This window comes from Ambystoma mexicanum, chromosome 2p, assembly GCF_040938575.1.
Source record: "Ambystoma mexicanum isolate Mex_15411 chromosome 2p, UKY_AmexF1_1, whole genome shotgun sequence".
In the NCBI taxonomy this organism is placed as follows: Eukaryota; Metazoa; Chordata; class Amphibia; order Caudata; family Ambystomatidae; genus Ambystoma; species Ambystoma mexicanum.
In genome coordinates, this window is record NC_090923.1 from 733,477,361 (window position 1) to 733,549,449 (window position 72,089).

A 72,089-nucleotide genomic window follows, 5' to 3' on the forward strand; every position below is an offset into this window, starting at 1 on the left:
CGCAAAGCTACTGGGCCGCTCCCAGAGCGGGCTGCGAAGCGAGATGATTGGGTGGGGCCGGCATAATTCCCAAGCCCAAGGTGACTGATACTACTACTGCTTACGCTATGGCCAAATGCATGACTTGTACCAATTCTAACATTTCAACCCCCCCTCCACTTGCGCATTATTGACCAAAACTGATCCTGCTGGTACTTAGGGGGCGGCTACCATCAAATCTGGTGAGACTGTGATAGTTCCATCTGGCCCCTGGGAAGATAATCCACCTTCTGATCCTTTTGGTTTGGTGCGACGAAGGAAGTACCCTGTCCCAAATCCCTGACCAAAATAATGGTTTACTTTCCTGTTTGCAAGGAGTTCAGTGTTTCCTCTGTAACTATCAATAATGTCTCAAGTATTCCTACTACAGACTTCAGCAATCAGTAGATGACTGAGCTGTTTATCTCTGTCCCTTGTTTGGGCACAACACTTATCAAGACTGTTTCTACTGCCCTTGAAGGGGGCGCAGGTCCATCTATATCTGTATTTGATGTCTACTCTCCGCATGTGAGACCTTTTCAAGATGCTGCGACATGTCAAGAAGTGAGTAACACATCTACTAGCATAAAGGACATTCTACTGGCCCCTGAGGTTAACACTAACAGCAATATTAGTGCAAAGAGTGGTGGAGTTGATTTTTGCACCCCTGCATCCACTGGGTCAGACATTTCTATCATCAATAGGGTGGCTGTATTTGCAGAATTGCATCCATCTACCAATCTGAATTAACTTAACTTATCCTTTAACTTTAATGAACCCAGGGCTGTGATTTCCAACAACGTTGGTTCACCTTTGGATGGAACTCTTTCCAACTCTCCGAACCTGTTCAACACGTCCTCGACTCGCACCCACAGCTCACATAGTACTATTAGCTGCAGCTCTGCCTTCATGTTTGGAGTGTTGGAGAATTTACTCCCCATACTTCTCTGAAGACATCTTGATCCACTCAAAGCAACAAGATCATGTGCTGGCCAAAAAGGCTAGCTGCGTAAAACTATTGTAGTCCATTCAAACAGGTCATTCCACTACCTTTAAGGAAATCTGGACCAACATTGAGCGCCTGATGACTTACGATCAGCTAATGTGTAAGCCTATTGCATCTACTAACCGAATTCCTGAATCACCTGTGGCCGCAATATCGCAAAGTGAGGAGTCCCTTCCTGCCGGAGGTCCAGCTGTCCGGCATATACGGAAAAAAAGGAAGGCAATATGTCAGGCGAAGAAGTACGCTGAAACGAATGGCCTTAACAAAAAGTCTTCAGCTGCCACAAACTCGGATGAAAACTGTGGCCCTGGTCCTGTGGAGGTTTTCTCTGTTTTTAAGGGTGTAGATTTCCCTGCCCATGGATCCTGCACTGATCAACAGGTATCTAAAAGCAAGAAGAAAAACCCTTGCAACGATCTACGAAAAGAGATCTGTTCTGATGTGACCTTGCATGGAGCATCAGACACATCTCGCAAGGGTGTAACTCTGGGCTTTGGGTACGCTGATCAAAACAAAGAAGGCACTCACAAAGGAACACTTAAGTCCAACTGTGCTGTGCAGACATCTTTCACTATGGTGAACATGAGTGCTTTCCAGTCAGTCCCAGCCAATGGGGATCCTTTTGTGAATACTCTGACAGCAAATGCAATCCCCTTAGACTTGGCTACGCACCCTCCTGCTTCATCGGTCATGGGCAAGAAGAATGGGGTGGCATGCAAAAACAAGAAAAAGGTTGGGTCGGCTTGCAGAAAATGTCAACGTGACTCAGCTCCTGTTTATGATTTAAAACACTTGTTCAACATCCCAGAGGTCATGATCACCAGACCGGCTCGAGTGACCACTACTATTAGCCCTTTGGGCAGACTTGCTACCACCACTGAGGCCCAAACTAAGCTTTGCTCCATCTCGGCTGGAACGTTGACGTCTGACTCTGGCTACAAGTCTACCAATATGGATAAGGTCCTGCAAATTCAAAGCCTTTATCGGAAGGATCGGCACGATTATCTAAATCGAACACAAGTCCTGGAGCTGTTACATTCTATTATTCCATTGTGTACCATCCGGGCTAACAACATTAAAATTGTGTATCAATGTGAGGATACTCAGTTTGTTACCTCATTGGTATATTTTTCCTTGGATGGGTTGGCTGACTATGTTGCTGACCACACACATCTCTTTTTTGCAGCTGGATATGAATGTTTCGCTCTGTACTGTAAAAAACCTTGTAATCTGGCTAACCAAGATGGACGGTGCAAGCCTGTTATTGATGTCTGTGACTACGACCACTTACCCTCTGATTCTTTACGATCAGTCTCCTCTCAATCAGCTGCTCTTGGGGGCCCTTGTTTAGTCCCTACGGGCCCAGGGCGGAGTCTCGACCCCTGACTGATGACAATCACTGGAAATGGTTGGCCGACTTGATCCAAAACCGGCAAATGCAGGGTCCCTAACAGCACTTTCTTATTCCTGAGCTGGAATACTACGGAGCACCAGCATCTCTATGAACAAGACAGCTTGCTAGACCATATTGACTGTTTCAGTATGATCACACTACAGGAGACCTGGCTTGTGGAACCCTTGGTACTGGATGGGTGGGCCAGCATCTAAAAACCGGCAATTAAGGTGAACATAGGTAGACCGAAGGGAGGCTTACTCCTGGGTGTAAAGAAGCCTCTCACACTTACCGAGGTTCACTGTAATTCTCCTAACATTCTAGCAGGAAGGATGAATTCTACAGCAGCCACTGAGAAAAAAAGAAATCATCCTTGTCAATATCTATGACCCCCCCCTATGCCGTACCTCACGCAGCAGTCATTAAGGACCTTGAGGGATGGGTTGATTCTATGACTTCTTCCTCACCCATTATCTTGAGTGGAGACTTTAACTCCTGTATTCCTAGTTGTTTCAATCTAGAAGCTGAAGTTAATGAACCACATTACTCAGGATTAGTCGTGGAATCCAGGCTCAATCGCTCCTGCCCACGTGGTATTAACTGGGTGACCCTTCGCTATTCTAGAGGGTTTGTCATGATGAATGGTGCTCATCCCTCTGATTGCCCTCCGCAGTTCACAAGGTTCTCAACCACTAGCTCCAGCATCATTCACTATGTCTTTGTGGCTAATGACCCTTCTCTGATCATGGACATGGACATAATCCATCGTACTGAGAGTGATAATGTGCCAATAGTACTAACCCTTGACATTGAGATGTCCAACTTTGGAGATCAGACCACAGGGTCTATTTCGATCAATAATGCACTGAACTGTATAGTGTGGACCTCCGTCAGCTATAAAGAGCTGTACAGTCCTCTTTTTAGGGGCTGTGTGGATGAGGACTTACAAATGCAGTGTACACAGTATTCCACAAAAACAGCTTCCTCCCTTCCAGCTATGAGGTCGTTCTCACTGTCCACCTGACACTTTCACACACACCTACTCAACATAAATATAGGTGAGGATACATGGATTTAAAAAAAATATACATATTTTAATGTTTATAAAACACAATCAAATAACAAATGCTTAAGAACTAAGCATTATTCACTGATCTGAATCATGTGTCTAAAACACAAACAACATTTAATTCAGATACACATTAATTCTCCCTAAAAAGAGACATTTATAAAGGCACAATATTGTTTGATTGTTTTCAAAGATTGACAAATTCGAATTTTCCTTTTTGTCATGTATATGTATCTGAATGAAATGTTGTTTGTGTTTTAGACACATGATTCAGATCAGTGAATCATGCTTAGTTTTTAAGCATGTCATAGCTAATGTGGACCTCCACCAAAATTGAGGCTGCATGGGCTACTGCCCATAGGGTATTTGCAAATATCACTTCATCAGGACTTACCCCTGCCTTCTATTTGCATCAGCACCAGGGCAACTTGACTTTGCCAAACTACGAGGAGTGTGTCTCATATAAAATCATGGGAAATAAGCGGCTGGCTACTGGTTCGAACAAAATCCATAAATACAGATATGACAAACTGATCAGGAACAAAAAAAAGATCTATCCAAAAAGAGTTGCGTAGCCTATCCCTTTGTATTTTGGACCAAGCTGAATATACCATCTGTAGGAGAACTATCAGAGCAAAATATATTAAATGGCTGAGACTCCATCAACAATTTAGAGAATGCCAGAAGTGGAGAAAACTGGTTTCCACCACCCAAACCAATTATTCTTGGAAATTGTGGCAGATTATAAATGGAAACTATAAGAACTGGTTCGTGATCAATGGAGGTTTCGAATCTGATTGGATCACCTTCATCTCTGAAACATTAGGCGGATCCAATCCGTGACGGACCAACATTCTTCACTTGCCTGGTGTCAGGAAGTTCAAAAAAAGTAAGGCAGAGGTTGCCAGATTAATTAACATCTGCAAGTCACCTCGGGCCCCTGTCCCCGGTGGTCTCTGTAATCAGTTGATCAAAACTGACATTGGATTATGTGCTGACGTTCTTCACCATCTCGTCTGTTCCATCGCCCCTAACCAAGCACTTCCGTGTTCCTGGCATGACAGCATTCTGGTTCCGGTGTTAAAGAAGGGGTCTGCTCCTGACCCCCACAACTATCGCTTTTTGGTGATGTTGGACGTTCCATCTAAGGTCATCGCTAGGGTCCTACTTGAGGAACTGATCTGCTGGGCTGAGGCTAAAAACATAATTCCATGGAACCAAACCGGATTTCAAAAAAGGGCTGCTCCACCTCTGTCAATGCGTTAGCTCTCACAACCATCATCCAGCAATCATGGCAGATCCGCAGTAGACCAGTTTATGCCGTATTTGTATAATACAGTGCTGCATTTGACACGGTTGATTGTGCTAGGCTGTGGGCGAGTTGGCTAAATGGGGGTTTTCACCTGGCCTTCTAAAAATGATCATGTTGCTGCGTGGTGAGACTCAGGTTAAAGTGTGGTTGGAGGTTAATGGGGGAGCCTCCTGTTGGATTCACACCAATCTGGGTCTCAAGCAAGGTTGTGTACTGGCCTCTTTGCTGTTTAACTTGTACCTATCTGACATGGGGAAATCCCTGGGGGATTCGAACTGGATTACACCTAAACTTGGGCATCAAGTGGTACACTGGATGGGTTATGCTGATGACATTGTTATTGTTGATCTCACCCCATGCGGTTTGCAAACAGCACTGGATAAGCTTCATTCCTTCTCGGCTGAACGTTCACTCAAAGTGGACACCTCCAAAACCAAGATTATGGTATTTGAGCTGCAATACAAATGAGTGGCCCAAGTTGAATGGAAATTGATGGGTGTCCCTAGCTAGGTATTGTCTTTGATGCAAAACTCACAATTGTCTCCCACTTGAATAAATTAAAGGTCCGCTCTGCCCAAACATCTGGGGCCATTTTCTCATTTTTCCTAAGGGAGGCGATACTCTGTTGGTTCCCTAGTTAAACTGTACTCTATGAAAATTGCCCCCCTCATTTCTTATACTGCAGAGGTATGGGCGTTGGGGTCTCTGAATGTTGTCTCTAGAATGGAAATAACTACCCTCAAAAAGATTCTAATGCTACCTTTGTTTGTTTCCCCTGAAATGTTCTACTTGGAGCTTGGTCTTCTTCCGATCTGAGAACGTATTACGTTGTCTTGTTTGACGCTATACTGGAAGCTTGCCCATGCCCTGAGAAACACTCTTATGGGACTGCTGTTTGAGGTGTTTACTACCAAACTTATTTTCATTAAGTCTTCTACCTTGGGAACCATCAAGCGATTGACTGATTCAAAGAATTACTGTGTGTATCTGCAAACAATAAAGAATTGTTTTGTAAGTGCAAAAGTGGAGTCTGCATTGGGGGATGGCGAATTGTTGTTAGAAAATACAGATTTTGATGGTTTTGCAGCGAGTTAGAACTGGAATCTGTTCGCCATCACCTTTTTTAATCTAGTGCATTGTCTGTTTCCACTGACGTGCTTTGGGAAACCTTTATGTCTGGTAATCACGAGGGATTTATTATTTTTTTGAACCAAATTTTGGAAAGAGTTACATGAAATCACAACAGCTCTAGAAGCGTGAATGCCTTTTTTAAAGGATTTTAGTGATGAAACAATGTTATCATCTCATGATGTTCAATGTATTAAAAGTTATTACTTTAACTGTATGATACTAAATAATGTTTTTTTTTTAAAACACCACGGCAGGCAATCCAGAAAGAAACCACGGTTCTCACTCCCCACGCATATAAGGCTGTGGCAACCCCACTCCACAGTCTGCTTCACCCATCTACCCTCCCTATTGGACACCATAGTTCAGGGACATGTCCTCACTCTACAGCTGTCGCTTCCCCCTCATTCAAAGCCCAGCCCAGGATGAACTGTTCCCAGTAAGGGGGCGAGAATCATAGGGTGTAGTGCAAACACTTGCATGGACAACACAACAGATGCTGTGGGGAGGGGATGAAGTTTCCTAGGCATACGCCCACAATACACAGTCACATATAGTGCAGTCACTTACAGTGCAAGATTTGAAAAACAGTTGGGAAATTAAAAGTCATGCAGTATATTGAAGATGAGAAAACATACAGAAAACCAGATGTAAACAACAAGTGACATGTATGTGAAAAACAGGTAAAGGCTGTCAGGGGTCCACATGTGCCAAGCAGACCAAATCTAGATGGTCCAAGTGTGCTAGATCCGTCCTGTGGAGTGCAGGGAGGCATACAGGCAGTCTGCTCTGCCATCTGTGTGCAGATCATCTGAGGTACTCCTTTTGGTCAGGCACCATGCTGACCGAAAAAATCAGGACTCTCTGAAAACCACCACAGGCATAACATGTACTACAACACTGCAATGTGCCACCAGCAGGAAAAGCTGTGCTGGGACATTGCAAATGGTGTGGCGTTTATCCGGCTTGGGGATGGGAAGAGCCAGGTTTTGAGTGCCTTCTGGAATGAAAGGTTGTCCTCCACTTGGCGGATGCTGAGTGGGAGGGAGTTCCAGAGTGTTTGAGCCTGGATGGAGAAATAGGTTCTTACTATCTAGTGGAATTGTAGGAAGGGATCAATGCAGAGCCTGATGTGTGGTTTCTGTTGGGTTGGTAGTCTGTGAGTCAGTGTTAGAGGAAGCATGGGCCGATCTCATGGCGGGCATAGTTGGTGATGCACATGGCCTTGAAGGTGGCGCCTCAGCCAATGTGAAGCCAGTGGGGAACCCGGAGAGCATGAGTCATGTGTTCCCTAGGGGTGAGTGCAAGGGGGAGGGTGGGTAGGAGAGGAAAGGGGAGACTAATGTAAGTATGTGGAGATGTAGATAACATGCTCTTCATGCAGCTTTGATGTGGTGAGAGAATGTTCTGTCAGAATCCATGGTGCATCCCAGGTTCTTTACTGAGCTGAATGCTTTGGGAGTGGGGTCTAGCGTGCACAGCGAGGGGGTATGTTGGTGGAAGCGTGCTGTATTACTACGAATCAGGATTCCAGTATTACTAGGATTAAGGAGGAGGTAGTTAGCCATAAGGCAGTGGTTGGAAATCTGTGACGTAGGGGATGAGGGCTGGATGGGGAGAAACCCGGGTCTTGGGGATCTTGAAAATGATCTGGGTGTCATCTAAGCAGTTGTAGCAGGTCAGGACCTGTGAGTGGATAAGGGTTGGAAGGGTGCTCAGGTACAGGTTGATGGTAGGGGGGATAGCGAGTCCCCCGTGGGACCCTGGTGGAGACAGGGTCGGAGGGAGAGGAGAAGGGTGGTAGGATGTAGATTTGCGAACGGTCAGCAAGGGAAAGGGAGAACCATTTCAATGCAGAGTCCATGATGCCTAGAGAGTGGAGTTTGTCCAAGAGGATGCTTTTGTTGATAGTGTTAAAGGCTGCCGATAGGTCAATTAGGAGAAGTGCAGCACAGCCTTCTGAGTCTGATGCCCATTGTGGATGTGCAATCAGCAACCCAAATCACATGCATGGCTGATTAAGGAGACATGAACACACACAGACATGTGGGCCAACTCACAACTTTATCGACAGTCACCATGACCCAAACATCACCAAATCACATTATCCATGCAAACTCTACATGTGGCACTGCATGCCGCTATTGGGGTGCAAAGTCCCCAGCCATGATTGACAGTGCACAACCTTACCTGCTGGTAGAGATGTGATTTCCTCACCACCTCCACCTAACTCTGTGTCTTTGCATTGGGACATGGAGGGCCAGTGCCCAACATGGGGTATGGGGACTAGGGTGGAAAAAGGGTGCTTAGTGGAGCTCTCAGGGAGTGAGGGTACTGGATGTGGCAAGATACCTGTAACAACATAGGACATTGGATTGAACCAGCTAAAGGAGTCATTCATGCAGACTGAACATATGATAAGCAATGTAGATTGTAATCTGCACCTGTATGTGGAAGGCTTTAGCAGTCCACAAAACCATGGCAGTTGACTCCACTGCACATGGCCGCATGTCCATTCCTCACCTCAATAAGGCCTCAAGAGGGCAATGGCCCAATACTCGGGGGGTGACAAAACAAGAAGGAAAACAAGTCCATCTTGGACGAGGGTAAAAATGAAGAAAAGTTCACCCTGCCTGGAGTAAAAATAATTGACGAAAGTTCATTATGGATGGTGTAAAAAAATTAATATATGTTCACCACTGAAAGGGAATTATAGGGGGGTGTCCACATAAGTGAACAGAAACAACCTTTTTCACAAAAGCATACCCCCTCCATGGGCTCATCGACATCAGGGCACATGTAGGAGAGGTGGCATGGGTTTGCTGGGAGTGCCATCCTGTGGTGGATCCTCACGTGGTGGTGCACCTTGATCACGCAGTGCCAAACCCTGATCTTCATTGGCTACAGCCACTCATGATACAGATGCATGCAGGAGGGCCCCAACAGCGACAAGGTCATGAGGATGTTCATCACAAGTGGCCACAGAGTCATTATGTGCACTCACTCGTGACACATCCAACTGCAGCAAGAGCGTCTGCATCAAGGTATCCATCTCTTGGTGTTGGAGGGACCTGGTAGCCAACAGCTTGTCATGCAGAGAATTCCTCAAGGTTTCCATTTTACGGTGATGGGATGCACTAGACGCCAACATCTCCAGCTGCAGGCTTCTTTTCTGGGCGACTGCATCTCTATGCAGGGATTCCCACAGAGATGCCATATCAGCCTGCTGGATTTATATGTGGGTCTCCATGGCCGGTCTGTGGGAGAGCATTGTGGACTGCATCTCTGCATGCACTGTCCTTGTGAAGGTGTCCATCAACCGCTGCTGATAATCCCAATAGGCCAGATGCTGCCCATACTGGGCAGCTGCTGAGGAGATGTTCTCAGCCAGGTGATGGAGGTTGCTGGCCATCTCCTGCAGCACCTCGCCATGTCAGGTGGTTGAACGCATCATCTGCTGCTCCCACTCTGACTGTCCAGCATGCAGATGTGCAACACATGTGCAGGGTTGATGAAGGTGGGATGCCGGGGTCCAGGCCTGTCGCAGTGGAACCCCTGTCATTGGCTGCAGGTCTGCAAGCCTCCATTGGACACCAGCCCCTGCTTCTGATTCCAACACGGGTGAAGGCGACTTTGCAGCCGTAACCACCATTTGTCACGCTCACATGGTGCTCTGCGGCAGCAATAAATCTCTCTGGGTGTGGCGCCTTCCTCACTCAGAACTGGGACTAGCAGATCTTAGTGTTGAAGCGGCGCACTCTCCATCCTGCTTATAGGCAGGGGCGCTAATTCTTGGCTGGTTAAGAGTGCTGCTCTGGACTGCCCAGTCTTTGGGTCTTGGAGTTCGTTCAGAAGCTAGTTCAAAAGAAAAGGCACTCGAATGCCATACTTTCCCAGTTGCCTCACTGGGTCTCGGTATGCTGGTAAGAGTGTCAAAATCCCCACAGACTGCAGGTAAGTGTCCCCCAGTTCCTTCACTGGGTGCAGTATGCAGGTTAATGTCCCAGTTTCTTCACTGGCTGCCGAATGCGGGTTGAGTTCCAGCTTCTTCACTGGCTAGCTTGCTATTTCTACTATCTTACTCACTGTCTTTGTCTTTTTGTTTTACAGGTATGGCTGCCGAAAACGAAGTGCGCTGCAACCGGGGTTCCAGTTTCTTCACTGCTATCATGTAGATGCTATGCTCACTGTCTATGTTTCTTTTTCTTGCAGGTACGGCTGCCGAAAATGATGCGGGCTGCTACCGGCTTGGAAACAGAAGCTACGCGAGCGGATGCAGAGTTGCTGCCGGTGTCGAAGTCCCAAGGTTCCTGGAATTGGCAGCGCAAGCCGGGGGTGCGCGCAAGCAGGGGAGTAAAGCTACGTTCTTTTCTCCGCGCAGGGATTCGCTGACCGCTGTGAAAACTGGAGTTGCTGGAACCTGAGCCGAACCACTGGAAACTGCAGATGAGCCGGAGCTTCAAGGAATAGGTGAGCGCGTGTACGGGTTTCTCACGCGAAGCACGGACCTGTCCTTGGGTGTGGCTTAAATAGCCAACTACGCCCAAGGACTAGAATGCACTGCATACACAGCCCTGTGTGAAAGGGGCGCCATGTTGGAGGAAGTCCAAGAGCGCTAAAGTAATGGAGGGAAGTGTACTATCTTTCATTGAACTTTCCTAGCCTTTTTGTAGCGGAATTTAACCCTTGGAGGTCCCCTGAGTTCTCTGAGTGAAATAGAGACAGTGACAGGCCTAGCCCTCATGGCACCATTGATCCAGGCCTTCCCACTGATCGGAACCTTGTCTCCTGGCTCACCTCCTCTGACTCAGAAGCCCCATTCAGACTACCCATTGGGGAACCCTCGATCTCCCTCAGTGAGACCTCCACATCTGATTCAGCAGCTTCATCTGATGAGTCTGAAGAGTCAGAAGAAGAGTCTGTAGTTCTACTGAGGACTAACTGCAGCACGTGGGGATTCTCATGGGCACAACCCCCCAGCACGCACTGGCGAACTGTCATGCATGTCCCTCCTCTTCCTCCTACACCTCCCCATATGCTGCGTAATCACCTGCACAAAGACAGACAACAACATTCAGAGGTATGAGTATCTGGCAGAACATGCATATATGCATTTCAATGCATACAGACACAACATGGCCAGCTAGACATACATCACGCATTGTAACTGAGCACACTGTGACCTGTAAGGCAAAGATGAATGGCATTCAATGACCTGTGCCATCATGCCAAGGCATATTAGACTGTGCAACATGGCATGGTTTGTAGGATCAGGAGAACATACACACAACCAGAAATGATTGAGAGTGATTCCCATCAGTGGATGGATGGAGGTCTGTGCATCATCAGTGTGCCCCTACTCTACTCTGACCTTGTCCTATTGCAACATGTGGAAGTCTGACCTGTACATCTACTGACCCAAAATTGCATGCAGGCATATGTGTTGCCATGATCTCCCTAACTCTCATGGCCACATTGCCCTTGGCCAGATACGTGGTTAGCCACAATCGCATGCTCCTCAACCATGTGTGAGGACAGTGCGACATGGAAATGACCTGTGCACGCTTGCATGGACACTGCTACATTGACACTCAAAGGGCCTCATCAGAAGTTGGGCGGTAACGCCGGTGCTATTAGCGCCGGCGCTAATAGCCCTACTGCCAAACCCCCCGGTGCTATTAGCGCCGGATCATGGGTTTGGCAGAACGGTTATTGCCCATTCCCCATTGGGCCCATTCGGGAATTCCTCATTTCCCATTGGGCCCAATGGGGAAAATTTGCGCTAGTACTGCCGGCGGATTTCCCGCCAGCGGTAATCGTGCTGAAAATTGGCAAATTTCCCACGGATTTTCTCCCAGCTCAGAGCTGGGGGGAAATCCGCCAAGTCCATGATCTGGCGGACACCTAAATGCAGTGGTAATAGCGCTATTGCCGCATTTAAGGGTTACCGCCAGACTCGTGATGAGGCCCAAAATGTGTAATGTACTACACTGAAACATCTATTGCCCACCAACATCTACTCCTGTCTGGAATATGGCCTCATGCATCTTTGAGCTGACATTGACACTCATCCATGTTTACCGGCAGCCAGGGCCAGGGAATGGATGCCTGTGACATCATCCACTCCTTGTTGTTATACCCTGTGAGTCATGATTTGCATTCACAATCAACTATACGCATGCATGACACTGTGAATGTCCAATGAGATGTGTCTTGCATGTAATTGCTACACATAGGTGTAGTGGCACAGCAATGAAATCCTCTATACAGTGATGTCTACTGTGAGATCAACGTGAACCGCACAAAGACACTACACAACCAACTCCCTGAATGCAGATCATGTGATCGAAGTGTACACATTAGCATTTCTGCAGTGCCCATGTTTGGCTGCCAACTCCAGCCAACTCCACCCCAACATATGTGAGCATATCAGGCAAACATTTAAGCACATATGAAAAACACACATGGCACTCATCTGATGTGGCGACATGGGTGTCCACGGCTCCCACGCCTGCCACCTGCTCACTGCTGAGAAGTCTACTTCTACTGGCAACCTCTTCAAATGGAGTCAGCTCTTCCTCCTGTGGCAACCTCCTCCAGGGGCCAGGGCAGAGGCCAGGTTCCCACTGAGCATCTTCCTGGTCTGTCGCAAGAGGTCCCCCATCCTCTTCTGTACCTGTCTCCCAGTGTGTCTCTCCACACCACAGGCATTGATGAGGTCAGTGACCTCCTGCCACTTCCTCTGCTGCTGAGTTGGAGCAAGGGTACTGCCAGCGAAAGGGTTGAGCTCCACATAGTTCTCATCCACATAATTTGTGAAGATTTGCAGCTCCTCGTCATTGAAGTGCCTCTTTCTCGGTGGCCCCTTTTCCCTCACCTGTGCCTCTTTGTGGGGTGCTGAGTCTTCCTGCAATGCAGAATGTCCCCTCCTGCCCCTAGTGGACCTTGGTGGTCCAGAGGCACTTGTAAGCTCATCACTCTCCTGCCCCCATCATTGCCCACCTCCTCACCCTCTCAGCAAAGCCTTCCCCCTCATGGTACAGTCAATGTTTATAACCCCCCAAAAAAATAGGCTACATGACACACTACACAGATGTGTGGTCCTGCAAGGCTCCACAAGGCACCCTCCAAAAAAAAGAAAAGATACGTAATGCCCAACCTAAAATGTGATAGGCTTGCGTGAAAAAAAAAAAAAAGATACGCGATGCGCAACATACAATGAGATAGGCGACGACAAATGTAGGCTTGTGCAAAACAAATAAAAGATACATGATGCCCAACTTAAAATGAGATAGGCTATGCCTAACATAGTCTCACCCGCACCCCAATAAAAATAAATAAGGTACGCAATACTGAAGCTCTGCGGCACCCATGACAAATCTTGCATGTGCCAATCCTCCATCTCTGTACCTTCTTGCACCCAACTGGAAATACGCGTTGCACCTGTTAAATGAGCTGCATAGACGTGCTGTGTGCAGCATGTAGCATGTGATTTATGCGATAAGGCCCCATTATCTTATCTTTGTAGTTTCATGAGCCACACCAGTTCCTCCCGCATCTTGCCATTTTTGCCCGCTCCTGCCCTGTATTGCCTCCAAACGTCACCATCTGCTGCTGCCTAAAAGTGTGTGTGTGCCTGCTGCCCACCAGCACTGCCTTGGAGTGCCGGCTGTTCCTCCGTTGCCTGTTCTCCTGTGGCTCACCTCTAAGGCTCTGTGTTCACCTCATCTGCCATCTTGGAACTTCTAACTCTCTGTTACACCACCACAGCTCCATAGCACACCATCAGGGTCCAGATCTACCACACCTGCCTGAAGAGGTGCCATGTCTGCTCCATCATCATTCCCATTGACCAGCACTACCATGGAGAGGCAGAGGCCTTCCCACTTCATCACCACCAAAGTTGGCATCCTGGGCGATCCGGTCCTGGCAAACTATGATGTCCTCTTTGACCTGCAGACACAGCTTGGTCCAGCTGTACGTCTGAGGATCTGGGACATCATCGTGGCTGCTTTCAACATGGGCTCATTCCATTGAGAATGTGAAGAAGCGCTGGGAAGACCTGAAGCACTGGTACAAGACTAAGGAGAAGTAGGCTCTTGAGGCAGGTGCCACTGTGGAGCACTGTGCGGGTAGATATTGAATGACACCCCTTCAGCTCTGTGTCCTGAAGAGGTTCTACCCAGGTGTCAACACCCAGATCCTTGAGTAGAAGTGACGGATCCAAGCTGCTGGTGAGTATCCACGAGGTTCACTGCTCAACAGTGTTAGTATGTACTGCATGGGTATGCATGATATCAGGTGATCCCTTCTGTATACAGCTTGTGTGTTGCACTAATGTGCACCGGTATGCAACCTCATGCCGATGCTGGGTGTTTGTGATGGAAGACATCTGTTCAGTGGACAAGCGCATAAATGCGCACTGTCACTAATTGGTGAGTAAGTGCACTTGTGCGCATGCAATGTGAGTTGATGACAGCAAGTACTCAGACAGGTACAGATGCCAGATCGAGATGTTGGGGGCATGTGAGGGACATACATGCACAACATCTCTATGGGTTGCTCAATTTACAAATGAAGTTTGAATCATCCACAGTGAGCAGCTGAGACTTGACACATGGGTATGGATGACTGGTGATGACATGTTGTTGCATTGGACTTACAGGGATGGCTGTGTGATCTGTCGGCCCACTGCATGAGGGGCCAGACATGACGTGTCATCATTGTATTTGTTGGGGCTTGGGACAAGAGCAATGCTGCTTGTACTTCAGCAATGGGTGCCTGTATGAGCTACATGCTTTTGGCTCATACTGTCATGGGTGCATCTTGCTACATGTTATTGAATGTACAAGTGCCCAAGCAGGCCTCGTGAGACCTCTCCACCAGCTTGCATGGCCATATTGTGCACAATCACATCATAACTGGCTCGAGGTGTCCTTCACGGAATAGGGTAGCTTGAGAGCTATGAAGTACCCAGCAGTGCACTCTGCTTGCCTAGGGAGGTCCCATGGACCAGCTACACTCCTCTGCACTTAGCGGTTACCCACCCTACCAAGGGACCCGCTGCCCAACCCTCTACTCCTGTGTTCTGCCTCCTGTGGCCACACTGCGGGGGGGGGTCTTTCCCACAGGCATGGTCCCACTGTGACAATGGTGATACTTTTAAATGCCAGTTGTCCAGTTTCCATGCCCTGTCATCTGATGGGTGCTCTTAGGAATGCACGGTAGGTCCAGAAGGCTGGCCAGCTCTGGAAGTCCGGATGGGCTCCGATCTGGAATGTACTCCTGTTGTGGCTATGAGGTGGCATAACTCTTTTGGCGTGACCTCCTCCTCTGTCAACCAGGGAACACAGATGACAAGTAAGCATAGTTGCCTTCCTCTAGCTTACTGTTGACAGTGTGCAAGTGTCCTGTCTGCACTCCACTTGGTTCTCCCTGCCACACTCAGGCTCTGCACATCCCCAAGACGTCCAAGGGGCATGCCCCATGAAATGTGTCTGCACAGCTTTGCCTGCTTGGGATACTCTTCTGAGCGGCCGAGTTCTTTTCTGGGCCAGCAGGGTGCCTGGCTGATATGGGCGTAATTATAGGGGGGGGAGGGGGACAAGTCCCCCCAACTTTGGTGGCATGCCTTTTTGTCCCCCCATCTTTTGGTGGGAGGGCGAAGGGGCCGCATTGTGGCCGCTGCATTCATTGATCATGTAATTGGACAGTGCAAGCCTGGATGAGGTGCCCAGCCAGGCTCGCGCTGTCTCATTACATAATTCTGAGCTCAGCTCAGCTGCGTATATGTTTGTTGGGGGGCTGGACTGCAGGCTGACCCTATTGAGGAGTCACTTTTGGGCAATCACATTTGGGGTCACAGGAGTATCCAGCATTGCAAGAGTGGGGGTGAGGTGAGCCACAAAATGCAGTGTGTGTAATAGTCTCATTCCCACACCAAAACTGCCCGCCCCTCCCCTAATCTACTTTTTTGGTAACATTATTGTCAGATGGCATTTTTAAACATCAAAAAATAAAACTGCAGGATCATTGCAGATGCACCAAGCTCATCTATTAGAGCTCTGTCCAGGTGCTTTGGGGCACAATACATGGAAACCTCCTCATTTTCATATGTATTGCACCAACAGAAGTGACTTCACAGAAAAAGGACATTGCGAGGAGCATCATCAGTGTTCGATACGTGGAGGTACCATGGTAGTGACTTTAGAATAAGTTGCCATGAGTAAGCCAAGTGGCAAATATGTTTGTGATGCAAAATACCTAAAATGCACTATTGTTATATATGGAGCAACTCTATAGTCATTAGGCTTTTTTATTATAATAGCATGATATATTAACATAAGCTTTGAAGTGAATCAGAATCACGTACAGAGCTTCAGATAAGGCAACATGTGATTACATGAATTGCTTAGGATCACACACTTTGGTTAAATGGTGAAAATGGGATGTGGACAGTTTAAGCAAAGATGCACATCTCCCCAGGTTTAGTTGCTATAGATATGTTTTAAGGTTTTGCTTTACATTTCATGTGCTTACATAATTATTTACAGCAGTGCTTTGGAAGCAAATCACACTACATAATAAGCTACCCTTTCAAAGTATATACATTGTCATAGAACTATGTTGAGGAATTAAGAGTATGGCTTTAGTTTAATTCTCCCCATCCTGCATGCAAAATCACAATAGTATCATGTATATTAACGTGAGCCTAACAAATCCAGGCTGGGTTTTAAAGCGATAGGCATTATTTCAGAAAGCATGCAACATTATGCACCCTTCTCACTTCTGATCACTACCTCCCATACACATTTCTAAAGGGACAAATGTCCCTGCTAATAGTCACCCCTCCCTCCCATCAGTGCCTAATGGCTCACAGTGTAATTCTCTGTTGACACAGAGAAACTTGAGGACCCTCTGCTTCCCGGAGCTCCTTGGGACATTGTCTTGGAAGCTGGACACCTCTACCGTTAGGAAAGGGTAAGGAGTCCTGCTGCTAGGACAATAAGCGTGCTGAGCAGGAATTGCTCGGAGCACATTGTCCTGCCAGTGGGACACATTTCCCGTTGGGCATCCTCTTTGCGGTGCCGAACGGGAGTGCGTCCCACTGACAAATGTCCCGGTCTGGCCTCCTGTTCGGTACGCTAGTGCCTGGGGTCATTTGAACACAGGAAAATATACCTTAATTTTAATGAGTCAGAATGTTGAAAGTAATTAATGAAATCAGAATAAGCAACCTAATGTGCTGTTTTAAAATTGTGCAGGCATCCATTTAGTATTATGTCTATTTGCTTGTTTGAGTGCCAATAACCAAACACCAGCTCCCTTCAGCCTGCTTGCAGGCCCTCTTTAGGTAGAGGAGGTGCAGGCTTTTTTAGTGTTGTCAATGCAGTGAATTCTAAGGACCAACTGTGTTGTTATAAGTTTCAGAAGACTGACGTGTCTTTAGAATTGAATTTTAAAGATACACCACCAGTCTCAAGAAAGTTATAAAGAGCGTTGGCGATGGACTCTTGTGGTGTAATAGTTTAGTGTTATCCCTAAGAGCCACGTTCTGCCATTTCTCCACCCTGCCCCTTTCTTTCAGTTGTCATGCCCCCACCCCCCCAACATTTTCAGCAAAGTTACTCTACTGCTGGCTGACAAATGAACCTCAAATGACTTGCACCTCAACGGCAGGGCAGCCTGCTGTCTGGCTCCCTACAATCCACCAGATCATTTGGCACACTTGGTCCATCAAGAGTTGGACTGCTTGGCCAGCCATGGCTGTTGTGACATGCAAAGACCAGAGCATGCCCCCTCGTGGAGTGCTCCCTGACATCGGTGTCTCTCCCCTCCAAGCAGTTCAAAGGCCGAGCAGCCCAGCAGCTCCCCAGCATTCAGATCATAGTGGAAGGGCTGGGGTGGTGGCGTTCATCTGGATACAGGCCCAGGCCACTGTGCATAAAAGTCAGGCCCATGTGAGCAATGCCCTCACCCATCTCCACCAAGCACGTTTTCCCCAGTATTCCAGGACAACCACTGTTCCACGGGTGCCGCCCCACCCTTCACCACACCAGCAGGCACACACCTCTCACTCTACTTGTGCCTGGTCCCAGCCTCTCTCTCCCACCACTCCATGTGGCAGAGCAGGCTGGGCGTGCGCCACATCTGGAGAAGGCAAGTCCGCCCAGGGGCAACGGCGACTCTGGATGTGAGCTGGCCCTTCCTGTCGATTGGCTCAGCTATGGTCGTGGCCTCTTTCCATTCCCCTACTAGAGTTCGAGGCTGAGGTTCTACCTCGGCCGACACCTAGCGGCTGACTTACAACTGGTACGGACCAGGGGAATCGACTGTTTAATTTCAACAAAGCATTGCAAAGGTCCATGGCAGGCGTTGATGCAATGTGATTTCTGGCCAGTGACTGGGGGACTGCCTGGAGTTGGTAATAGAGATGAGTGGGGGTGGGAGGAGGTGTCAGGACCTGAGGGGGCTGCCTGGGATTGGGGCTGGAGGTGAGTGGGGGTGGTGGGAGGTGTCAGGACTTGAGGGGGTTGACTGGGGTTGGTGCAGAGGGTCAGTGAGGGTGGTGGGAGGGGTCGGAACTTGAGGGGGCTGCCTGGGGTTGGTGGCAGAAGTGAGTGGGGATGGTGGGATGTCTCAGGACTTGAGGGGCTACCTGGGGTTGTGGAATCATAAAAAATACAATATTACGGCTGTTACACCGAGCAAAGGAAAATACACCAACACGAGCTTATAAAGATTCCCAGAATCTTTATTACAAAACTGAACAGTATGCCACAAAGTACACAAATATCTATTTGGCCGTCAATACATCACAGAGACCACCAGCAGGTCCAATATGAGCAGTGAGGGAATTTCCTAGCTGGACATCGGTGCTTTTATACAATTTGTAAAATGATGTCCAGCCCCCTTACAGGTTAATCATGCACTGGGCTAGGGTCGCGCCAGGTTCACTTTCCTAATTTACATATCTCGTGCATGCGGTTTACTTTTCAATACATTTACTAACACACTCCATTATTCTTCATTTTAACATTTACACTCTTTATATATTGCCTTAATACAGACCAAACAATGTTTTGCATATTATATTCGGATAGCATTACCGTTCTTATATACTTGTAGTTTAACATTGCTAATTCAAGTAATCCCCTGCTCCGAGGTCAACAAAGGACAAGGTCTACATGACCCTAACATGTAGCCTGAAGGCAGGTTGGACATTAACTTCCCTACAAAGGTTGGAGAGGTTAAGGCATGAACAAGGACACACGAAACGGCCATTTTAGATTACAGGGTGACTTTGTATAAAAACCCCAAAATGGCGGTTTCTAACCTAAAATGGAGGCTTGATTCAAGATGGCGGCTCACATCAATTTCTAAGGTCAAGACCTTGCTGCAGAGAGTTATTCGCATACACTTTTCAAGCAACTTGGCGTAGGCTAATATACATACAAATCGTTTGTAATAAGAGGCATAATTTAATATCCGGTTTGACAAACCCTCCTTTTGGCCTATGCCAAGTGCTAATACTATTTCTGATTTGATTGCAAGTAACTCCCTGCGTCATCGTCCAGACACCCCGAATCATTGTCGGACATATCTATTGCCATTAGGTCTGATACCAGAGTTTCCTTCAACACATACTCTTTGGAGAGCTTCTTTGGGGCGTATATTTCATTCCCCAATGCGCTTGTTGCTTGCGCACAACATCCCCCTAATACTGAGCATATATCAGGGAGACACTGCATACAACAACAAAGAAACAGAAAACCTCCTAAGATAATCAGTAGGGCCGAGAACAACTTCCATCCCCATGACCGTAGGAGGTCCCAAAACCATGTACCAAGTTACCAATTTCCCTCAGGAACATGTACTTCTGAACTAAGGACATGTAGATTTTGGATCGCCCTAAAGATCGTTGGAGAGGAGTCTGGTGCGTAAACGCAGCAAGCGGACCCCACTAATTTACATACTCCTCCTCGCTCTACCAGGATGACATCTAATGCCATCTGGTTTTGAAGAGCCACGATTCTTATCCCTCTCTGCTCTAGCGTCATATTATAGAGTATGTCAGTGGTACGATTGACGGTTCTCTCCAATACTCTCGCTAGTCCCCTAATATCTTCTGAATTCGTAATTTGCCCAAGAAATGGTATAAAAGATTTCATAATAACTCCTAAAGTTTGCGCCAGAGTATCCCCTTTTACACCTCGTTGTGGACGAGTCTTTGAAATTTCTGTAGTACTGGCAATAAATACCCCAGGTAATAGAATCCCTAAATAACAGGTTCCTTGCCAATCCCTGGGCAACCACGGAAATGCCACATTACCGCAAACGAAATAGACAGGTTCGCCTACGTACAGAGGTCTGTTTTCACTAGTCAAATTCGCAAAGTTGGCGCACTTTCTAAAATTACCCATTGACCGTTTCCATTCCTCTGTATGCAGAAGGATACTGAATCGGGGCTGTGATTAACAGAATAAGATGGAGGAGTGGCATCCTTATTGCCTATAGGAGCCATTTTGAAAGAGAGTAAAGACTGAAAAGGACGGGACAATCTATCAGAGGGCCTAACAGAAGCAACGTTTGGCTTGCTTCTATTTGCAAAAAGCGAGCATCCCAGAGGCATCAAAACATTCTTTTCAAAACTATTCAAATTTGTACCATCAAAGTTCCCTGAAATGCTGTCATTCCATCGACCAAAAAATAGTGCTCTAAGGGAAGCGTAACAGGCAGTTGTCAGAGGCAAAGGGTAAATATACCAACCAAGCCCTTTATCCCCATGTTGCGGTAAATGTGTACAGATCCAGCAATTGGTCTTATTAAAAATTGCATGAGTGGCATTCATGATTAATAAAAGGGTATTATTCTGATAATTCCGTCTATGCAAAGAATCTCTAGGCGAAAAAGTATGTAATTGCACAGAAGGAGTGGGAATCACAGATACATTCTCAATAGGTAAAAAGTCCTCTAACGGATATGCTTCTTCCAGATACCATAACCCAAACCCAAAAGTCATTACAAATCCAGTAATTAGTACGAGTAGGCAACAATACACTTTGGGGGTCCCCTTACATACTTGATCATTGTCTCTGCTAGACATATTTTTATCTAAAAGTTCAGTACGAGTGGTAGCGGGTCCAGGCATCGTAGTCTTCAATCGAAAAAACACCAATTGTTTGTTTGCTGGCGACTCCATTCGTGCATCTTCTTAATGTCTTTCCCACAACCCTTAGCCGAAAGAATCTTTCCGTACAATCGGACCAAAAAGACAAGCCCTCAAATGATTTTTTCCAGTCGCACAGTCAGACCATGCTATACATTTATTTCCTTGGGCGCAAATTATATTTTGCCGTTTCTGGTGAGAACAAAGTGTCGTCACTTCCTCCTGGAAGTGGTGAACAGACGGAAATGGGATCATGAAAATGATCCGGAAGTTCCACTGTTGGGGAGTGCAGAGACAAGATGGCCATTTTGTCCGGCCTTGCGGATTCTGAAGCGGTCTCCGATTCTCCCTTGTTGGTTGTTGCTGTTTCAGGCACGCAAGTTACAGCAGTGGGAAGAGATTCTATGTCTTCTGTATCGTATGGCACGGGCTGTGGGATCCGTTTGGTGTGCGCCGCATGGATCCAGTATTTTCGAGCCGCTACCCGCACGGCAGTCTGGGTGACTAGCAGGACTTGGTAGGGACCCTCCACCGAGGTGCAAGGCAAGACGACCTCTCAAAAACCTTCGTGAGGATCCAGTCCCCCGGTCGTAGACTGTGACCAGGGCCCTCGTAGTGTACAGGTAATGCCTCTCGCACCTGGTGATAAATTGAAAACAGATTTTTAGTCAACTGGTTACAGTAGTCTGAAAGAAGCACATTTTCTATATCCCGTAGTGAGTGACTTTTTGGCATACCCCAAATATTAGCAGGTCTCCCCATTACCACCTCAAAGGGAGAGAGTCCAGTCTTAGTTTGAGGGGTCGTTCTCATCGATAGTAACACGATCGGTAAGGCGTCTGGCCATTTTAGCTTGGTGCCAGCACACGTCTTAGCGAGTTTGTTCTTTATAATGCCATTGTGCCTTTCCACTAATCCGGCACTCTGGGCATGTCTAGCTGAATGGAACCGTTTGTCAATCTGTAGTCCTTTGCAAATTTGCAGGACTACAGTGGCAATAAAGTGTGGCCCATTATCAGACCAGATGACTCTCGGCAGTCCGAACCTAGGAAAAAACTCTTTCAACAGAGTTTTTGCCGTGGTTATGGCCGTTGCATCTTTAACCGGGTAGGCTTCAACCCACTTACTAAATGCGCAAATGACAACCAATACATATTTAAGATTGTTACACCGTTCCATTTCAATAAAATCAAAGTGAATAACCTCAAACGGGACAGAAGGTGGAGCGAAACTTCCTCTAGGAGTCGAGGTACCTTTCCCTACATTGTGCTGCAAGCAAACCATGCAGTTCTGGACAAAACGCTCTGCAATTTTGAAAATCTTATCATTGGCCCATACTCTGTGTAGCATTTTCGTTAGTTTCCTCGCACACACATGAGTCGGACCATGAGCCATAATAACCATCATTGTAATGTAGGCGGAAACATTTCCCTTCAACATTGTCTACCCAACACCCACCATCATCCAATCTTCCTGCACCCTCGATCCATCTCTTAGTTTCCTCTATAGTAGCATCTGCTTGAATATCTTTTACAACATCAAAACTTTCTCCCAAAGTGCAAACATTTACAACTTCTTTTACAGCGTACATTCCTGTACTGAAATCAGTGGCAGTCTGTTTAGCTATCTGATCGGCAAAGGCATTGCCTTTTCCTGCATCATCTGTAACTTTTTGATGTGCTGAACATTTTATGATAGCTAACTGAACAGGGAGTGCAAGTGCTGAAAGCAATCGCACTATTAAAGTGCCGTGCTGGATTTTCGTTCCGTGCAAGGTCAAGAAACCTTGTTCTTTCCAAAGTCTACCGAAATTGTGGGCCACCCCAAAGGCATACTGACTGTCAGTATATATATTCACTGTACGCCCTTCAGAAAGCTCACAAGCCCAAGTTAACGCTATAATGTTTGCAGCCTGCGCAGAGTTATGCATAATTCTTTTGGTTTCTACAACCGTGCTTAAAGTAGTGACAGCATAAGCAGCCGTGGATGTACCGTCTGGAAGTTTAAAACAAGAGCCATCACAAAATAGCTCTCCTTGAGGGCTATTCAAAGGTGTGTCTTTCAAATCGATTCTGCCTTTAGTCTCTTGTTCTGTCATATAAAGGCAATCGTGTGACGTATCATCATCATCAACAATATTTTGAGAGACAGGTAAAAGTTCAGCCGGATTTAATACGCAACACCTCTGAATTTGAATGTGGGGAGCAAACAAGATCAGTTCATATCTTGTCAATCGTGCAGAAGTGAGGTGTTGCGTTTGAGTTCTATTCAATAGAATATCTACAGAGTGAGGTACCATTAGGGTTAATGCATGACCCAGGACCATTCCCTCACTCTGTTTTACAGACGCAGCAGCAGCAGCAACAGCGCGTAAACATCTTGGCAAAGCGCATGCTACAGGATCAAGGGTGGAGGAATAGTAGCCGCACAGCCTATTTTTCCCTCCATGCTCCTGCGTTAACACAGCCAAAGCACATCCATCACGTTCATGCACAAACAATACAAAGGCCTTATCATAATTCGGAGTTCCTAAACCCGGCGCCGAACACAGCGCGGATTTGAGCAAATTGAATGCTGTCTGGTGTTCCAAAGTCCATGGCAATGGCAAAGAAATGCCCTTCTTTGTCAAAGCCAACATTGGTTTAATCGTTAACTAAAAATTCGGGATCCACAATCTACAATAAGGAGCCATACCAATCAAGGCTCTAACTTCCTTTTGCGTATTTGGGACAGACATACCAGAAATGGTCTTTATTCATTTAGGTGTCAACCGTCTTCCCTCCTTTGACAGGAGATAGCCTAAATAGGCGACCTCCTGGCAACAATATTGGAATTTCTTAAGTGAAGCTTTGTGGCCATGTTTTGCTAGATGACAAAGCAACAACACGGTGCCTTCTTTACAGGCACTCTCAGAATCAGCGGCCAAGAGGAGGTCATCTACGTACTGTAGTAAAGTGCAAGTAGTAGGCAACTCGAGGGTATCAAGCTGCTCTTTCAATACCCTACTATAAATACTTGGACTCTCAGTGTACCCTTGTGGTGCACTAGTGAATGTAAATGAGCGTCCACCTAGGGTAAACGCAAACAAATACCTACTATCCTTGTGTATAGGAATACTGGAAAACGTGTTTTTAAGATCAACAACGCTAAAGTGAGTGGCAGAAGCCGGAATCATGGTTAATATCGTTGTAACATCAGGTACAATAGGAAATTGAGGAGCCACAATTTTGTTAATAGCGCGTAAATCAATTATAAAATGAAAGGGAATCGCATTATCACCTTTTTTGTATACTGGCAAAATGGGGCTGTTACATATGCTACCCGTAATCTCCTCAATTACTCCACGATGTACAAAATCAGAAACTATACATTTCAAAGCCTGTTCGCTTTCAACTGAGATCTTATATTGCGGGATGCGAGGCAATTTTACTCCATGTTTCAAAATAATTTGAACAGGTTCAATTTGGAGGATGCCCACATCATTATCATTGATTGCCCATAAGCATTCTGGAACATTACTAATTTCTGGCGGCAAAGGTCGAGTAAAAAACTGAGAGGCGAATGATTGCTGGGGTGAAATTGTTAGCCGAATCCCATCCGGAGAACAATGAATTACTGCGTGCAATGCTTTCAACAAATTTAGCCCCAGCAAGTTCTCCCCACAGTTTGTGGTAAGTAAAAATGGACACTGTTCCGTGAAGGGACCCAGCAAAGAGACCGGACAAACTACAGGTGTGCCTGAAAACCCTACGGAAACATTGGATTGCCCTGACATGGGAATATTTGGAACCCGTGAATGGTCAATGGAACATTTCTGTGCTCCCGTATCTACTAAAAATAGATGCTTCCTATTTCCCACCATCATCTCAACGTAGGGGCCTTCCTGATGAACGGGAATAGGTGTAGGTTCCAAATCCTGCTTCGGGCAATCCTAGCGGAACAAAATATTATCAAAAGGAAGTTCTTCAGAGAGATACGCGGCAGAAGGGTGATCAAAAATGTTTCTATTATCCACATTCGAAACTTGCTTATCTTGAAAAGGAGATTGCTGTGATTCTGGTGCAAACTGACCTCTGCCAGGGCCCCCTGCACCTGGGCGACCTCTGGATCGTCTACCCATGTTCCCAAATGACCTTTGCTGTAAGTTCGGCCATTTTGAGCGCCAGTGGCCTTCCTGCCGGCAGTAGGCACACTGGTTAATGGTTACCGGAGCCAAGGGCGCACTTCCCTGTGGGATGTACTGACCTCTAAATTGATTACCCGCTCTAGGGTTTCTAACGATCTGCTGCAATAAAACTTTAGTTTTCAAGTCACCCTTTTTTTTCTCAAGCTTCTCTTTTTCAATGTTTACACGATTTTCATAATGCTGAGCCATATGCAATACTTCTGATTGGGACTTCGCCTGCCAAGCGCTTTCGGAGGACATAATCTGTAACTGGATATCAGGCAGCAATCCACGTAAAAATTTGTCGACAAACAACCTTTTCCCTGACTCTGTGCCCAAATCTTATCCACTGAAGCCGAGAATACCTGCTCGAACCGATTGAAAAAATCAGTAGCAACCTCAGACCTTCCTTGGACACAGGCCGTAAGCTTGTCCCATATGATTCTTTTTTCTAGGACCATAGTTTTCAATTTTACAATAATTCTATCAGGCAAGGTTAATATCACTTGAGGTGGTCGTTCGCCAGCTGGCCTTTCTCTGTCCAGCCTAGTCATGTTATCCCATGTATCTCCCAACCCAGGTATGTCATCTACAGTCCTAATCTGCTTCCACAAATCGACTGGCAGGAGTATGGGAAATAATAGGTCAATATCACTTAAAGTGAATACCGACGACTGTAAGACCGACTCTATTTCTTTATAGAATCCGGTCGGATTTTTTCGTATATCAGGAATAGATCGCTTTATGGTGTTCACTTCCTGTCTTGAAAACGGGACGTGAACAAACTGTGAAACGTAATGTGCAGGGATTTCTCCGGCTAATATGCCTCGTGCAGCATCAGCCGCAATCTCAACTTTTGGGACAAATGTCAGAGGGACCTCTCTCATAGGCAACTGAGAAGTAGGCAGCTCCAAACGCTTACTAAGCAGCAGAGCCAAATAAAGTGCTAAGGCAGTCGACGAAGTATCAATTGAAAAAGCTCTCTTATAAACACTCAACAATTCTGCGGGACAACAAATCTTTCTTCTTACACACTCATTCTGCAGGTGCTCTACCATCACCTGTATCACTTTCTTTTGCATTTCTAACGTATATTGACTGTATGTGTCATATACTTCTTCTGGAGTTATCGACATATCCGAAATCCATCTTATCGCGTCCTTTGTACAAATTCGTGCTTCCTCACCTTTTAATTCTCGACGAGGAGAAAACCGTTTCTGTAAATACATAATACCTAAACTATCACCATCTACTTCCTCGTTCTGTAACGTTTCTAACTCCTTCCTATACTCAAAAATCCTCTCAACATGCTCATATACCTTCTTCGCAGTATCTCTGGACAACGCTAAGGCGTTCAAATCCCGTAACCCTTGTGGGAAATCTACATCATCTAGTCTATTCCACATTATACTTAAATGAGTCCCTAATCCTTCGATAAAAACATTTTTCTCAGGAATATCTTTTAAATTTTCGAGTGTGGAAAAAACATCAGCTTGTTCACCCTTCTCCATACAATGTTTAGCCCAAGCAGTCAATTCATTCCTCTTGTCTGGCGACACAGTATTATGAGTCACAAACCTTGGTCTTGCTCCCTGGTCTACTAGAAGCGATGCAGGATCACTTGGAAGAGGAAGAGTAGACACATTCTGAATAGCAACAGGTGAAGGCAAAGGGGCAGGCAAAGAGGCGACGGCTGGAAGAACAACAGGAAGAACAACAGGGAGGACCGGAGGAACTATGGGAGGGGGAACTACAACAGAAAGGGGCAAAGCGCCAGGAGGAGAGACATATGGAGGTGGTGCGTAGGCATCAGGCCTTCGTTCATGCAAAAGTTTATTAATCAATTCGTCTGACGTATGAAAATCTTTTGAAGGGTAGATTTTCTGAATGCCTAATTGAAATGCCCTGTCCGTGTTCCTAACTCACTCCAATTGCTTATTTTGATCATATAACCGTGCCTTTTCAACACTCATCATATGTTGACGCATATGTTTCTCTCTACTCTTTTGTTGCTGCAAAGCTTCTATTTTCCAACTATGCAACGCGTGGAATGCTGCAGGCCTAGCCTTCTTCTTTACTAATACAGACTCTAAATATTCTATACGAGGGATTTCAAAACTACCATTGGTCGGCCACCGAAGATTAGAATTATGTCTGGTTTGTCTGTGCCAAATGTCATTAAATGCTATACTACCAAAGCCTTTCTTATAGTACATAGTACATGCCGGCGACCCCTCCTGTGGTGCGGGGCGGCTATCTTCCAACGATTGTCTGTCACTGCGGAAAAATGCCCTAAAGCAGGCAGACAATTTCCCAGGCATATCAAAGTTCTGGTGTTACCTGGTTAAATAATTGTGCTCGCGAGTACAATGCTCCAAATTCAAATTTGTCAGGGTTAAATTAAGAATCGGGACACGATTCACCTGACCAAAGGACTGGGAGGCCCGATCGGGTTACTAAGGACAATGCAAAGGACCCACGTGTCTAATGATTTTCGGCAAATTTACCCACCTCAAATATATGGACCCTCGTCAAGACGTTGTCTCGGGCTATAGCTCACCGTCCAGGGATAGGATCGTGCAGTTTCGTCGAGGAATTCGCTTCTCGTCTTAGAGTGGCCGGTTCTGTTGACACTGTCTGATCCCGGTCCGATAGCTGAGCCAACCTTCAACAAGACAAAGTCAATCTTGAGGGTCCCTATGCGGGTGCCATCTGTGGAATCATAAAAAATACAATATTACGGCTGTTACACAGAGCAAAGGAAAATACACCGAAACGGGCTTATAAAGATTCCCAGAATCTTTATTACAAAACTGAACAGTATTCCACAAAGTACACAAGTAGCTATTTGGCCGTCAATACATCACAGAGACCACCAGCAGATCCTATATGAGCAGTGAGGGAATTTCCTAGCTGGACATCAGTGCTTTTATACAATTTGTAAAATGATGTCCAGCCCCCTTACAGGTTAATCATGCACTGGGCTAGGGTCGCGCCAGGTTCACTTTCCTAATTTACATATCTCGTGCATGCGGTTTACTTTTCAATACATTTACTAACACACTCCATTATTCTTCATTTTAACATTTACACTCTTTATATATTGCCTTAATACAGACCAAACAATGTTTCGCATATTATATTCGGATAGCATTATTGTTCTTATATACTTGTAGTTTAACATTGCTAATTCAAGTAATCCCCTGCTCCGAGGTCAACAAAGGACAAGGTCTACATGACCCTAACATGTAGCCTGAAGGCAGGTTGGACATTACTTCCCTCCAAAGGTTGGAGAGGTTAAGGCAAGAACAAGGACACACGAAACGGCCATTTTAGATTACAGAGTGACTTTGTATAAAAAACCCAAAATGGCGGTTTCTAACCTAAAATGGAGGCTTGATTCAAGATGGCGGCTCACATCAATTTCTAAGGTCAAGACCTTGCCGCAGAGAGTTATTCGCATACACTTTTCAAGCAACTTGGCGTAGGCTAATATACATACACATCGTTTGTAATAAGAGGCATAATTTAATATCCGGTTTGACAGGGTTGGTGGCAGAGGCGAGCAGTGGTGGTGGAAGGAGGGAAGACTAGCAGGACTGCCTGGGGTTGATGGCGGAGGTGCGTGGGGGTGGTGGGAGGTGTCGTGACTTGAGAGGGCTACCTGGGGTTGGGGCCGGGGGTCAGTGAGGGTGGTGGGTGGTGTCAGGAATTTACAGGGTGCGTGGGGTTGGGGCTTGGGCTTAGTGGGGGTGGTGGACTGCATCAGGACTTCAGGGTGCTGCCTAGGGATGAGGCCAGAGCTGATTGGGGGTTGTGGGAGGTGTCAGGACTTGAGGGGGCTGTCTGGGGTTGGGGTCGGGATCAGTTGGGGTGGTGCAATGTTTCAGGAATTGAGGGGGCTGCCTGGGGTTGGTGGCAGAGGTGAGTGGAGGTGGTGGGAGGCATCAGGACCTGAAGGGGGCTGCCTGGGGTTGGTGGCGGAGGGTATTAGGGGTAGTGGGGGGGCTAGGACTTGAGGGGGCTGCCTGGAGTTGGTGGTTAAGGTGAGTGGTTGTGGTGAGAGGTGTCAGGACTTAAGTGGGCTGCCTGGTGGGAGGTGAGTGGGGCTGGTGGGAGGTGTCAGGACTTGAGGGGGCTGCCTGGGATTTGGGCCGGAGGTGAGTGGGGGTGGTAGGCGGTGTCAGGACTTGAGGGGGCTGCCTGGGGTTGGTGCCGGAGGTGAGGGGGTGGTGGAAGGTGTCAGGACTTGAGGGGGCTGCCTGGGGTTGGGGCTGGGGTTCAGTGGGTGTGGTGGGAGGTGTTAGGACTTGACGGGGATGCTTGGGGTTGGTGCCAGAGGGTAGTGAGCCTGGTTGGGGGTGTCAGGACTTGAGGGGGCTGCCTGGTGTTGGTGGCAGAGATAACTGGGGGTGGTGGGAGGTGTCAGGACTTGAGGGGGCTGCCTGGTGTTGGTAGCAGAGATGAGTGGATGTGGTGGGAGGGGTCAGGAATTGAGGGGCTGCCCGGGATTGGAGCCAGGGGTCAGTGGGGTGGTGTGAGGTGTCAGAACATGAGGGGCTGCCTAGGGCTGGTGGTGGAGATGAGTGGGGGTGATGGGAGGAGGGCAGACTAGCAGGGCCTGCCTGGGGTTGGTGGCAGGGGTAAGTGGGAGTGGTAGAAGGTGGCAGGACTTGAGAGGGCTGCCTGGGGTTGGTGGCTGAGATGAGTGGGGGTGGTGGGAGGAATCAGGGCTTGAGGGGGCTGCCTGGGGTTGGTGGCTGAGGTGAGTGGTGGTGGTGGGACGAGAGCAGACTAGCAGAGCCAGCCTGGGGTTGGTGGCAGAGGTGGTTGGGGGTGGTGGGAGGTGTCAGGGCTTGAGAGGGCTGCCTTGGGTTGGGGCCGGAGGTGAGTGGGAGTGGTGGGAGGTATCAGGACTTGAGGGGGCTGCCTGGGGTTTGTGGCAGAGGTGAGCAGGGGTGTTCGGAGGTATCAGGACTTGAGGGGGCTACCTGGGGTTGGGCAGAGGGTCAGTGAGTGTGGTGGGAGAGGGGCCGGGACTTGAGGGTGCGTCCTGGGTTTGGTGGCAGGGCTGAATGGGGGTGGTGGGAGGTGTCAGGACTTGATGGGGCTGCCTGCGGTTGTTGGCAGAGGTGAGAGGGGGGTGGTGGGAGGAGGGCAGACTAGCAGGGCCTGGCTGGGGTTGGTGGCGGATGTGAGTGGGGTGGTGGGAGGTGTCAGGACTTGAGGGGCTGCCTGGGGTTGGGGTAGGGGGTCAGTGGTGGTGGTGGGAGATTTCAGGACTTGACGCGGCTGCTAAGTCTTAGGGGTGACAGCCCGCAGTTTTGCAGTGATACTGCTTGGACTTAGGGATGACAGTCCGCCGTTTGGGTGCCGCTTGGACTTAGGGGTGACGGTCTGCATTTTCACTGGGGTGCTGCTTTCAGCTATGGGGAATGGGACGCAGTTGGTCGGCGGAAAGGTTGTTTGACAGCACTTGTTTTTGCTTGCGTGGGGGTGCCCTGTGGGCATTCCAGGAGCAACTTGTTTTACTTCGCGCTGCAGTTTACTTTGTGCTTTGTCATCCATGAATCAGTGAACAGCGCTGAACTTTTCTGTTGCCCAATGATCGCTCAAAGATCTTTCGTGTGCCAAGTAGTTTGCGTGGATTTTAGTCTTTCCTTTTGCTTTTTACAGCAATGATTGTATCATTCACGATAGCCGAGTACTTTGTTTTATTTAAAAAATGTTATTTTACTTAATGCTTTGCATAATGCCGCTAGTATACAGAACACTTCAGAGGACCTTAGAGTCTTGGTTTAGTATATGTGTTGCAAACCGGGTTTTCAGCAGTAAAAATATGAGGATGGTATTTCTTCAACATTTTGACTATTTGCTGCATTCTTTGCTACAATCTGATTACATGAAAATGTGTCCAAGGCATCACTAGCCAAGTTTAAAGTATTGTGAAATCTACTTTTGTGCATCAAGTTCTAATGTCTATATTTACTTAAGGAATTAAGATCGTTTTGAATTCCTTAATCTAGATAAAAGGATTTCATATGCTCTATTTTACAGCCTTATTTGAGGATGTCACTTCTAATTGGGACCCGTCATTGCTGTTAGCGTTTAGTTCTTCTATTAAAGAGTCAAAGGTCAGCTCTAGAATCGGCCCTCGGTCAATTAGGAATGTTATTGTTTCATCAGGTAACCCTCTGTTCTGTGAGCTACTTTTAGAAAAGAGGCATAGAGCTCATAATCCTCTACTTAAGAGACCCAGTTCATTTCTGATTGCACCAGGGGAGTTGCTAGGTCTGGAAAGACCCGGGGCTAAGTTGATGTTGGAGCTGTTGGGACTGGGGGCTAGCTAGTCTTTTGGCTGTAGCTCCTGAGATTCTATCCGGGGCTACAACCAAAAGATCAGGGGCTACAGCCCCCTTAGCCCCCCCCCTAGCAACGCCCCTGGATTGCACCCATGTTCCTAAAACATTCCTCCAAAATGACTCCTCTCTGGTGCTAAGTTGGGTAATGATCACATCAAATAAGCCCACTAAGGGCCCAAAGTGTGATAAATAGAATTAGCAATGGAAGACATCATTGAGTTCCTCTCAGCCAATCAGGATGTTCTGATGCAATCAATAAATACTGGTATCGACTTCCTTCTGAATATTCTGACTTCAAAAGCAGAAAGGGAAACAACATCACAATTCCCATGGACGATTTTTTTCAACAAGACACTCTCACTCTGGGAGGATCTTGATTTCAATTTGAAAGCACCAAAGCGAAAGCTAAAACCTTTCACTTTCTTGCAGAGAAACGGTTTACTTTGGCATTACACCTAATCAGCCCTACAGATAAGGGGTGTATCGACCACTTTTATATCCTAAAAATAGATAAATACCCCCTAAAAAATTCAAATAGGGAGTACAAATACTCCCAAACAAAAATAGGAAACAGACACTTAGGTCCTTGTGACCCTGCTTGCACCCAAACAGCTCCATGGATCTGTTTGGACCAGTTGTGCATGTAGAACCAGAGGAGGGAACTATTATTACTGCCTGTTTGGAAGAAGTAAACATGTATATTGTAATGTGCATGAATAACTAGGTGCATAGAAATCATTATTCAAAAAACATTTCTAGTTTTCCAGTTAAAACATTTTTACTCACTTATAAAATACTTCCATCAGGAAATTGACTTACGTTTTTATTTCCAAAACATCATTTTACTCCCAACTTTAAAAAATGGGGAGTAAATTACTCCCACTGCAAAATATTATCTGGAGCACTGCAACTAATGCACGTTCATGTTCAAACCTTTTTTAGCCCAACCACGTTTGCAATTAAAATGCTGAATTTCTGAAGACAACCTTATTTTTAACTGTTACAAAGTAAAAGCACATTTAACATACTAGCACGGTTTGAGTATTTTATTTTACTCGCTATTGAAAAACATGTTCTACTTTACAACCACAACTCCAAAACCTATATTGGTGTTACCAGCATGTACTAATAGCCTTATAGACTTCAGGAGAGTTCCTGGTCCCTTGGGATCAAATCCCTTCCCCAACCCGTATCCTGTGATAATGACCCCTCCCTCAATCTATATGGCGCTATTATGACGTTGCACCTCCCCATTGTCCGATTTCCGTCCCAAACAAATTGGCATGGATCGGAAGTCCAATAAAAGACCTGACATTTGGCCAATGAGAGGGGCAGGCGCATGACTTACACAGTCACAACTGCTGGCAGGGCTTTCAGCAAGCCACTCTCTCATCACGGGTGGGCTGTGCTGGCAGCCCACTGCCGGCACCACTCTCTTTATCACTTGGGATGCACCTGACAGATGCAGCTCAGGCACCAGGAATCCCGCACCTCCAAACCCCCTCTTCTTACATTGGAGCAGATGGATTCTCCCTGACTGCTCAATGTTCACCTGGCTGCACCTGGCATATGCAGCCCTGCTTCTCCCCCAATGCCCAATACCCCCTTCATTACTTTGCCCGGCCACAAATTGCAGATTCCGCCTGGCTGTTTACTGAGCTCTGCCACTCCCTCCACAACACATTTCTACATGGTTGCTGACAACTAGGTAGTTCCCAGTAACCACTCCAGGCAGATGTCCCACCACACATTAGCTTAGGTCACTATAGCTTTATGAACCTCGCCCGTAGGCCATACTTGGAGTTATGCGCCCGTAATCCGTGTTAAACCTTTAACTTGGACTTCGGGCCCATAACTCCTGGTGCGGAGCATGGGCTAGGTCTATAAAGCTCAACGAAGGAGTGTAGAGGTCAGACGCCACAAAGAAGGTTGAAAGAAAGAAAAAACACTGCCGACCAATCTCTGTACTCATCGCTTTCTCAAATTGAGCACTAATTTGAGGTTCCAATTTACATTTTTAGTAAATTGTTACCTCCTCTAGAAAGCAAAACAGGTGTACTGATTCTGAATGACTGCGCTCAAAAGCATATATTAAATCGTAAATGAGTAGGTATCAGCTATGGGATACATTCCACCAAGGTGTTCAGATGAGGTCACTCGGAACACCAAGAGGGAATAGACATTATAGTTGAAAGTGAACCATCTATAATGTTAGGTTATGTATGCCACCTCCGTCACTTTTGCATCCCTGTGCCGTCCCCATGGACCAGTAATTCATGGACCATGGGGAGGAATGAGGTAACACTATAAAAATTAAACAAATATCAGGTTCCCTCTCATTACACTATAACCCAAAAATGAAAAATAACAGCTGGCAGAGAACATGTTGTATACCCTTGCTCTGATGTCATAGCAGTTGATTATGAGTTCCATAATCCGCTTCCATGACGTCTTTGTAGGAGGATACATCATTCAGAAAGGGACAGGGTTGTTAATGGCTTTCTATAGAAGCTATCTATTAGGGCTGCACTACAAGCTTGGCAGTAAATTGGTGGCAAATCTACTTATTTACCAGCAAAATCATTTACTGTTACCACTACTCAATCCTGTGGCATTACCATGGGATTTTGAGCTGTGGTGTGGCAGTGAAAATCGCAATTTCTGGAGTCCATAGTACTCTATGAGGATTTTTGGCAGATTTACCATGAGTGGTAAGTCTATGTGGTAAATCTGAAGATTATTGGAGGTAAAGTGAACGATTTCCCTCAGATTCTCGCTTCTTGCTGGAGGTCAATCTTCAACTTCATCTTTCAACTTGGAATTCGGCAGTGTGGCAAAAGTGGGGCTAATGAAATTACCAAAACTTTTTTGTTTCCACAACATAGAACTCTTAATGAGGCCTGACTGGTTTTCTTAATGTTTACTATCATTGTATAGGTCTGGGTATGTTCAGTGTCACTATCTAGGTGCAATCAGACTGATATATGGTGAAAGAGAATTGTCCATGTACTCTACTAATGCGAAGGCAGTGGGAGGACAGACATTCTGACATATCCACTATGAACTATCACATTATCTGTTTTTTATGTATCTATACTTTAACCTAGCTGGCAGAACATTGCTAGTTTTTACCATACCTATCTAGCAGTTAATTACCAAATTACATAGTTACCCAAAAGGGGTTTCTACCTGCTCATCTTTCAATAGTTGTCAGTGGAGTTTGAGGGTGTGTACGTGCTCCTCTGACTGCCCCCTGCTTTAGTGTGGGGACTGTGACAAATTGAGAGAATTCATCCCTTCTCCCCAAGGGGGAGTCCCACCTTTGAAGCTAGGGAGGTGAACCCACTCCACAATACCCACCCTAGGAGTAGAGGCAAGTTGTACCTCAACGGGAGAGACTCCCTCTTTGGGGCCAAGTACTCTGATTCCCATGAGGATCTACGGGAACCTGTACACATGATGGCATACTTGAGATGCTCACAAACATCTGAAATCCCTTTTCAGAAAAAATTGGTTGAAGAAACTCTACAGGGATGTCATTATGTTATTGAAAAGGAATATATCCCTTTAAAACCAAATACCCAACATACTGAGACAAGTATGTTCATTAACGTTGCTTTAACAGTGCACACTGAGAGAGGAGAGAGAGAGAGAGAGAGAGAGAGAGAGAGAGAGAGAGAAGTTGACATGGGTCCAGGGAGGTCCCGAGCCACACAACGCCTGCAGGAAGCAGGACTGTAAAAGCCACCGAGTTTCGAACTTGCTTAGCAGCGGGAAGCAGAATGACAGAGCTGCAGAGTCACAGCAACCCAAGAAGCCATGCAGACAAAATGCCAAGAACAGGTGGTGGTGAGACCACGGTCGAGGGCCAATGGTAGACCAGAGGTCCAGTGAACTTTGCCGATACAATCGCGTACGAGTAGCAGCTAGGTGCCCGGTATCGCACACGCGTACCAGAGAGCTGAGGAAGGATGAGAGACCAGAGAGAGAGGAGATGCCACGAGAAAGCGGTTGCAGATGATCGAGCCCGGCTCCAGAAGACATACTTCACCAGAGAAGTAGGTAATGGGGAGTATAGGAGTCACGGGTGGCCTAGAAGGGAGGTTCCTTACAACAAACAGCTGCCTTGTCTCAGCACTAACATTGAAAGAAAGTTAAGATTTCAACCCGGTGAGACAAACTCAGATAAAATGACTGATCCAGTTATTAGGAACCTTCATCCAGTGAATGAACCAGTGATTGTAATTCCCGGGGAGAATGGAAAGGTATGTGAAGTGAATCTAAATTGGGACAATAAGAGTGAGCACTCCAGTGAAAACTTGAGCAGTAAACCTGTGAAGCCAATAAGAATAATACCCGGGAGGAGGGCAGAAGGAAAGCCACAGATATCAAGTCGGAGAGACCTAGGTAATCTGTACACCAATAATAATCTAAGAATGGAAGCCATCCCAGGCCACATGGGGATCAATGAATACACTGAGAAATCCCCACAAGAAGGGATACGGAAACAGACTTAAAGAGAGAAGAATATCCAGAAGCTCTATTGAAGAATTACAGAGACTAATTAAAGAAGTCACAAAAGGATATTTAAAAATCCTGTACTGAGTCATGTACAGATACTAAAAGTACTCTGGGTGAAGAGAGTCATTCTTCTGATTTAAGTTAGTTCTCATAGTGGTAGGGTCAGTTAAGTTAGTTTGACAAGTGGACTTTATTACTTGGACTTTCACGACTGATGTATGAGCACATTAGTTATTACGAGAGGCAGGGACAACCCACAGTGATAGGGGAAGTTGGGCCTTACAGTTATTATTTGATAAACCATCCTAGAAGATGACACAACAGTCTGTCTTTCTTCTGACCTGTCACAGGACCCAATGGGGGTGTTCTAGGGATCCCTATATGCTTCCTCTAGGTCCAGCATCTACTAGTTAGGAACGGCTCTACAGCTTTTTTATCATCTCATTGTCAGTCCTCAACGTTAGGCAGGGGACTTCAGGGCAGTTTCTAGCCAACTTGGTGCCCAGGGCAAAACATCAGAATGCGCCCCCCGTCGACTGGCACACGCCACTCCCAAACTACACCTCTGTCGTGCGATAAAACCCCTCCTCAATATGAATAAATATTTGCTATATAAATGAAGCTGGTTTCATTGCATTGTAATTCAAGTACTTTACAGAAGAATTCTACTGTGAAAACACAGCGGTTGCTGCCCAAGTCAAAACATGTCTTTCACCTGCTCTTAGGGAAGGCCTTGCCTGAATGCAATTTCAAATTGTCCGTCCTTGCACACTGCGGTGTGAACAGCCTACAGGGGTCTGAGGGCCCACTGACCTGGCCTTGTGTTGCAGGTGTTCTGTTCGTACCACCTCACTTGCATTTCGCAAGGGGCAATACTAGACTAAACATGTGAATTATTTTCTGATAGAAGGTTATCAATCCAAGATGGACAATCTGGTACACTCTTATTGTACTCTTTCAGAATACCTCTCTGAGAGTGGGAAAGGCGACATATAGCACCATGAGGATTCATGTATTCTTTGCATTAAATCACAGAGCATTTCAGGACTATAACAGTGATCAAAGAACTCCACATTTGAAAGTTTGTGATAAAAAGATTGTATGTGTGAAATTCATAACTGATGGATGGCTTGGTGCTCACATCACCGTTCACAATGCTCACCCTAACATTAAAATGTTTGTAACTATACATGCTCATTTGGACAGTTTACATTTTTGAATGTGAGTATAAAATGGCTGCAACATCAGCCACTCAAATGGGCTACAAGGGCTCTTTTGCTTCTTGTTTCTGAAGAACTTTAGAGGAGGAGGGGCTAGGTCTCAGTGTGGGCATTCCCAACCCCAATACAGAAACATCTTTAGGGAATTATATCTACAGACAGGGCAGGATACAGCACAAAAGAGACCCAATAAACAACGCACAGAAAGGCTACACAGAAAGGATTGTGCCTATTTCAAACTTTATCCTGACCAGTAATAAGCAAATGAAGTGTTTTAAACAAAAATGGCTTCTAGTGCATGGTAAAGGTTCCATAGTTCCTCAGCCACTACCTCCTCACTATTACGCAGGCCACAGGGGTTATTTTGACAAAAAAAGCAGGCACATGCTTTATCTAACAGAGCTGTCATTGGCATCTCTTGTTAGTGCTGGCCTGCAGCTACTGAAAATCATGGGGTGGCAGTGTATAAAGGGTGTTTGGCCCACTAGTGAATTTACAATTTGAGGCAATTTCTTTGATGGCTTCATGTGCTTAAGTGTGGGCACAGTTTGGCATGCTCGTCAGAGTCACATACATAAAACATTCCAGTGTGGTCTTGTATGGACATTGGGCACATCAGACAAAAACAGATATATGTGCTGTTACATAAGGGAGCACCACATAGACGCCATTAACCAACAGGGTGGTGACTTGTGCAGACCACTAATCATTGCAAATATATCAATATATCATTGCATTGATTTGCCATGGACTAACTACTGTCTGCATGGTGGCACACAATGAACTCTCCTTTCCTAATCACGGTGCCAAGTGACATTGAGTTGCCATCTGGTGTGCGGCTAGGGCAGTGGCTGACTTTTTTAGGCTATTAAAAGACCTTTGATGCTGAGCAGATGCATTTAGTCCATGTCCCAAAGCAGCCACTAGAATACTTAAGCAAGAAAATTGGAGTTAACCTTCCCTGGGATGCGCCATGTGCAACAAAAAAGTAATATCCCCCAAAAAAAACGTTTTGTGTGTCAAATAAAGAGACATGACAATAAAGAACATAGTTTAAAACCTTTCTGTGTGGCACGTTCATTCTCTTGGAAGAATGCATAGGTTTGGTCAGATAACTGACACTTGTGCTGGCCTGGTGAATAAAAATGCCCCATGTTCAGTTCTTAACAATGAAATGTTAAGCACATACTCTGTAAAAACAATGGCTTCTTAAGTGAGGCAAACTTATGAATTGCCCCACTTGAAAGTCTGTCAGCACAAAGAATGAGGGGCACAGGGTGTGTGACTCCAGAGCATCTCACAAGCTGTGTTTGGAATATGGATTCCTTCATTTGCATATTCGGAATGCATCACAGTCATCCACAAGTCCGCAGAGAGCAGCCCAGCTGAAAATCTCAGAGGAGCACACAACGACACAGCAGGCTGCTTAATCTGTTGTCCGCAAGCTCGGAAGCAGATTTCTGGGTGGGCCCCTTACTGCGTCCACCTCCTGAGCTATTTAGCTCTGCGCCCGGGCTGTCGCACGTTCCGCCCGGGCCAAAGAAAGGGGCTGGACATTACTATTAAGAGCACTCCCTCAAATCCCATCAAGATATCCTTTTTTTCTTTGGTCACTCAGCTGTCAGCAATGGCTAGGGTGGCTCTAGCAAATGCACACGTGACAAAGCAGCACTGGAAGAGAAAGAGAGAGGTAGAGAGAGGGAGAGAGAAAACACATGATCAGACATAATATGCTGGGTACAGCGGTTAGTGACTTAAGGGTTTCATTATGAGTGTGGCAGTGAGGTCAAAAGTGGCAGTAATAGGATTACTGCCACTTTGACCGCACCACCAAAATAAGAGCTTCAGTAGTAAAACCACTAAGAGGTTTCCTCCACAAAAAACTGTTGCAACATGCAATATCACCCTGTGGGGTAATTACTGCAAGTTGTAACATGCCATCTCCAATGAAGTCCCATGTGAGTCCAGAATGGGGAATAACTGAAGGTTTCCAGATGACTCTGAATCATTGAACAAATTGACAGGGTAATTCATAGAATTTCGCAGAAAAGTGTCGCAAGCGGCTGGCGCAGAGTGTCCGCGTGCGATTGTCTGCGCCAGGCACGTGCGCCAAAACCGATTTCCGCGCACAGCGTATTCATGGATTTCAGGCTCCCAAACCAGCCGTGGCGCAGAGTATCGCAGCGACCCTGCAGCAGCGCCAGTAACGCCCCCAAGAACGCCCTCGCGCAAGGAAAAGCCATCAAAATCGCTAAATCATCGCAAAGGGCAGCGCTAACCCTGGACCAGTCCACAGGGCTGCCAAACAAGGAACGCAAAGCGGGCAACGTGCATATCAGGGGTACGCGTGAAGTTTTACACGCGATTAGCCAGGGCACGTGTATCACAGGGGTGCGCGGGAATTATCACACGCGATTTGGCTGGGTACGTGTATTACAGGGGTGCGCGGGAATTATCACACGCGATTTGGCTGGGTACGTGTATTCCAGGGGTGCGCGGGAATTATCACACGCGATTTGGCTGGGTACGTGTATTCCAGGGGTGCGCGGGAATTATCACACGCGATTTGGCTGGGTAGGTGTATTACAGGGGTACACGGGAAGTTCTACACGCGATTCGGCTGGGTACGTGTATTACAGGGGTGCGCGGGAATTCTCACATGCGATTTGGCCAGGTACGTGTATTACAGGGGTGCGTGGGAATTATCACACACGATTTGGCTTGGTACGTGTATTACAGGGGTGCGTGGGAAGTTCTACACGCGATTGGCCAGGGTACGTGTATTACAGGGGTATGTGGGAATTATCACACGCGATTTGGCTGGGTACGTGTATTACAGGGGTACACGGGAAGTTCTACACGCGATTCGGCTGGGTACGTGTATTACAGGGGTGCGCGGGAATTCTCACATGCGATTTGGCCAGGTACGTGTATTACAGGGGTGTGCGGGAATAATCACACGCAATTAGGCTGGGTGGGTCCTCACAGGTGTTCCCTGTACACCCTCCACGGCCCCTGCAGGCAGCCCACAAAACAGGGGACTACCCTGCACACCTGCTCATGTCCCCCTGCACCCCCACCCCCCAGCAGTGCAGGGGCAGCCTCCACCAGGCCCCCACTCATGTCCCCTATCACCCCCACCCCCCCGCCACCAGGGGCACCCTCCACCAGGCCCCCATCCATGTCTCCCACCACCCCCACCCCCCAGCAGTGCAGGGGCAGCCTCCACCAGGCCCCCACTCATGTCCCCTATCACCCCCACCCCCCCGCCACCAGGGGCACCCTCCACCAGGCCCCCACTCATGTCTCCCACCACCCCCACCCCCCAGCAGTGCAGGGGCAGCCTCCACCAGGCCCCCACTCATGTCACCCACCACCCCCACCCCCCAGCCACCAGGGTCACCCTCCACCAGGCCCCCACTCATGTCTCCCACCACCCCCACCCCCCAGCCACCAGGGTCACCCTCCACCAGGCCCCCACTCATGTCTCCCACCACCCCCACCCCCCAGCAGTGCAGGGGCAGCCTCCACCAGGCCCCCACTCATGTCCCCTATCACCCCCACCCCCCCGCCACCAGGGGCACCCTCCACCAGGCCCCCACTCATGTCTCCCACCACCCCCACCCCCCGGCAGTGCAGGGGCAGCCTCCACCAGGCCCCCACTCATGTCACCCACCACCCCCACCCCCCAGCCACCAGGGTCACCCTCCACCAGGCCCCCACTCATGTCTCCCACCACCCCCACCCCCCAGCCACCAGGGTCACCCTCCACCAGGCCCCCACTCATGTCTCCCACCACCCCCACCCCCCAGCCACCAGGGTCACCCTCCACCAGGCCCCCACTCATGTCTCCCACCACCCCCACCCCCCAGCCACCAGGGTCACCCTCCACCAGGCCCCCACTCATGTCTCCCACCACCCCCACCCCCCAGCAGTGCAGGGGCAGCCTCCACCAGGCCCCCACTCATGTCACCCACCACCTCCACCCCCCAGCCACCAGGGTCACCCTCCACCAGGCCCCCACTCATGTCTCCCACCACCCCCACACCCCAGCAGTGCAGGGGCAGCCTCCACCAGGCCCCCACTCATGTCTCCCACCACCCCCACCCCCCAGCAGTGCAGGGTCACCCTCCACCAGGCCCCCACTCATGTCTCCCACCACCCCCACCCCCCAGCCACCAGGGTCACCCTCCACCAGGCCCCCACTCATGTCTCCCACCACCCCCACACCCCAGCAGTGCAGGGTGAACCTCCACCAGGCCCCCACTCATGTCTCCCACCACCCCCACCCCCCAGCCACCAGGGTCACCCTCCACCAGGCCCCCACTCATGTCTCCCACCACCCCCACCCCCCAGCCACCAGGGTCACCCTCCACCAGGCCCCCACTCATGTCTCCCACCACCCCCACCCCCCAGCAGTGCAGGGGCAGCCTCCACCAGGCCCCCACTCATGTCACCCACCACCCCCACCCCCCAGCCACCAGGGTCACCCTCCACCAGGCCCCCACTCATGTCTCCCACCACCCCCACACCCCAGCAGTGCAGGGGCAGCCTCCACCAGGCCCCCACTCATGTCACCCACCACCCCCACCCCCCAGCCACCAGGGTCACCCTCCACCAGGCCCCCACTCATGTCTCCCACCACCCCCACACCCCAGCAGTGCAGGGGCAGCCTCCACCAGGCCCCCACTCATGTCTCCCACCACCCCCACCCCCCAGCCACCAGGGTCACCCTCCACCAGGCCCCCACTCATGTCTCCCACCACCCCCACCCCCCAGCAGTGCAGGGGCAGCCTCCACCAGGCCCCCACTCATGTCTCCCACCACCCCCACCCCCCAGCCACCAGGGTCACCCTCCACCAGGCCCCCACTCATGTCCCCCACCACCCCCACACCCCAGCAGTGCAGGGTCAACCTCCACCAGGCCCCCACTCATGTCTCCCACCACCCCCACCCCCCAGCCACCAGGGTCACCCTCCACCAGGCCCCCACTCATGTCTCCCACCACCCCCACCCCCCAGCCACCAGGGTCACCCTCCACCAGGCCCCCACTCATGTCTCCCACCACCCCCACCCCCCAGCAGTGCAGGGGCAGCCTCCACCAGGCCCCCACTCATGTCACCCACCACCCCCACCCCCCAGCCACCAGGGTCACCCTCCACCAGGCCCCCACTCATGTCTCCCACCACCCCCACACCCCAGCAGTGCAGGGGCAGCCTCCACCAGGCCCCCACTCATGTCACCCACCACCCCCACCCCCCAGCCACCAGGGTCACCCTCCACCAGGCCCCCACTCATGTCTCCCACCACCCCCACACCCCAGCAGTGCAGGGGCAGCCTCCACCAGGCCCCCACTCATGTCTCCCACCACCCCCACCCCCCAGCCACCAGGGGCACCCTCCACCAGGCCCCCACTCATGTCTCACACCACCCCCACCCCCCTGCCACCATGTGCAGCCCCCACCAGGTCCTCACAATGTGCGTAATGGTCAGCCTCCACAGCCAAAAAGCCCTACCAAGTAACCCATTCACCCACATGGAAATGGAAATCACATGTTACACCCCCAATGTTCATGAAGCAAATGAACCCATGTCCGTCACACACATATTTTCCAATTGAATGGGAAAACACACAACATGACATGCATGAAACCAATGAGATGAAACCACACAGTGAACAATGGAAAAAAAATGTATTTGAAAAAAATACGAATGCTAAAGAAAGAAAACTAACTACAATGTAAATGTGAAAAAAGAAGCTGCATGTCCGCATAAAAACACAAAACTAGAAAATCTAATCCAAAAAATGTTGTCCAAAGTGAAATGTCAAAACTCTCCATGCAACAAAGAACTATGTACAAAAATAACAAGGGTCCATCATCACAACTGAACTAAGGAAACCTCCTAAAAAACCTACCTAAATATCAACTATATACAAAAAGTGGAGCAGTGTCCGTCGACTCCAAATCATAAGAAAAAACAAAGGAACCCTAAAACTAAAGAACTATATACAAAGGCGGCGGGCAAGTCCAGCGGCTCACTCTGTGGTGTTCCGGGCCAGGGCATCATCGAACTCCTGTTCAATGTCCCGGAGGCGGTCCAGTTCCATGGCCCCGAGGGTCCGCAGGGACGACGCCGTGTCCTCCTCCAACCCCCTGCGGATTGCCTCGAGGCACTCGGCCCGCCTCAGGGCCCTCCGCATGGAGTTCTCCGCCCTGACCATTGTGAGCCGCGCCTCTTCCGCCCGCCGCCGCTCCGCACCTATGGCGTGGCCCAACCGCTGCCACACGGAAGACACTCTCTGTCCTGGGTCCTCCTGCCCTCCGGCCGATGCCTGCCCCTCCGATGTCGAAGGCCCCGAGCCTTCATGGCTCCCACCATGTTGCTGCTGCTGCTCTGCCTCTGCCCGTGCACTGCCTCCTGCTGCCTGCACATCCTCCGCCGGCTGGGGTGCAGTTGTTGATGTGGCCACCCCTGCTGGACGTCCGACTCCCGACTGTGGCAGGGATGCCTCCTCCACCAGCCTGGCCGCACTGTCAGAGGCAGCTCCACAGGGCACCCAGGTGACTGATGGGTGGGAAGATGGCACAAAGGACGACTGGCGCGTAGGGGGTCCAGTTGAGGAGGGGGTCGGAACAAGCCCCATCAGACGGAGGAATCCGGTCTGGGTGACCTGTCCCAGCAGGCTGACGTGGTCAACGAGCCATTCGAGATGACGTGCAGTCTCTCCATGAAAAGACTGCAGGTCACCTCGCATGGCCCGTTGACGCAACGCCACACCAGCCAGGACAGGCTCAACCCGGACCTGGATAGCCACGTCCGCAGGCAGAGGAAGGCCAGTTGACGTCAGCTCATCCCCTGCCTGGAAACGGGTCTGGACGTAGGCATCCCTGCTGGTGCAAGATGATGCAGGGACAGGATCGGGGACAGGATTGCACACAGGCACCTCCGCGGCCGCCTGTGCTGCCTCCTGTCCCTGGTCCTGGACTGCACCACTAGCACCAGTGGGATCCCCACCTCCAGACCCCGTCTCTGGTGCTTGCACGGCCTCCTCCTCCACCAGACCCCCCACTAACCTGGATGACTCCGTGCCATCTTCCCCTGTTGGGCCCTGTGGGGTCCCAGCTGCCCCTTCTGCTGCCGAGGAGTCCAACTCCAACCTCCGCCTCTTGGACCTCCCCCCGGCAGCTGCGGCCTGGGACGCGGCACCGGACTCCTCACTCCCCGACGAGATGACAACACGGGAGGGGAGCCAGGCCTTGCGTCTCCGGCTGGCGGTCGGATCCCCGCCGCTGTGCTCCACAGCACCTTCTCCGCCCTCTTCATCAGTTGACGCTGCAGACAGGGAGAAACAAAACACAGGCATCAGGGCACTGTACAATGGACACATACACGCATGACAGTTGCACATGAGTGGCATTGGCAAACCTCAGACATGTCATCACAATCCCCAACACACATGTCATTGCAACTGGCACACATGAGCCATACCACAGCCATATCGCAACTGCCACCACCATCCCTACACATACAACAGCATCAGCAGCCAAAGGGGAGCCATACATCACATGCAACACAGGAAGTGCACCACACATGTACACACACCACCACACTTGCATGCATGTCTACACCTCTGCCAAGTGTCGCACTGTTCAGACGGGCATCCATGTCACATCTGCCAATCAGGCTTCCACATACCGCTGTCACATGCATCCATGTAGCATCACTGTTGCACCCTTGACAAATACACACACATGCACATGTACACAGTGCTCATACATGCAGCCGAAAACAACATACATGCCTGACATCACGGACATGTCTACTTACATACACATTCATCCAAACATGTGTGCACGCACAACTGCATTTGCCATGCAAGCCCACACACACAAGCACCATCCATGTCTCACACATTACAGCCCTCGCATGTGTCAGCCCCACGGCCCTGTACACCCCCACCCATACTCCACCCCATACAAACAGATGTGCAACCGGCACAATGGGGAATGAACACCACACGCCCTGCTCACAACCAGGATGCATGTACACTCACCGCTCGACTCCAGACGGCTCTGCTTCTCTAGGACTTGGACGTGGAGCGCTGGGGATATGCGTTCCAGGACCCCCATCTGTTCTTCCGACAAGTGGCCCCGGCGCCCCTTGGCATCCGCTGCCTTCAAGAGGCGCCGGGCCTTGTTCAGGGTCCTGGACCTGAAGTCCTCCCAGCGCTTCCTGACATGTTGTAAGTCCCGGACTGCCACCCCCTCCGCGTTGATGGCAGTCACGATGTCAGTCCAGATCCGAGTCCGTCCTTCCTTGTCGGCGCGGGAACTTCCAAAGAGGGCATCATACTGCCCCAGGACTTGCTCCACCAGGACACCAACTTCGGTGGCACTGAAGCTGGTGCCCCTCTGCCTCTCTGGCCGGGGGTTGTCAGTGGTCACAGATGGTGTTAGCCCCGACATGACAACCCCAGAGGCAGGAGTGGGTGGGCAACTGGGTCCTGGGGCTGGGCTGTGGAGCGATGGAATTCCAGTCGGGAGTCTTCTGTTCCAGCAGGGGTGGTCACAGCAACAGCACCCCTGGCTGATGTGCAGGCAGCAAATGGCAGTGCACGTGGGCAGCAGGCAGTCAGGCAGCAGCAGATAGCAGGTGGGAGCGTGCTCGGGGCTCTGGGGGGCAGTAATTCGGCCTTCTGGGCAGGAGCGTGGTCTCCCGTGTGCTCACGCGTGGCCAGCTTGGTACGGAGTGAATTGGCACGTGAAAATCCTGCACGTCAGCGTGAAAACCGAGGAAAGGCCCTTAGCGCGTAAGCGCGTCAGCACGCATACGCGATTCCATTGGACCAAAGGCCCTCAGCGCGTAAGCGCGTCTGTGACGTGACCCGCACGGGTGTTTCCCACACAGCACGTGATGACAGAGCACACGTGGAAAGACTGCACGTCAGAGTCTCATCGCGTGTAATTGGACAAAAGTGCGTGTACACGCGATTGGCCTATGTACGTGTATATGAGGTGTGCGTGGACACTTACACACGCAAGTACGTCAGCGCACCTGTATCCCGGTGTACGGCCATTTCCACCAATCACACGCAATGAGACTCTGACGTGCAGTCTTTCCACGTGTGCTCTGTCATCACGTGCTGTGTGGGAAACACCCGTGCGGGTCACGTCACAGACGCGCTTACGCGCTGAGGGCCTTTGGTCCAATGGAATCGCGTATGCGTGCTGACGCGCTTACGCGCTAAGGGCCTTTCCTCGGTTTTCACGCTGACGTGCAGGATTTTCACGTGCCAATTCACTCCGTACCAAGCTGGCCACGCGTGAGCACACGGGAGACCACGCTCCTGCCCAGAAGGCCGAATTACTGCCCCCCAGAGCCCCGAGCACGCTCCCACCTGCTATCTGCTGCTGCCTGACTGCCTGCTGCCCACGTGCACTGCCATTTGCTGCCTGCACATCAGCCAGGGGTGCTGTTGCTGTGACCACCCCTGCTGGAACAGAAGACTCCCGACTGGAATTCCATCGCTCCACAGACCAGCCCCAGGACCCAGTTGCCCACCCACTCCTGCCTCTGGGGTTATCATGTCGGGGCTAACACCATCTGTGACCACTGACAACCCCCGGCCAGAGAGGCAGAGGGGCACCAGCTTCAGTGCCACCGAAGTTGGTGTCCTGGTGGAGCAAGTCCTGGGGCAGTATGATGCCCTCTTTGGAAGTTCCCGCGCCGACAAGGAAGGACGGACTCGGATCTGGACTGACATCGTGACTGCCATCAACGCGGAGGGGGTGGCAGTCCGGGACTTACAACATGTCAGGAAGCGCTGGGAGGACTTCAGGTCCAGGACCCTGAACAAGGCCCGGCGCCTCTTGAAGGCAGCGGATGCCAAGGGGCGCCGGGGCCACTTGTCGGAAGAACAGATGGGGGTCCTGGAACGCATATCCCCAGCGCTCCACGTCCAGGTCCTAGAGAAGCAGAGCCGTCTGGAGTCGAGCGGTGAGTGTACATGCATCCTGGTTGTGAGCAGGGCGTGTGGTGATCATTCCCCATTGTGCCGGTTGCACATCTGTTTGTATGGGGTGGAGTATGGGTGGGGGTGTACAGGGCCGTGGGGCTGACACATGCGAGGGCTGTAATGTGTGAGACATGGATGGTGCTTGTGTGTGTGGGCTTGCATGGCAAATGCAGTTGTGCGTGCACACATGTTTGGATGAATGTGTATGTAAGTAGACATGTCCGTGATGTCAGGCATGTATGTTGTTTTCGGCTGCATGTATGAGCACTGTGTACATGTGCATGTGTGTGTATATGTCAAGGGTGCAACAGTGATGCTACATGGATGCATGTGACAGCGGTATGTGGAAGCCTGATTGGCAGATGTGACATGGATGCCCGTCTGAACAGTGCGACACTTGGCAGAGGTGTAGACATGCATGCAAGTGTGGTGGTGTGTGTACATGTGTGGTGCACTTCCTGTGTTGCATGTGATGTCTGGCTCCCCTTTGGCTGCTGATGCTGTTGTATGTGTAGGGATCTTCCCCTGTTGGGCCCTGTGGGGTCCCAGCTGCCCCTTCTGCTGCCGAGGAGTCCAACTCCAACCTCCGCCTCTTGGACCTCCCCCCGGCAGCTGCGGCCTGGGACGCGGCACCGGACTCCTCACTCCCCGACGAGATGACAACACGGGAGGGGAGCCAGGCCTTGCGCCTCCGGCTGGCGGTCGGATCCCCGCCGCTGTGCTCCACAGCACCTTCTCCGCCCTCTTCATCAGTTGACGCTGCAGACAGGGAGAAACAAAACACAGGCATCAGGGCACTGTACAATGGACACATACACGCATGACAGTTGCACATGAGTGGCATTGGCAAACCTCAGACATGTCATCACAATCCCCAACACACATGTCATTGCAACTGGCACACATGAGCCATACCACAGCCATATCGCAACTGCCACCACCATCCCTACACATACAACAGCATCAGCAGCCAAAGGGGAGCCATACATCACATGCAACACAGGAAGTGCACCACACATGTACACACACCACCACACTTGCATGCATGTCTACACCTCTGCCAAGTGTCGCACTGTTCAGACGGGCATCCATGTCACATCTGCCAATCAGGCTTCCACATACCGCTGTCACATGCATCCATGTAGCATCACTGTTGCACCCTTGACAAATACACACACATGCACATGTACACAGTGCTCATACATGCAGCCGAAAACAACATACATGCCTGACATCACGGACATGTCTACTTACATACACATTCATCCAAACATGTGTGCACGCACAACTGCATTTGCCATGCAAGCCCACACACACAAGCACCATCCATGTCTCACACATTACAGCCCTCGCATGTGTCAGCCCCACGGCCCTGTACACCCCCACCCATACTCCACCCCATACAAACAGATGTGCAACCGGCACAATGGGGAATGAACACCACACGCCCTGCTCACAACCAGGATGCATGTACACTCACCGCTCGACTCCAGACGGCTCTGCTTCTCTAGGACTTGGACGTGGAGCGCTGGGGATATGCGTTCCAGGACCCCCATCTGTTCTTCCGACAAGTGGCCCCGGCGCCCCTTGGCATCCGCTGCCTTCAAGAGGCGCCGGGCCTTGTTCAGGGTCCTGGACCTGAAGTCCTCCCAGCGCTTCCTGACATGTTGTAAGTCCCGGACTGCCACCCCCTCCGCGTTGATGGCAGTCACGATGTCAGTCCAGATCCGAGTCCGTCCTTCCTTGTCGGCGCGGGAACTTCCAAAGAGGGCATCATACTGCCCCAGGACTTGCTCCACCAGGACACCAACTTCGGTGGCACTGAAGCAGGTGCCCCTCTGCCTCTCTGGCCGGGGGTTGTCAGTGGTCACAGATGGTGTTAGCCCCGACATGACAACCCCAGAGGCAGGAGTGGGTGGGCAACTGGGTCCTGGGGCTGGGCTGTGGAGCGATGGAATTCCAGTCGGGAGTCTTCTGTTCCAGCAGGGGTGGTCACAGCAACAGCACCCCTGGCTGATGTGCAGGCAGCAAATGGCAGTGCACGTGGGCAGCAGGCAGTCAGGCAGCAGCAGATAGCAGGTGGGAGCGTGCTCGGGGCTCTGGGGGGCAGTAATTCGGCCTTCTGGGCAGGAGCGTGGTCTCCCGTGTGCTCACGCGTGGCCAGCTTGGTACGGAGTGAATTGGCACGTGAAAATCCTGCACGTCAGCGTGAAAACCGAGGAAAGGCCCTTAGCGCGTAAGCGCGTCAGCACGCATACGCGATTCCATTGGACCAAAGGCCCTCAGCGCGTAAGCGCGTCTGTGACGTGACCCGCACGGGTGTTTCCCACACAGCACGTGATGACAGAGCACACGTGGAAAGACTGCACGTCAGAGTCTCATCGCGTGTAATTGGACAAAAGTGCGTGTACACGCGATTGGCCTATGTACGTGTATATGAGGTGTGCGTGGACACTTACACACGCAAGTACGTCAGCGCACCTGTATCCCGGTGTACGGCCATTTCCACCAATCACACGCAATGAGACTCTGACGTGCAGTCTTTCCACGTGTGCTCTGTCATCACGTGCTGTGTGGGAAACACCCGTGCGGGTCACGTCACAGACGCGCTTACGCGCTGAGGGCCTTTGGTCCAATGGAATCGCGTATGCGTGCTGACGCGCTTACGCGCTAAGGGCCTTTCCTCGGTTTTCACGCTGACGTGCAGGATTTTCACGTGCCAATTCACTCCGTACCAAGCTGGCCACGCGTGAGCACACGGGAGACCACGCTCCTGCCCAGAAGGCCGAATTACTGCCCCCCAGAGCCCCGAGCACGCTCCCACCTGCTATCTGCTGCTGCCTGACTGCCTGCTGCCCACGTGCACTGCCATTTGCTGCCTGCACATCAGCCAGGGGTGCTGTTGCTGTGACCACCCCTGCTGGAACAGAAGACTCCCGACTGGAATTCCATCGCTCCACAGACCAGCCCCAGGACCCAGTTGCCCACCCACTCCTGCCTCTGGGGTTATCATGTCGGGGCTAACACCATCTGTGACCACTGACAACCCCCGGCCAGAGAGGCAGAGGGGCACCAGCTTCAGTGCCACCGAAGTTGGTGTCCTGGTGGAGCAAGTCCTGGGGCAGTATGATGCCCTCTTTGGAAGTTCCCGCGCCGACAAGGAAGGACGGACTCGGATCTGGACTGACATCGTGACTGCCATCAACGCGGAGGGGGTGGCAGTCCGGGACTTACAACATGTCAGGAAGCGCTGGGAGGACTTCAGGTCCAGGACCCTGAACAAGGCCCGGCGCCTCTTGAAGGCAGCGGATGCCAAGGGGCGCCGGGGCCACTTGTCGGAAGAACAGATGGGGGTCCTGGAACGCATATCCCCAGCGCTCCACGTCCAGGTCCTAGAGAAGCAGAGCCGTCTGGAGTCGAGCGGTGAGTGTACATGCATCCTGGTTGTGAGCAGGGCGTGTGGTGATCATTCCCCATTGTGCCGGTTGCACATCTGTTTGTATGGGGTGGAGTATGGGTGGGGGTGTACAGGGCCGTGGGGCTGACACATGCGAGGGCTGTAATGTGTGAGACATGGATGGTGCTTGTGTGTGTGGGCTTGCATGGCAAATGCAGTTGTGCGTGCACACATGTTTGGATGAATGTGTATGTAAGTAGACATGTCCGTGATGTCAGGCATGTATGTTGTTTTCGGCTGCATGTATGAGCACTGTGTACATGTGCATGTGTGTGTATATGTCAAGGGTGCAACAGTGATGCTACATGGATGCATGTGACAGCGGTATGTGGAAGCCTGATTGGCAGATGTGACATGGATGCCCGTCTGAACAGTGCGACACTTGGCAGAGGTGTAGACATGCATGCAAGTGTGGTGGTGTGTGTACATGTGTGGTGCACTTCCTGTGTTGCATGTGATGTCTGGCTCCCCTTTGGCTGCTGATGCTGTTGTATGTGTAGGGATGGTGGTGGCAGTTGCAAAATGGCTGTGGTATGGCTCATGTGTGCCAGTTGCAATGACATGTGTGTTGGGGATTGTGATGACATGTCTGAGGTTTGCCAATGACACTCATGTGCAACTGCCATGCGTGTATGTGTCCATTATACAGTGCCCTGATGCCTGTGTTTTGTTTCTCCCTGTCTGCAGCGTCAACTGATGAAGAGGGCGGAGAAGGTGCTGTGGAGCACAGCGGCGGGGATCCGACCGCCAGCCGGAGACGCAAGGCCCGGCTCCCCTCCCGTGTTGTCATCTCGTCGGGGAGTGAGGAGTCCGGTGCCGCGTCCCAGGCCGCAGCTGCTGGGGGGAGGTCCAAGAGGCGGAGGTTGCAGTTGGACTCCTCTGCAGCAGAAGGGGCAGCTGGGACCCCACAGGGCCCAACAGGGGAAGATGGCACAGAGTCATCCAGGTTGGTGGGGGGTTTGGTGGAGGAGGGGGCCGCGCAAGCACCAGAGACAGGGTCTGGAGGTGGGGATCCCACTGGTGCTAGTGGTGCAGTGCAGGACCAGGGACAGGAGGCAGCACAGGCGGCCGCGGAGGTGCCTGTGTGCAATCCTGTCCCCGATCCTGTCCCTGCATCATCTTGCACCAGCAGGGATGCCTACGTCCAGACCCGTTTTCAGGCAGGGGATGAGCTGACGTCAACTGGCCTTCCTCTGCCTGCGGACGTGGCCATCCAGGTCCGGGTTGAGCCTGTCCTGGCTGGTGTGGCGTTGCGTCAACGGGCCATGCGAGGTGACCTGCAGTCTTTTCATGGAGAGACTGCACGTCATCTCGAATGGCTCGTTGACCACGTCAGCCTGCTGGGACAGGTCACCCAGGCCGGATTCCGCTGTCTGATGGGGCTTGCTCCGACCCCCTCCTCAACTGGACCCCCTACGCGCCAGTCGTCCTCTGTGCCATCTTCCCACCCATCAGTCACCTGGGTGCCCTGTGGAGCTGCCTCTGACAGTGCGGCCAGGCTGGTGGAGGAGGCATCCCTGCCACAGTCGGGAGTCGGAGGTCCAGCAGGGGTGGCCACATCAACAGGTGCACCCCAGCCGGCGGAGGATGTGCAGGCAGCAGGAGGCAGTGCACGGGCAGAGGCAGAGCAGCAGCAGCAGCAAGATGGTGGGAGACATGAAGGCTCGGGGCTTTCAACATCGGAGGAGCAGGCATCGGCCGGAGGGCAGGGGGACCCAGGACAGAGAGTGTCTTCCGTGTGGCAGCGGTTGGGCCACGCCATAGGTGCGGAGCGGCGGCGGGCGGAAGAGGCGCGGCTCACAATGGTCAGGGCGGAGAACTCCATGCGGAGGGCCCTGAGGCGGGCCGAGTGCCTCGAGGCAATCCGCAGGGGGTTGGAGGAGGACACAGCGTCGTCCCTGCGGACCCTCGGGCCATGGAACTGGACCGCCTCCGGGACATCGAACAGGAGTTCGATGATGCCCTGGCCCGGGACACCACAGAGTGAGCCGCTGGACTTGCCCGCCGCCTTTGTATATAGTTCTTTAGTTTTAGGTTTCCTTTCGTTCTTATTATGATTTGGAGTCGACGGACACTGCTCCACTTTTTGTATATAGTTGATATTTAGGTAGGTTTTTTAGGAGGTTTCCTTAGTTCAGTTGTGATGATGGACCCTTGTTATTTTTGTACATAGTTCTTTGTTGCATGGAGAGTTTTTACATTTCACTTTGGACAAAATTTTTTTGATTTGATTTTCTAGTTTTGTGTTTTTATGCGGACATGCAGCTTATTTTTTCACATTTACATTGTAGTTAGTTTTCTTTCTTTGGCATTCGTATTTTTTTCAATACATTTTTTTTTCCATTGTTCACTGTGTGGTTTCATCTCATTGGTTTCATGCATGTCATGTTGTGTGTTTTCCCATTCAATTGGAAAATATGTGTGTGACGGACATGGGTTCATTTGCTTCATGTACATTGGGGGTGTAACATGTGATTTCCATTTCCATGTGGGTGAATGGGTTACTTGGTAGGGCTTTTTGGCTGTGGAGGCTGACCATTACGCACATGATTGGGGATTGTGAGGACCTGGTGGGGGCTGCACATGGTGGCAGGGGGGTGGGGGTGGTGGGAGACATGAGTGGGGGCCTGGTGGAGGCTGCCCCTGGTGGCTGGGGGGTGGGGGTGGTGGGTGACATGAGTGGGGGCCTGGTGGAGGGTGCCCCTGGTGGCTGGGGGGTGGGGGTGGTGGGAGACATGAGTGGGGGCCTGGTGGAGGGTGACCCTGCACTGCTGGGGTGTGGGGGTGATGGGAGACATGAGTGGGGGCCTGGTGGAGGGTGCCCCTGGTGGCTGGGGGGTGGGGGTGGTGGGTGACATGAGTGGGGGCCTGGTGGAGGCTGCCCCTGGTGGCTGGGGGGTGGGGGTGGTGGGTGACATGAGTGGGGGCCTGGTGGAGGGTGCCCCTGGTGGCTGGGGTGTGGGGGTGGTGGGTGACATGAGTGGGGGCCTGGTGGAGGGTGCCCCTGGTGGCTGGGGGTGGTGGGAGACATGAGTGGGGGCCTGGTGGAGGCTGCCCCTGGTGGCTGGGGGGTGGGGGTGGTGGGAGACATGAGTGGGGGCCTGGTGGAGGGTGACCCTGCACTGCTGGGGTGTGGGGGTGATGGGAGACATGAGTGGGGGCCTGGTGGAGGGTGCCCCTGGTGGCTGGGGGGTGGGGGTGGTGGGTGACATGAGTGGGGGCCTGGTGGAGGCTGCCCCTGGTGGCTGGGGGGTGGGGGTGGTGGGTGACATGAGTGGGGGCCTGGTGGAGGGTGCCCCTGGTGGCTGGGGTGTGGGGGTGGTGGGTGACATGAGTGGGGGCCTGGTGGAGGGTGCCCCTGGTGGCTGGGGGTGGTGGGTGACATGAGTGGGGGCCTGGTGGAGGGTGCCCCTGGTGGCTGGGGGGTGGGGGTGGTGGGAGACATGAGTGGGGGCCTGGTGGAGGGTGACCCTGCACTGCTGGGGTGTGGGGGTGGTGGGAGACATGAGTGGGGGCCTGGTGGAGGGTGACCCTGCACTGCTGGGGTGTGGGGGTGATGGGAGACATGAGTGGGGGCCTGGTGGAGGGTGCCCCTGGTGGCTGGGGGGTGGGGGTGGTGGGTGACATGAGTGGGGGCCTGGTGGAGGCTGCCCCTGGTGGCTGGGGGGTGGGGGTGGTGGGTGACATGAGTGGGGGCCTGGTGGAGGGTGCCCCTGGTGGCTGGGGGTGGTGGGTGACATGAGTGGGGGCCTGGTGGAGGGTGCCCCTGGTGGCTGGGGGGTGGGGGTGGTGGGAGACATGAGTGGGGGCCTGGTGGAGGGTGACCCTGCACTGCTGGGGTGTGGGGGTGGTGGGAGACATGAGTGGGGGCCTGGTGGAGGGTGACCCTGCACTGCTGGGGTGTGGGGGTGGTGGGAGACATGAGTGGGGGCCTGGTGGAGGGTGCCCCTGGTGGCTGGGGGGTGGGGGTGGTGGGAGACATGAGTGGGGGCCTGGTGGAGGGTGACCCTGCACTGCTGGGGTGTGGGGGTGATGGGAGACATGAGTGGGGGCCTGGTGGAGGGTGCCCCTGGTGGCTGGGGGGTGGGGGTGGTGGGTGACATGAGTGGGGGCCTGGTGGAGGCTGCCCCTGGTGGCTGGGGGGTGGGGGTGGTGGGTGACATGAGTTGGACATGGGTGGGGGCCTGCTGGCAGGTGCCCCACAGTGCTGGGGGGTGGGGGTGGTGGGGGACATGAGTTGGACATGGGTGGGGGCCTGCTGGCAGGTGCCCCACAGTGCTGGGGGGTGGGGGTGCAAGGGGACATGAGTTGGTGTTCATTAGTTCAAGGAGACATGTGCCTTTGCTGGGGGGCATGCCCATGGTGGGTGGGCTGCCTGCGGGACATGACCAGGGATGCATGGTAGTCCCCTGTGGTGTGGGCTGCCTGCAGGGGCCGTGGAGGGTGTACAGGGTACACCTGGGAGGACCCACACTGTCAAATCACATGTGGAACTTCCCGCGCACCCCTGAAATACACGCGCCCAGGCTATTCGCGTGTGGGACTTCCCGCGCACCCCTGAAATACACGCGCCCAGGCTATTCGCGTGTGCAACTTCCCGCGCACCCCTGAAATACACGCGCCCAGGCTATTCGCGTGTGGAACTCCCCGCGCACCCCTGAAATACACGCGCCCAGGCTATTCGCGTGTGGAACTTCCCGCGCACCCCTGAAATACACGCGCCCCCAGGCTATTCGCGTGTGGAACTTCCCGCGCACCCCTGAAATACACGCGCCCAGCCTATTCGCGTGTGGAACTTCCCGCGCACCCCTGAAATACACGCGCCCAGGCTATTCGCGTGTGGAACTTCCCGCGCACCCCTGAAATACACGCGCCCCCAGGCTATTCGCGTGTGGAACTTCCCGCGCACCCCTGAAATACACGCGCCCAGGCTATTCGCGTGTGGAACTTCCCGCGCACCCCTGAAATACACGCGCCCAGGCTATTCGCGTTTGGAACTTCACGCGCACCCCTGAAATACACGCGCCCCCAGGCTATTCGCGTGTGGAACTTCACGCGCACCCCTGAAATACACGCGCCCAGGCTATTCGCGTGTGGAACTTCCCGCGCACCCCTGGAATACACGCGCCCCCAGGCTATTCGCGTGTGGAACTTCCCGCGCACCCCTGAAATACACGCGCCCAGGCTATTCGCGTGTGGAACTTCCCGCGCACCCCTGGAATACACGCGCCCCCAGCCTATTCGCGTGTGGAACTTCCCGCGCACCCCTGAAATACACGCGCCCAGGCTATTCGCGTGTGGAACTTCACGTGCACCCCTGGAATACACGTAGCCCGCTCCCCCAGGCCCGATCGCGTGAGGAACTTCACGCGAACCCCTGTAATACACGTAGCCCGCTACCCCAGGCCCGATCGCGTGAGGAACTTCACGCGAACCCCTGTAATACACGTAGCCCGCTCCCCCAGGCCCGATCGCGTGTGAAACTTCACGCGAACCCCTGAAATACACGTAGCACGCTCCCCCAGGCCCGATCGCGTGAGGAACTTCACGCGAACCCCTGTAATACACGTAGCCCGCTCCCCCAGACCCGATCGCGTGTGAAACTTCACGCGAACCCCTGAAATACACGTAGCCCGCTCCCCCAGGCCCGATCGCGTGAATAACTTCACGCGAACCCCTGTGATGCACGTACCCTGCTGAAATCGCGTGTTAGACTTCCCGCGCACCCCGGTATACACGCACACGTATTTTTTGTCAGCGGGTGTCCGTGTTTGTGGGTACCCCTTTGCACGTCATTTTTCCTGGAGGGCCACAGTATGGGACATTCATCATGGCAGTATATAGGTGCTATTTGTTGGCGCACCTTTTGGCGCACATTTCTTACAGCCGCAGAGACGCTACCGCCTGCTTTCTTGTGGCGGTCGTGTTTGTGCCTGTGCGCTGGTTTGAGCGTGCGCTTTTTTGCCCTATTCTATTCCATGAATACGTGTTGTAGGCGAGCGTGTGGGCGTTCCGCGCACTTGTGCCCTGTACTTCCCCCGTGACGCCCACGTTTTGACAAGTTGTTCCCCATTCCGAGTGTTACGCCCGTGTTCCGCCTACTTTTGTTGCGTGCGCCGCGCTATGTGCGAATTTCGCTGTGCCCTGTGCGATTTTCGCTGTGACCTGGCGCACGCTGTTAGATGGCCTGTGCGCCAACGTGCGCCGCGCACTTTTTTATCGCACATCCGCTGGTTTTCTCGCGCACGGCCTTCCATGAATCGACGTGCGCTGCTTTTCGTGCGATTTTCGCAATTGCACTGCGATTTTCGCTATTCCACTGCGATTCGCACGTTTTTGCCCACTTGCGCCGCGCTAATTATTCCATGAATCGGCCTGTGAGTTACTGCATGATTACTGCACGCAGTAACAGTAAATTATTTTTGCAGAATTGCCGGAGGGAATACAGCCAAACTCTTGATGAGGCCATGGGAGGAATTTGACCATCCACCTGGGCTTTTTTGAAATTTTTAAGTAAATGTATGATGGAAGACCTGCCTCAGGAAAATGTTTGTTTGTTTGTTTTGTTTGTTTTGTTTATTTGTTTGGTAATGCGCACCGAACCCTTAGGTAACTGGGTGCAGCAAAGACAAGTAGACTTGAAGCTTAGTTACAACATATACAGATACAGTAAATACAAAGTAAACATAGACCTTAGTTACCACATGACAGTTACAATGATGCAGTGATGCTATAGGTCTCGTAGCACGGTACAGTGGGACAGAGAGAGGCGTACATGGTCAGTTACCTAGGTCATTGCCTGGGTGAGGTGCAGTATTAGATGTCACTTATTCGTAGCCAGTTTAACATTTTGCGTCTAAATCTGAGGTAAGGTTGTTCCGTTCTGAGGGCTAAGGGAAGTGCGTTCCAAGATATGGGCGCTTTTATCGGAAAGTTAGAGCCCCCTGCTTTGGTTTGTTTAAATCTGGGAATCTCTAGTGTGTGGGCATTGGCTGATCTAGTTGGACATGTCGAGTTTCTTCTGGTAATTCTTCTTATGAGGTATGGGAGTGCTGCGTTGTTCAGACACTTAAAGGTAAGTGATACCGTTTTAAGAAGAATCCTGTCTCTTATTTTTAGCCAGTGCTGATCTCTTCTGAAATTGGAGATGTGCTCTCTGCTGGGTACGTTCAGAGCTGCTCTCAGGGTGTTATTTTGTAACCTTTGAATTTTATCTAGGATGTGTTTATTGGCGCCTACGTAAAGGGTGTTGCAGAAGTCCAATTTGGACATTATTAGGGGATTCACGAGGGTGATGCAGCTGGTTTCAGATAGAAATGGTCTGCAGGCTCTGATGAGTTTGCAGATATAGGCAGTCGAAGATGCCATGGAATTGACTTGTTTCCTAAGTGTTAGGGTGGAGTCAAGGTAGAAACCTAACGTTTTTACCTCAGACATCACCTTAATTGTGTTGCCGTCAATATTGAAAGCGGAGTAGCTGGAGCTGAGTTTTTTTAGGTTGGCATCTGAGCCCAGAATCAGGATCTCTGTTTTATCGTCATTCAGGCAGAGGCCATGGGATGCCACCCATGTCTGAATGAGGAGGTATATCTTGTTTACCAGGGCCGTGTCCTCGACAAAATTTCCCGAAAGGGGAATGAGGATCTGGGTGTCATCTGCATAAATCGTATAGATGACACCCGGTCTGTCCAATTTGTCGAAGAGGGGCTTGGTAAAGATATTATACATAGTAGGTGAGACACAAGATCCCTGTGATACACCACAGGTAGTTTGGATTGGGTCTGCAGATGCTGAGGGGGAGAAGATTCTCATTGTGAGATTTGCTAGGAAGGATTGGACCCAGGTTGTAGCATCACTTGAGAAATGGGCTGCAGATGCAAGGTGTTTGCATAAGACTGCGTGGTCCACCAGGTCGAAAGCTGCCAATAAGTCAAGGAGGACTAGCATAGCTGTTTTCCCATTGTCCTTCAGCTCGTCAAATTGGGTCTTAAGGACAATTAAAGCCATTTCCGTACCGTGTTGGGGTGAGAAGCCGGATTGGTGGGAGCCTAGTAAGTGGTTCACTTCAAGGTAGTCCTGAAATGGAGATAAGCTACTCTATCAATTATTTTAAGGAGGAAGGGGACTGTGGCGATGGGCCTATAATTGGTCGGGATAGAGGGGTCTAAGGTTTGTTTCTTCAGCAATGGGAGAACCAGGGGCATTGCTAGGGGGGGGACTAAGGGGGCTATAGCCCCTGATCTTTTGGTAGTAGCCCCGGATAGAATCTCAGAAGCTACAGCCAAAAGACTAGCTAGCCCCCAGTCCCAACAGTTCCGACATCAGCTTAGCCCCAGGTCTTTTCCAGACCTAGCAACTCCCCTGGGGAGAACCCAGGATTCTTTGAGGTTATTTGGGATGGTGTTAGTCTTGAAGGATGCGTCAATAAGCTTAGAGATGAACAGCGCTAAGTCTCTGGCTGTGTCCTTTATGATTTGAGCCGGGCAATTGTCAAATGTGTGGGGCTAATCCACACACATTTTCCTATGCTCACACCACAACAAATGCATAGACTTGTGCACTCTGGCATGGATGAAGACTACAGGCACAGTCCGCCCCTGTCATATGTAGTTGGAATATGACAGGAGAGCAGAGCACAATGTCATCCTGAGGAAGGGGGAGCTTCCCCCTGCAATGGACAGCCTGCTTAACTGACAAGGGATCCATGGAACCACCCTGCTCTTTTGGTAGGCCATGCTGCTGGTGGCACAATTAACATACCAATAGAGTGGGCTGCAGGGGTTAACAAAGAAGACAGGAAATACAACCAACTTTTCATATGTAACTGTGCCAATCAGAAGCCAGCTCCCACCTCTCAATAATAATGCCAGTGAACTGACCCCATTCATAAGGTACAAGAATGTGGTTTGCAGAAGCCAGAGAGTCTTGTTGCTCAGCATCTTCAAGGGAGATATGGCACTGTAAATAGGAACCACACAGGGAGAACCATTAACCAGGGAGACTCTTGATCACAGCAGAAAATAATGTGTGCGGGACTTAGTAGCACAATGGGATTGAGCCCAGGGCTCTTTCTGTTGAGACATGGGTTCCACCATATTGGTTCTGAGACACCCCTTTTTCCTCTGCGACCCCCTTCCATTTTCATGTTGCAAAGCACTCTGGTTATGAACTCACACATACAGGAAATTGTTGGTAGGGACCCCATGATTGGTTCACTAATGTAGGCACAGCCTACACTAATCACTGTGGCCCACTTGACTTTAAAAGAGGGCTGAAGACTTCCCTTGAAGCACTAAGAAGAACTCATCTTTGGACCCTGGCTAAAGGTACAGTCTGTCTTACAGTGTCTGCCAGTGAAAGAAAGCCAGGAGCATCCAAAAAGGGAAGCAAGATCCCTCCCCTTAACTTCTCCCAGGGAACAGAGGGAGAAAATAACTCAGAGGACCCTCCATCCGCTTCAGAACCGGTACCCAGCCAGCACACAGAGTGCCCTGCTAGGCTCTGCAGCAAGCTCCCTGAGCAGGGAGTGCCAGAAGGCCTCTGAACCTGAAACCAAGTACAAGGCAGCTGCCTCCAACGTACTCCCTAGCTCTGGGCAGTCTGCCTTAAAGGATAACGCAAGCCCATTGCAGAGGTTGCGGAGAAGTGCACTGACAAACACCTGCCGCTGTCTACCTCAAAAGACATTCTCAAGCCAGTTGAGTTCCTCGCTCTGCAACTGCCTGCAATGCTGACCGCCATCAAACCTCAAGCCGCAGTTGCTAAAAGAACCGGAGATGTCTCGGCCAGTGCTTCAGAACCACCGATCAGCACTGAGACAATGATCCTTGACCCTGAGTCGCAGTGAACGCCAGCCTTCAGCCGATCAGCAAGCTTTGCTCATCGAACCATCTTGCCGTCTGATACCCGCTGCTGACTCCTGTCTTCAACTCTGTTGCAGAAGCCTGAAAAGCGCCCTAAGCTGAGTCGACACTGTTGAGCGCCAAGAATAACTAAAGCTAGAGGTACTCTAGTACTAAAAAGGGGGCTGAACCTGGTTGAGCTATCTACCACAACTTATATATATCCAGATGTGTTTGGTTTCAAATCTAACTAAACTATCCACTAAATGCCATCAGGCAAGCAAGGACTATGTTAGTATCAGGCTCAGAGGCAAAACCCTTAAACAACGACAATTCTATATCAATCTAACCGGCCACTTGTGCCACTACCATACAATTCTCCAGACTCTAATGATCACAGAGCTATAACTCTTGTTTGAACAGTTTTTATTGTATTGCACATGTTATTGTACAGCCAGCCAACACGTGTTTCGACCTTTCAAGGTCTTCTTCAGGTCTGTAATATATGCACACGCATTCCCCACATCACATTGCATGTGATGATAACCAAGAATACCCAAACTGTCAAATCATTCTGTTTACAAACGAAAAAACAAAAATGTACAAGCAGGTATTTGTATACAACCCTGACTGGATACTCCTTTTATCACTGGGCAATAATTGTATTTTCGCTGTGTAGCAAATAACCAATGATCCACGATCTTTAGAGGAGATACGCCTGCCGTTCCATCCACAGTACCAAAATTGAACAAAGAGGTTTATAATTTTAATTGTAGGCTTGTTTAATCCAATCTGTTCAGATCCATTCTGGTGTATCAGAGGTGTGGGTCTAATTGATGGTTTTAGAAAGCGATATTCAACACAGCACCACTGGTAGCCCAGAATTTGATTTGTCACATGCCCTATTTTTAGGGAAACACCCATGCTAAGATTTGGTTACAAAATAGCTGAAAGTCCTCCCAAGCTGCTGTAATTCAGAGCAATGTTTTATTGATCAGTTCGCCCAATTTATATCTGATACACATCGTAGACAGCCTTCTGAGGCATTGTCTACCAATATGCTATTGGGGGCTCCTTGACATTCAACAGCGGTCAAAGTGCCTGCACCTTCATGGACTGTCCTCAGCATTCATGGATGCAAATTGACGTAAAAGTCCTTTGAAGACCCCAAGTGTGCAAACTTCCACCATTCCCTGTAATGTTGGTGGACCCAAGGTTAAGTGCTCGCCTGGTGGCTTATCAATTGATTGGAAACGTGGCTGTCAAAACGCCTGCACCTCAATGCCCTGTGCTCAGCAATCATAAATGCAATGCAATGCAATAGACCTTTCAAGCACATAGGCTTTCAGGCAAAAATTGTTCCCTGTAATGTTGGTGGATCGAGGCGGAGTTCTTGCCTAGTGCTCCCTCAATCGACTGGGAACCAGGGTTTGTTCTTGCTGTACTCCTCTATCAATCGGTTGAACCCCATAATCAACTTGAAACCATGTGTCGATGCATTCCACCAATGGTATTTTGTCACTGTATAGCGTAGACTGTACTGAGCGTACTTTATTTTATTTTTATTTAGACCTAGTTTTGTGGTTGAGTCAATCTACCAGTTCTGCCCACAGAAAGCCTGTCAGTGAGTATTTAAATGTTTTCTTTTTCTCCTAAATTTGGGAGTGTTGGCTCTCCTCCTTTCTTGTTTGAACACACCTAGGCAGTGCATGAAGTCCTCACAATCCGGGCCTAGGGTCCCAGACAGGTCCTACCATCGGGAGTTGTCCTCCTAGAGTGTTGTCCTTAATGTGAATGTCTTAATATGACACTCATTCTTGCTTTTCTCCACCTGAGTCCAATCTGGCATGACTCAGAGCGGGGAAGAGTCTCTGTCAAACTCTCCTATTGTGTCACCCAGCACCAATTCTACACACTAATTGCTGCCTCTGACACCACCGCCAGTGGGCTCAGCATTACCAGAACCCCTGTAGCTATTAGCAGGAGGAAATCCAATATGATTATCTTGTTAGTAGCCCCCACAACTACTGGCACTCTTGAGCGCATCTCAAGGCCTTAGGCATCGACCACACGACTTAACGTAACATCAAACCACACTCGTAATTTCCTCCATGAAAGCTCTGCTTGCCAAGCTCGTGTCCCTTCTTTTAGTTAAATTGTGTTCTGGGCAAAACACAAGACACTATACATACATCCCAACAATCACTATCACTCACCCTTATTTTGTGATTTGCCTGCATGTCGTGAGTACAATTTTGGCCCTATTTCCTTTTCACCCACATACCATGGCTTGGCTGCCAACTGGGTCGGGTCACAAATCGCCTCTACACAGACTGGGATTAGCATTTATAAACCACTACAGTGGTAATGTGCACCGAATAAAAGACCAGTAATATAACATACCATAACTTAATATAACATAACACAACATAACTGACTGTTTTTCACACAGACTTATTTTATGGTGCACTCAACTCCAGCAACCTAACATAAACAGTATATAACCATAGGCTCCATTACACAGAATGTACTACATTTAACAATTCAGTTTTTTAACCTACACTAGAGTATGGGGTCCAAGCATCTGATTCTTTTACCATGTGGCGTATAAATTCTTTCAAGCATATAGGCATTAAAGTAGCCATCAGTAACATTGTGCTAATAAACCTGTGAATAGGATGCATGCTTGCGAAACCGTCAAACCACTGAGGACAAGTGAACGCAGTTTGATTCCCCCTGCACATGTTGAGACTATTATCCAGTGCTTAATTTGTAAAAAAATAAGTGCCAGTGCCCAAAGAATATTGGCCCCATAATGCCGGTCGCAGCACCGCCCGCAGTGCGGGCGCGGCGCTGCCTTCAGCACGTGTGTGGCGCCAACTTAAGCGTGGGCGCGGCACCGCCCTCAGCGTGGGCGCGGCGGCCGCGCCAGTTCAGTGCAAGATCCTACCTAGATCGGCCCACCACCAGCCCATCGCACTGCTGCTGCTCCAGGTCACATGTTTGGCACTACAGCAACTGCTGGCACAGGCTAGTAGTGGGATGGATGGGGAAGGGCACACATGGGTTGAGAAAGTATAATGCTTTAAAGTTGGAAAACACTTGTTATGGTAAGTGTAGTGGTTCCAGCATTCCGGCAAACCCAGTGGCAAAATAGTGCATTTGAACACACTTCTAAGTTCTAGACCACACTTGTTAGACGCTGGAACATACTTGCTGTCTTCGAAGTGATAATGCATTTGATAAAATTGTTGCAAACCTGTGGATGTTCTCTTACTTGCCAATTTTGTAGAATGACCCCCCACCGCCCGGCGCACCCCCTCCCACCGCCCTGTTTCCCAAATGGCTCTAAGTGGAGCTGCGTTGCAATCGTTGTCCCGGGACTCAGCATAGCTCAGCAGCAATGTGCTCAATTGGAAGCAAGATGACACGAAGCAACACAGGTTCGATCTCCGACTCTTCGCTTGCAAACCTCTGGGTATTAGGCACGTTATAAATACGCAACTAAGACATGCTCCTCCTGTAACAGCGCCTCGATGCCCTCGGGCTGTTTGAGCTATTTTAAAAATGCAAATAAATAAAAAAGCATTCTGTTTCAGTCACTGTTGCACTGTATTTGTCTCTACCCCTTCTGCCCCATCTGACAGTCTATTAAAGTACACCAAGTATTGTTAATCGGTTACCTCAGGAAGAGCACCCTCCTCTCAGCCCGTTCCTCAGTCACCTCATCCAGGTGTTTTGTGTAATCAATTTACTCTCAAGCTCTTAAGAGTTTTCACATCTCAAATGCATCCCCCTTCACCCTTCCTTCAAGCATAAGCATGGTGTTGTATAACTTGGAAAAAGTCATTTCTGCAAGTCATTGTTGTGAAATCAACGGCCTGTGCTACTTCTGCTTTAGGGCCTCTTTCTACCTTAACACATATTAAAAAACTAAATATGTTTTGTCACCCAATATTCAGGAGCCAGAGGAAAATGCATATTCGGATATCTCCTTCCCACTGACATGTTCTTGACATACTTCACTAAACTGCGGGGTGTAACAGACACCCACCTCCATCTGAGGATTCCTATCTGAGGATTGCATGTGCTCTCATTCGGAGCACATGCTCGGAACGTATTGTACCCAGGTTAAGGGGCCACATCTGGTGTATAAACCATACATCAGGATAGAAAACATGCACTGGAATTATGTAAAAAAAATGACAGCAAAAGACGGTTGAGAATTATACACAATACTCAACTAGTGCTTTTATTTATGATGACAGATTAGTGGGTACGTGCACCATGTTGATCCCCATCTAGTTTCCATGTGTGTATCTTTGCCTGAAATGGCATTTCAGAAGTTCGTCTTTGCATGGGCTTTTCTCGCGAAGTGCAGCCGGTTCGGTTTCGGCCGAATATGTGCACCGTTCCGGACCGGGTCCCCTTGCTGAAGCTCATTTGTGAACTAATAAGGCCGATAAAATTAAAAGGAAGAACAGAAACACCCAGGCGAAAATTCACAGTTCATGTTTTGCTTAGATGAATGCTATCCAGGGTCGGCCTGGGGCATACAATTGTCTCGAGTCGGGCTCGGCACCAATGAGAAAAGTGCCCAAAGTTGCAAATGACATTTCATTCCTTTTGTGACAGACTAGTGGGACCACGCTGCTGCCCGTGCCCCACCCGGTCCTGGGCCTTGCCCTGCCTTGCCTCAATCACGTAGGCTACCTTCCGTGGGGCCACCACCGCCACGGTCATGTTGAGCCTGATGATGACAAAAATAGGTGTGCAGCGGCCCCACGGAAGGTAAGATTTTAAAAGAAAAAACTTATATTTGGGCGGCTGGGGCCCATCACTTTCGAAGCGATGGGCCACAGCTGCCACTCAAAATAAGTTATTTCTTTTAAAACCTACCTTCTGTGGGGCCGAGCCCCACAGAAGGCCAGGTTTTCAAAGAAAAAAGTCAAAACAATCTTTTGCGCACAATCCACGAGCCCGGCTGCCCACAGCAGAGTTACCCGATTCAGTCTGCGGCAGCCGGCAGCCCCATGTCACAGAAATTGGCCTGGGCCTGGCAATGACTGCAGTCAGCAGCACACTGGTCACACAGACAGAAGCCCGGGCGCGGATGGGCCCCTGGTGGGGTCCTGACTCCTGGGCAGTCAGGACACCACCAGGCGACCGTGCCGCCACCTGGGCCCCGACCTGGGCCTCGCCTGACCACTTGACTGACAGGCTGAGGCTGCACTGCACGCAACAAGTGACTTACCTGCTGTGCCGGCTGGGACTTGGTCTCCTGTCGGGGGCCTCAGGGTGGGTGGGGTGGGTGCGCACACTGGCACCCGAACAAATGAAAAAGCAGTCAGAGGGGTCCCCAGGAAGCAACTAGGCCGCACCACGCAGGGCAGGCTCTCTCTCTCACAAGTCAGGACCGACGCCGCCACGCCTCGACACCTTCACTTCACAGTAACTCGTGAAATGAAGGTGTCGCCGCGCTGCCTCCTGTGGCAACAACAACACTTCACCATGTAATTCCATGGGCTCAGAAGAACAGCCAATGAAAACTGCACATTCTGTGTTACTATACAGAATGTATCAAATACTGCATAGTAACACCAGAATGGTTGTTTTCATTAGCTGTTGTTTGTAACAGTTTGTTGTTCATTGCTATTGCTGGCCCCTCCCAGGCCCAGCCAGCCATGGCCTGCAACCTGCAAGCACGAGAGAGATCGAGATCAGAATGACAAATCCCAATGATTTATAATCGAAGCAAAGCGAAGTGGAAGAACAAACAAAGCAATTGCATGTGTGATGGCCCCGCATGAGTTCCGGTGCCCAAAAAAGAGTGCGGTGTTGGCCACCGGCAACCACCCCCACAAATTAAGCACTGCTATTATCACTCTTTTGTGTGTTCTACGTAAAGATTGCCCAACAGTTTTTTCTCGTAAATGTTTTTTTCCAGACATATATAAACACAATGCTCTGCTCCAAATAATGCTTATTAAAATATGACCCCCCTGAATCTTGCAGGCCATTGGTCGCCAGTGCAAGCTGCTGGGGCCTGTGCGGCTTTACCACCAGTTTTCAAAGCATGTGCTAAGAGATAGTCGTAGTTACTGTATTGCCACTGATAAAGCCATATGTTTCATATATTCGCAGAGTCCTTCAAAACTGAAATGCGGGCAATGCTCTCGAGAATTGATGGCAAACGGTGTACTTACCTGTCAGAGGCTCGGCTTCTTTCCCACCCCCTGCATCTAGTCGTGGGCCTCCATTCGAGTTAATGTGTTCACTATACACTCTAGAGTACATGTAGAACTACTCAAGCAGCTGAGTGTTTACCTACCGTACAGGGTGGATTTTACCCTACTAACGCCAACACCGCTATTTGCACTGAGCAAATTAATGGCAAACCTTTTTAAATTCAAGCTGCCAAATCCAAACATATTTGTGTGATCTTGTGCGGCCTTTGACCCAATGCGTTGCAGCATTTGTATTTGCATTTTAGAGTAGTAGTCTTACCACTTAGAGTGTGTGAAGTTTGTTGAAAAGGCCCCCCAAGCACAGACATAATCTGCCCCTCTCAGTGAATCCTCATCCGCACAGCTGGACGTGCGACAGCACTAACTCTTACATGACTGCTCGCCTAGAGCTGCCCTCATCACCCTCCCCCATCCATTCTTCCCAGAGTGACTGATAATAGATACAGTTTTCAGGCTATCAAGGATACTTTGCAGACCAAGTATATTACAACGCCTTCATAGAAGAGTGTGGCTCAATACCCACAAGTGGACCCCTCTGTAGTGGGTAGCATGGCAGTATTTCAAACAGAACAAAGTCAGGAATGTGCATGACAGAACGTTTGCTGTCCAGCAATTGTCATTGTAGCACTTAAAAATGAGGGAGATATTGCCTACTGCAGCACTACTGCCATTTCTAGTTGAACACACAATTTGCCCCGGCCATTCTGTTAACATCACCAATTTCTAAATTGAACCCACATGTTCTACAATAAGATGCAGACTATAGCATGCACAAGGAGCTACTTCCTCAATGTGCCAGTTTAGGCTTGTGAGGCGCCTACCAGGAAATGGAAGAGACCCCAGGAGGCAAAGTGGACTGTTTCCCAAAAAGACAAGAACATCTGAGCTCAGCTAGAGCATAGAAAGTCCTCTTCACTGCTTAGGGTATGTTGCTGCACTTAAAACAAATGGTCTATCGCTTTCCTGTCTCTTCCCCTGTTGTAGACTATTACATTGCCCTTTTCTGTATGGGGGTACACTACTGTGTAACATTTCCTTTCTAGTACATCCATTCCAATTATGAGGGTGTCCTTCATTTTCGATTGGCTTTAAAAGGGTGTGTTGTGTTCGTCTCACTACAGCCCATTACAGAACATTCATTTACTTTCCATTACCATTGCAAAGGTTTCGTACTTTATGAAGGTGCAGTACTGTGTGGTGTGTGCCTTCCATGCGTGAGGGTCCATGATATGAACATGCATGTTGGTTCTTTTCTTCAGTGCCGACAGGTCTGCTGGCCCAACCAATGGTGGATATCATTTTGGAGAATCATTGCAAATGGATGGCACATTCAAGTGGGAAAAAGGCAAAGTCCCTGACCAACGTGCCTACAATAGCAGGAATGTAGTGGAGGTCGAAGGAGAGCACAGTAAGCTAGTGGATGACACAGTGGAGTGAGGAATGGGACAGCTGTCAGAACCATGCTGCGATCTTGATGATGGACCATGCTGCGATCTTGATGATGGAGCTGACATTCACAAACTGATGAACTATTATAGGAAGACTTTCCAACTACCCACCAGAAATAATGGCACCCAAAGGGCTACCCCCATGCCAAACCATCATGAATGCAGAGGAACTGTGCAGCCAGAGGAGATTTTGTTTCCCCTAAGGAATAATATGTATCAATAAAGAAAGAAGGGACAAAGGTAGCTCCTGAGCTGGCTTCACAGGTGAAGCTGTAACTAGGGCCACTGTCTGCCATTGATTTACACTACATCATCGAAAAGGATCTCCATCATGAAGTGTCCATGACTTGTACCTGAGCCTTCCTCAAAGGTCACGGCCAGCACACTTTAGACTGTTGTTCCCTCCACTCTCTCTTCAAACATCCCATTAACCTAATCCTCTCCTCGACACCCTGCCCAACCTCACCTGACTGTTTCGTCCCTCATCACAGTCCTCATGAGCGCCATCCTTAAATGTATCAGCGGTGCAGCTTCCCCAACACCACAGCAATCCTACATACTGAACATCAGCCTTTCAATAACTGTTGGGTATTTTGTGGATATTTGGGGCTTTGCGGTATTTTCTTACCGCCAAAATACCTTTAGCAATAATCACTCTCTGTATTCATATTGGGTCACACATAACAATAATACATTGCATTATTTCAGAATTCAGACCTATTTAGATGATGTGCGCGGTAATTTGCGTGGTTGGTTTATTTGTGGCCCCAATATCCAACATCCCTTGTTTTTTATCTAGATTGTTCTTGATCACTAGAGAGACCTCAGGCCTACATTTTAGGGATACCACATTTTCAGTGTTAGTGCTGTGTGCCACCATGGGCTATTGTGGTATTTTTGTGGTAATTTCCACTACCTTATATACGGTATGGAACTATGTCCAGAGAGTCTCTCTTCCCGTTGGCTCATGTACCTCCAACAAGCTATGCTACAAACAGTCACTCACAACTGTCCATACTGAATATAATCATGCACACATCTGATTTAAAATGACAATTGCACTGTTTAAAAATCTACCCACGTTTAAACCTTTTCCCATGCAAAATGAAAGAGAGAAATAATACACACTAGCTATCTGTTTTCAGATATTTTTGTATTATAGAAATTTTTTTTTAAACACAGTTTAACTTTTTTTACAGAAATAAATGAAATGGTACAACATTATTTGTGATAAAATGAACAGAGAGCTGCGAGAATATATTCAATTGGTAACATTAAATATGCTGATAAGGGACTGGGACTCCCTCGAATACACTGACTGAACAGTTTCGCACACTTTCGCACAGCTCCCACATGCTTCTGTAATTACCTTATCTGTTCAGCATGAGTTTTCTCCGGCTATTCTCTTTCTGAATTCGGCTCCCTTGAAGATTAACCCCAGTGAAAACAAGCGTCTGCCGTTCTCAAACCGGGGTTATTGCCTGGAACTCTCAGCTTTTGCAGCAGGAATGCCTCAGCCAGGAAACAGGTCCTTCTCCCAGCTCTGCAAGATCTCGATTGTTCTCTCCCTCCCCTCAAGCTTCTCCAGCAAAGTTCTAATCACAGCCTCTAGCATGATACTTGCTATGACGCTGCTCCAATCAGAATCAATCATGTCATCTCCTCCCTCACTACACAATGGCTCATTTCTACATTAAAAATTGTAACAAACTGATTTCCTGTTCCTTCGAGCTCTTTGCTTCCTGTAGTTATGTGGACAGAGCAGCAGAGAAAAAAAAATGAATGTGCGTTTAAAAGTTCACTTTCAGAGTAGACCTAATTCTGCAGTGGAGACACATTTTTATTAGTGGGTTATGTTAAATGAAGTTTTATTAGTCAGGTTAGTTATTAATTTTCAAATGTGTCTCTTGCAACATAGGCATTTCAGGTGAAAAATAGTGTACATTTTGAATGTGCACATGTGTGCTTTTAACTGTAAAAATAGATTTGCATCTTATATGTAAAAATCGTTTTTGACTGAATAGTCTGTCTTTACTTATATGTCCATGTTACTCTGGCAACACATATAGCAATGCACCACACCCATGTGGTGGTGCTGCATCAAAAAAAATGCTACCTGTGCAGTAGTGCTGTACTCTGTGCTGTAACACGCCAAATATCCTTACATACCCTCCTTTTGTTTTTAGAACTTGGCTACGATCCAAGCCAATTCCTAAAAACAACTTGTTCTTTTTCTTCTTTTCACAATATAGCAATCCAACAAAATGAATATTCATGTGCATAAATGAAAAAGTTGCAATCAACACAGTATTCATCTGAGTTCATTAGTTTACAAAATGTTCTACATTTGCCTTCTCAGTGGAAGTGGCATTACTCTAAGTTTCGATTTTACAAGTCAATTAAAAACAATAAAATAAAACAACTAACTAAAACAAATAATTAATATTACAAATTAAAATAAATAATTAAAATAATAAATACGTGGAACTCCATATGTCAGGACTCTTGTCTGCCTCTGATATGTCCCGACCAGCGATGTCATTTGGTTCATTCGAGTACACTTTTATCTTGGCAATCTTGGATCCATAGGAGTCATCTTTTCTGGCATTCTGGTTATCTTGTCTTCACCTCCACCTGGAGGCAGGCATCTTTTGGTCTTCATCCAGGGGACTCCAGGACTCCATCGTCTCCCGTGGCCTCTGATCCCGGAACCTCCGACCAAATAATGTTAATTTTCTAAATCTAATAGAAAAGAAACAAATTAAGTACATAGCACAAAACTAACTTCACCCTTTTGCCAAAAATAAAACATGCTTGGTAAAAACATTTCGTTTTTTCTTTTTTTTTTTCCTGAAATTAAACACAAGTTAAAAAGAAAACAAGCACATATTAAACAGCATTCAATATTTAATACATTTTCTCTCTGCACACCAACCATGAGCTTCCATTATATATATATATTTATTTATTTATTTACTTATTTTATATTATATATTTTTACATATAATACAGTGTTTATGTGCCATTATAACAATCAACTTTTTAACTTCTCTGTCACTGCCTCCTGATTGTACCCATTTATTTTCTCTTTTTGTGTTCAAGGGACTTTATCTGTTTCTACATGCTCAAGCTGCCTGATCTCATGTCTGGGATGGCATGGTTTGATTTGATTTACATGGACGAACTGCTCTATTGCCGCTTCACCTTCATTTTTCAAAATTTTGTAAACTACAGGAGAGACCTTATCTATAATTCGAAATGGCCCCTGCCAGGCTGCTAGAAATTTAGAATTTTTCTGTTTACTTTTTCCAAAATGAAACTTGTACACCTGATCCCCTACACTGTATTCCTTTACTGATGTCTTTTTGTCATAATAAGACTTTGCACTGTCAGCAGCTCTTTCCAGATTTATCTGCACAAAAGCAAATGCATGTTGCAAATGCCTCCTCAGTTCATCAATATATTCATGAACTGTGGATGCACTCACAAGTGTTTGCTCATGTGTTCTGTATAGTAGGTGTTGTGGTAACACCATTTTCCTACCTGTCAAGACCTCATGGGGGCTAACACCTGTTGCTTTGGCAGGAGTTGATCTGATTGCCATCAAAACCAACGGTAAACGTAAATCCCAGCTGGAACCTGCTTCTGCCACGAATTTCTTTAAAATATCCACAACAGACCTATTGCTCCTTTCAACTGTACCTGAAGACGCT